We start from the raw sequence: 72,089 nt of genomic DNA, 5'->3' as shown, positions 1-72,089 counted from the left end.
ATCTCCTTACAGCTTGCATCCCACTGATAGATACCTGAAACATGCAGAGTGTGACCTTCAAGGAACTTGTGGCCGCCTTAGTGCCTTAATGTTTGAAAGGAACCTGATCTCGGCAGCAGCAGTCAGCCCCTCAAGGTCCTGAAGCCTTTCTTCCAGATTCTTGGAGACTTGCACTATTCCTATCTCTGACTGATTAAAAAGTATTCTATCAGTCACCCCTCACAATCCCAGAATAGTCCTTTCTGCCCACAAGTCCTGTCCCATGAATAGGGAAGGGGTTAAGTTATAAGTAGAAGAGAGAGGAGGCCCCTGAGTCCTCTGACTAGGCTATGGAACTACTCCTGGCAGGTGGAGGTGCTGAGACAGAGTGGAACAAGAGATAAAGGAACAAACTTTGATGGCACAGGAATCTCAAGGCCACAAGCTTCCCAGTTAGCTCTCAATAAAAGACTACCACTAAAGGTCCCTTCAGGATCCCTTTCACTCTAGAGAGTTTTTTCTTTCCTTTCTGCTCTCACCTTCACTTAATAAACTTCACTTCACCATTTTGTGTCCATGAGATTCATTCTTGGACTCCTTGAAACAAGAACCCTGTAATCCTGCAACACTAGGCACATCTTTTGTTCCAGTGAGGCAGCTCTAGTGGGATCCTGGGTGCTGATTGGTCATCAGAAAGTCCAAGCTAAGATTAGAAGCTTGGAGTTTTCAGCCCTATCCACCCCATTCCCATCCTCCAGAAAAGGGGACAAGGGCTGGAGATTGAGTTAATAATTGACCATGCCTATGTGAGGAAGTCTCCATAAAATCCCAGTAAGTATGGGATTCAAAGAGCTTCTAGGTTGGTGAACACATCCACATAGCAAGAGGGTGATGCACCCTAACTCCATGTGGATAGAAGTTCTGGTGCTCAGGACCATGCAAGACCTATGTATCTCTCCATATGACTGTTCCTCTGTATCTTCAACCATATTCTTTAATAATCTGGTAAATAGGGGTGCCTGGGTGCCAGTTGGTTAAATGGCAGCCTTCATCTTAAGTCATGATCTTGGGGTCAGGGGATCAAGCCCCACATCAAACTCCTTGCTCAGTGGGGAGTCTGCTTGTCTCTCTGACCCTCACCACCTCCTTGTTCATACTCTCTCTCTCTCTCTTTCAAATAAACAAATACATAATTTTTAAAAAATAAACTGGTAAACATAAGTGTTTCCCTGAGTCTTCTGAGTCACTGGAGCAAATTTATCAAATCCAAAGATTTGAGCTTCAGATTTCTAATCCATTAGTCAGAAGCAGAGGTCATATGGGCCCAAGTTCTTAACCTGTGGATCAGGTAGTGTAAGAGCTGAATTGAATGGAGTTAAATCATAGGACACCCAGCTGGTGTAGCAGAATTGCTTGATTGGGAAAACCCCACACACATCTGGTGTCAGAAGTGTTATGGGTGTGGTAGTACTGTGAGAATAAAAGAGAAACACAGGAGGATGACTGGATTTTATCCTAACACAACAGTTCTAACAGGTTTTCCCTCATGTGTTTTAATGTTCTGTTATTAGGTAGATAAACATAATTGTTATGTTCTTTTATCTAATTGACTAATTTATCATTATTAAATATCCTTATTGTAATGTGGTAATATTCTTTGCCTTAAAATCTACTTTGTCTCTTCTTTACACTAGAGTTAACATGGTATATTTTTATTGGAACTTTTATTTTTTATTTTTTTTAAGGATTTTATTTATTTATTTGACAGAGAGAGATCACAAGTAGGCAGAGAGGCAGGCAGAGAGAGAGAGAGGAGGAAACAGGCTCCCCGCTGAGCAGAGAGCCTGATGCGGGACTCGATCCCGGGACCCCGAGATCATGACCCAAGCCAAAGGCAGCGGCTTAACCCATTGAGCCACCCAGATGCCCCGGAACTTTTATTTTTATTGTATTTGTTTTTAAAAGTGAAGTGTACCTCTTATATGCAGCAAATAGTTGTTTCATTTTTATCTGATCTGCCAATCTATGACATTAAACTGGAATGTCCAAACCAGTAATATTTTGTCATTATTGATATGATTTGGTTTGAGTCTAGTATTTTTCTATCTTTTATTTGTCCTATTTGTTCTCTGTTTCTTTTTCTCTCTTTTTCTGCCTTCTTTTCCCTTAGTCAAGTATTTTTTGGAATCCATTTTATCCCTGTTGCCAGCTTACTACCTATAACTTTTTAATTTTTTTGATTAGGGGTCAGTCTTGGATTTATGGCATACATCTTTATTTTTTTTAATTTAATTTAGTTTTTTCAGTGTTCCAAAATTCATTGTTTATGCACCACACCCAGTGTTCCATGCAATACTTGCCCTCCATAATACCCACCACCAGGTTCTTCCAACCCTTCACCCACCTCCCCTCCAAAACCCTTAGAGTCTACAGTCACAATTTCTCAGGGTCCACAGTCACTCATGGTTTGTCTCCCCCTCTGATTTCCCCCAACTCACTTCTCTTGGTCTCCTAATGTCCTCCATGTTATTCCTTGTGCTCCACAAGTAAGTGAAACCATATGATAATTGACACTCTCTGCTTGACTTATTTCACTCAGCATAATCTCCTTCAGTCCCATTCAGGTTAATACAAAAGTTGGGTATTTATCCTTTCTGATGGAGGCATAATACTCCATTGTATATATGGACCGTATCTTCTTTATCTGTTGAAGGGCATCTTGGCTCTTTCCACAGTTTGGCGACTGTGGTCATTGCTACTATGAACATTGGGTGTACAGATGGCCCTTCTTTTCACTACATCTGTATCTTTGGGGTAAATACACAGTAGTTATGGCATGCATCTTTAACTTACTGTAGTCTACTTTCAAGTAATATTATGCCAGTTTGGGTACAATATAAGATCTTTAAAATAGCTTGCCCATTCTTGCCTCTTGACCTTTATTCCATTATTGTATACATTTTACTTTTACATATGTTATAAAACTTACAATACATATTATTATTTTTGTTTAAACAGTCAATTTTCTTTTTAAAAGTTTTAAAAAAGAAAAACACTTTCTTATCCATTTTGTTACCATTTCTAGAGAAAGACACCCTTCTGTGTGTCTCCTCCACTCTCAATACTCTACTATAATACAATTTCATTTTTAACACCAGATGTGTGTGTGTGTGTGTGTGTGTGTGTGTGTAGGGAGGCATTTTTCCAATACCAAACAATTCTTTACCAGTTGAGTTTCCTAAAATTTAATTCCACAAGTTAAAGGCTCAATCCCACAAAACTGCCTCCATAACTTCAGACACCAATAGCAAGTCCAAGTTGTTACCTATGCTTCTGATCAACTGATTATGAATCAGGTTTTCGCATGACCCCCTCCTTGAGATTAATTAATTTTCTAAACCAGCTCACATAATTTAGGAAAACATTTACTTACTAGATTACTGGTTTATTATAAAATATATAAATACTTATTTATAAATATATAAAAATATAAAATATATCTCAGGAACAGCCAGATGGAAGAGATACATAGGACAGAGTTTCCATGCTTTCTCCAGGCACACAATTCTCACATCCCCTAATATTTACCAACCTGAAAGTTCTCTGAACCCATCCGTTTGGGTTTTCATCAAGGCTTTATTACATAGGGATGATGGATTAAATCTTTGGCTGTAAGTGATTGAACTCAATCTCTAGCTCCTCTCCCTTTCTTGCAAGTTGGAGAGCATAGATAGAACTGAAATTTCCAACCCTGTTAATCAGGCTTGGTTCCCCTGGCAACCAGCCTCCATCCTCAGAAGCTTTCCAAAAGTCACCTCATTAACATATTTTCAGGTGTTGTTGAAAGGGGTTTGTTATGAATAACAAAAGACATCCACTTCACCTTTATGCTCTGAAGCTATTTCAGGAACTGAGGACAAAGACCAAATAGTATAACAAAGCATGTCCCCATGGCTCTTAAGAAATTATAAGGGTTTTAGGAAATATCTGCCAGGAATAGCACACAAAGACAAAATATGTATTTATTATAAATAGCAATATCACACCATTTTGGCCCTCTTCATTCCTTTCTATAGATGCATATTTTTATCTGCTATCATTTTTCTTCTTCATGAAGCACTTTCTTTAACATTTCTTATAGTATAGGTCTGCCAATAATAAATTATTTCAGCTTTTGTAAGTCTGAAAAAAATGTCTTTATTTTACTTTCACTTTCAAAAGATTCTTGTCAAATATAGATTTTTACCTTGATTTTTTCTTTTGGTATGTTAAAAATGTTTCTTCACTGTCTTGCGTGCATTGTTTCCAAGGAGAAATAAGATGTCATCGTTATTTTTGTTCCTCCAGATATAACATGGCTTTTATCTGTGGATGTTTTATGACTTTGATCAGGAAAAAAATAATGACTTCCTCTTTTTCATCTTTTTTTGGCTACATAATAAGTTAAAAACTATTTTTAAATACATGGTTTCTTTCTGAGTTTATGATTTTTTTCAGCCAATTACTAATATTTCATGTTTCCCAGACCTCAGCAACCAAGAAGTAAAATAACAATTAAAAAGGAATATTTCTTTAATTCTGCTCTCACTATTCAGACACGTTAGTCCTTGCCAAATTCTACCTAAATGGCTTTGAATGAACCTAGGGCAATTTCTTATGCCTCCAGTTTTTCTCACCTTGATCATTATCAAAATTATCTCAGAATTATCTCAGATCCCATCCTCAAGGAACTGTTATGATTCATTTTATTTTGTATTCCATAATCTTTCCCTAAAACTCAATCTTTGAGTCCCTGAGGCAGGGCTGATGGACAGTCTGAATGACTGACTAGGTTATATTTATCATTTTTCTCTTCGTGGCTTTGATATGCATTTTCCCGATGTGTAACGATGTTGAACATCTATTCATGTACTCACGGGCCGTTTGAGAAATGTCCATTTGGATACATTTCCCATTTTTTAAGTTGGATTATTCATTTTTGAGTTGTAACAAATTCTTTATATATTACATGTACAAGTCCTTCATCAGATATATGGCTTACAAACATGTTGTCCCATTTTGAGTGTTTTCTTTTCATCTTCTTGATGGTATCCATTGAAGCATGAAATATTTTAATTTTGAAAATTCCAAATTTACCTACTAGTTTTTTATTTTGTTATTTGGACATTTGTATCATATTTAAGAGGGCTTTGCCTAACTTGTAGTTACTCCTGTATTTTTCCCAAGATTTGTATAGCTTCAGCACTTATATTTAGGCCTATGATCCACTTTGTGCTAATTTTAGTATATAGTATGAGGTAGGGTCAGGAGGCTTCATTCTATTCCTAGTTTGATGTTGTTCTTGTTGTTTTATATCATGAAAGAGTATTGGATCTTGTCAAGTTTTTTTTTTTTCTGTGTCTGCCCAAATGATTATTTGGTTTTGTCCTTTATTTTATTGATATTGTGCTTTACTTTAATAGATTTTTAGATGTTATACCAACTTAGCATTTCTTGGATATATTACACATGGTTATGGAGTATAATTTTTTGCATATGTCAGTGGGTTTGGTTTGATAGTATTTAACTGAGAATTTTGGCATAAAGGTCTGTGGTATTCTTTTCTTGTCATGCTTTTGTCTCCTTTTGTTAGCAGGAAAATACAAACCTTACAGAATTTGCAAAATGTTTCTCTTCTATTTTCTGTAACAAATTGTAAACAGTTGGTATTGATTATAATTAGTTATTTAAAAGTTTGGTAGAATTTACCAGTGAATTTGGACATGGACTTTTTCTTGTGGGAAGTTTTTTAAAATTACAAATTCAATCTCTATGCTTGTTATAGGTCTACTTTGTTTTTCTGCTTCTTGAATTTGTTTCAGTAATTTGTTTCTTTCTATGAATATGTCCATTTCACCTACTCTATCTAATTTATTGGCAAATGGTTATTCATAGTATTCTCTTATTTTCTTTCTCTTTCTTTAATGTCTGTAGTAACAACTGCTCTCTCATTACTCCTTTTAGTAATTTGAGTATTCCCTTTTTTCTTGGTCAGTTTAGCTAAAGATTTATGAATTTTGTTGGTCTTTTCAGAGAAACAATATTTTTGTTTTGTTGATTTTCAATGTATTGAGGCTTATTTTCTGGCTTAGTATATCGTCTATCCTGGGGAATGTTCCATGTGTACTTGAAAAGAATATGTATTCTGTCTTTTCAGAGAGGAGTATACTATTAATCCTAGTTTTTTTATATTGCTGGGTTAATATTCTATTTCCTCCTTGATCCTCTGCTTTGTTGTCCTTTTCATTCCTGAAAGTGGAGTATTAAAGTTTCCAACTATTGTTGAATTTTCCATACCTCTCTTAAATTCTATAACTTTCTGTTTCTCTTCTTTGGGGCTCTGGTTTTAGGTGGATATGCACCTGTGTTTGTAATTTTAATATCTTATAGATGGATATATTCTGTTATCATTATAAATTTTTTTACTTGTAATAAAATTTTCTGTTTTAAAGTCCATTTTTTCTAATATTATAGCTACTTCAGCTTTACTTAATGCTGAAAAATTGAATGTTTTCCCTTTAATTTCTGGAACAAAACAAAGAGACTCTTCTCATCACTCCTACTCAACATTGCAGTGGAAGTCCTAAACAGTGCAATTACTTATGAAAAAGAAACAACATTAGTACTAATTGAAAAAGGGAAAATCTTTCCTTATATGCAGACAACATAAGTGCTCAGAAAAAATTCCCAAGAAATCTACAAAACAAAAACCCTTAGAAATATCAAGTAAGTTTAATAAAAACTCAGGATATAAGTTAGTACACAAAATCTATCATATATCTAAAAACCAGTAATGAAATATAAAAAATTTACAATACATCTAACAATTAAACAAAATTGAATAAAATAATACAATTTATGATAACTCAAAGAATGGAAACAATTAGGTGTGAATTTAGCAAATAAATAAACAAGATCTGCATGTTGAAAACTACAAAGCACTGATTTAAGAAATCTAGGAAGATCTAAAGAAATAGAAAGACATCTAGTATTCATGGATTTTTAGGATCTACATACTAAGATGAAGGATATCCCCAAATTAATCTAGATTTAACACAATTACCACCAAAATCACAAGATTTTTTGTAGTTATAGAAAAGCTGATTCCATAACATATAGGAAAAATCAAAGGAATTAGAATAACTAAGTTTGAAAAAGAAGAATAAATTTGAAGGAATCAGACTACTTGAGATTAAAATTGACTTTGAAACTACAGTTATCAAGACAGTGTAGTATTGGTAAAAGGACGACATATATATTAGTGGAAAAGAATAGTGTATTTAGAAATACACCAATACAAATACGGTGAGCTGATTTTTTACAAAGGTGCAGTTTCAATGGAGAAAAAATAGTCCTTTTAACAAATAGTGAGCGTATTAAAGCCACAGAGATTCTATGTACCACATATCTATTTGAACAATTACCATTAAGAGAAGTATGGATGGGTGCCTGCCTGGCCCTGCTGGAAGAGAATCTGACTCTTTTTTTTTTTTTTTTTTTAAGATTGTATTTATTTATTTGAGAGAGAGACAGGGAGAGAGAGCATGAGTGAAGAGAAGGGCAGAGAGAGAAGCAGACTCCCGGTGGAGCTGGGAGCCCGATGCGGGACTCGATCCCGGCACTCCGAGATCATGACCTGAGCCGAAAGCAGTTGTCCAACCAACTGAGCCACCCAGGTGTCCCGAGAATCTGACTCTTGATCTTGGGCTTGTGAGTTCAAGCCCCATGTTGGATGTAGAAATTACTTAAATAAACACTTTTTAAAGAAAAGTATGAAGAATACCAAGTGCTGGCAAGGGTGTGAAAGTAACTAGAACTCACACATTGCTGGTAGGAATGCAAAGTGGTTCACCCACTTTGAAAGACATTTTGGCATTTTCTTATAAATTTAGACATCCAGATACCATAACCATTTATGAGCAATCCTATTCCAAGGCCTTTCTTTTGAGATATTAAGACTATGTTCACACAAAAACCTGCATATATAAATGTTATAGTCTTTTAACTCATCATCTCCAAAAGTAGAAATAGCCCAAGTGTTTCAATTGGTGAGTGGATAAATAATTTGTGATATACCTATATAATGAAATCCTATTCAGAAATAAAAACTAATGAATAATTGATACATGTAAGAACTTGGATAAATCTCAAAGGTGTTATCCTAGGTAAAAGAAGCTTGTCTCAAAAGGTTACTTATTCTATGTTTCCATATATAGGACATTTTAGAAAAGTAGAAACTAGATTGAAAGAAAATAGGAGTCTTTGCAAGGGTTTTTGGGCAAGGAAGACTGTGTGACTAAAACAGAGAGACTTTTGGGGGTTAAGAGGTTGTTCTATATCCTGACTGTGGTGTGGTTACATGAATCTATGCATGTGTTAGTACTTATAGTACTGTTCATACAAAAAAAGTAATTTATTATATGTAATTTTAAGAAATGAAAAACCTCTTTATGTAACAATATGAAACACATACCTATGTGTATATAGTTAAGTAAAAAAATTCTTGGTGTAAAATAGTTTGTATTATATTATGTTGTTTGTTAAAAATGTAAAAAATATATATACATACATGTATATGTATAAAATATCTTTGAAAGAATAACTAAGAAATTCACTAGGTGACTAGGGGCTAAGTATAACATGGAAAGTTTTTATTGTATATGATTTTCTGTCAGTTTGGATAACTGTTTAAAATTATTCTTTATATCTTTATCATATATGGTATATACAAAATAATACATGTGGTTTTAATCGGCACCCAGAGTTGAAAACTACTGCTTTATAAGTTCTATATTTATTATGCTATTTTTGTTTATTGTTTGTCTTCCTCACTAAAATGTAAGTTTTAAAAGTGTGAGGATTTTTTCCACTCCTTTGTTTATGCAAGTATCTCTACTGCCTTGAACAGCGACAACCACATAGTAGTTGACCAACAAATGTTTGTTGAGTGAATAAAATAAAATGATAAGAACAGGATGTATGGTGGACTCAAAGAAGAGGAACAGTTGTCTGGTTTGGGTTAAGGAGTGAAATTAAGAGTCAGTAGGTCTTAATGAAAGAGTTAAAAATATCAGCAGATATATGAATGGTGAATACTAGATAGCAGAGTGAAAGCACACATTATTTGAGATCTCAGTGCACTTTCCAATTTGTAAGCACTTGTGTGAGACTTTGACTTAGGGTGGGAAAAGCTGAGTGGTGAGGGATGAGGCTGGAGAGAGAGAGACCATGTTAGAATACCAAAGCTTTTGTATACCATGCTAAAGGGTTGGGATTTGGGGAGAAACATGAGGGGTCTGAACTAAGTGATCCTTATGACTGAGAGAAATGGATGAAGTCTATAAATATCCATATATCACCCTTTCTTTCAACTTTTTCATGTGGCAATCTTCACCCCCTCCCCCGTGTACATTGCTATCCTACTTACTTGCTTTATTTCTTCTTAGTACTTGTCACTTTCTGGCATGTAATTTCTTAAATATTTTATTATATGCCACAAGAATGTAGTTTCTGTGAGAGCAGAAATTTTTGTCCATTTTTGTCATGGTTCTATCTTTAGAGCCTGGTGCATAATAACAGCTTGACACATATTTGTTGCATGAATTTTTCAAAATTTTGAACATAGAGGAAGTCAAGGGAAAATGATCAAGTTTCAATGTCTCTGGATTTCTGATAATCCACTGGCTAATTTTTCCAGATCAATTTGCAAATACAATTAATTATTAATAGCATAAGCCTTAATTTTCTGTATTTATTCATTGACTACCACAATATCCTCTAAATCAGCTTCTCTGCCTCCAGATTGCACCAGTACAGTCCATTTTCTATATTGTGGTTTTAAACATTACCACATACTTTCTTGTTTAAAATTCTTCTTTGGATTTCTGTTTTCCTTATAATTAATCTCAAACTCCATGATGTGGCATGCAAAGTCCTTCCTTCTCTGGCCTCTTCTTACATTCAGCTTCAGCACTCATTACTGTTCCTTTCACACTATAGTTCAAGTTCACTGCCATTCTTTACTTTTATTCATCCATTCAATAATCTAGTCAACATTAAACAAGTCTTTATTGAGCAACCTTCAGGAGATAAGGTATATTTCAGGTTTTTAATATTCACCAATCAATGGGATGCCCATAGTTCCTAAACGGTCTCTACCTATTATTTTGTCACATTATAGTGCTATTAGTTGTTTATGTGTTCATTTCCCCCACTGCTTGGATAGCCTTGAAATCCAGGACTGTGTCTTACTTTTCTTTATATGGGCAATATCAGGAACAGAGCCTTACACTGAGTGGTTGTTCAGAATCTCCTGGTTCAATGACAAAATATGAGTTAAAACGTTGAAATGAACTATAAAAATACCAGCAAAAGTAAGGACTTGGTGCTGGTCCCTGTCGTTTCCCTGGCCACATTTTGGTTATTTATTCATCGGACAAACATTGATAATCGCCTATTTTATGCCAGGCTCTTATGTGTTTAAAACATCACCTTTAGTCCCTAAACTGTGGGCGCCTATTGCAAAGCTCATGGTTGTAGCATAGTATTTGGTACATGGTAGATTCTCACTATGTATTTATAGATTGAAAATAACCACACAAAAAAGGGAGAACTGGGGTACATATTTGAGGCCCAGAAGAGCTTTCTGGAGGTAGTGGCAATAGGTAATTCAACACTGAACTTTTTTTTTTAAAGGATTTTATTTATTTATTTATTTGACAGAGACACAACGAGAGAGGGAACATAAGCAGGGGGAGTGAGAGAGGGAAAAGCAGGCTTCCCCCGGAGCAGGGAGCCCAGTGGGGTGGGGCGGGTAGATCCCAGCACACCGAGACCGGGCCCTGAGTCAAAGGCAGATTCTTAACGACTGAGCCACCCGGGCGCCCCTCAATACTGAACTTTTAACCACAGCAAAAATTATTCTTATTATTGAAAATTTGTTAGTTGCCCTTATCGGGCAGGGGGTGGTATATACATATACAAGAATGCTTTCTACATGAGTGTCCCTTATTTATTTGGAAATCTGAGTATGGTATGTAGTTCTTTGGATACCATTCCGAGACAAAAACGGATTCAGATTTAAGATCTTTAAAAATCTTGAGATCAAAGTATGCCACTAATTAAAATGAACTTATTTTTCAACATAGTATGTCAAAAAACAGTAAAGCAGTATGACAAATACGTAATTGTTGACATCCAAGAGTCAAGGGACTAAGGGTTAGGAAGGTATTCAAAGGCTAAATCGACAAGGCGAAGTGACAAATTTGGGTACTTGGGGGCTGGCTGAAATAATGGGTTCTTGGAATGACTAGAGCTAGTATTTGTAAAAAGTTACGGATTCCCCCTCCTAGCGGGTTTACATCACTATCCAGCTTCCAATAGGGTGAGACGGCCAGGGCGATAAAGTATTGTAAGGGATTGCTAGAGAGGCACAGGAAGTTGCCTGGCAAAGGGGGCGTGGCGGCGGAAGCAAGGCTTTCGCCGAAGGAAGGAAAATAGCACTTCTGGTCACGCCATCGTTGCGTTGCGGTTTTCTTCAGGAAGGTGAGTGTAAAGAAAGAGGGTGATAATTTTCCCAAGTGAGTCCCCAGACACCCCGGAGAAACTTTCCTCCTTGCTTCAACGTGGGGCGGAAAGAAATTTTCATCCCCAGAGTACGTTGTGTGAAGGATGTTTCTGACGCTTAGGTTCCGGTCGCCTATCTTCCCCCTCTAATGAAGATGACAGGCCGTCATCCTCTCCCCTTTCTCTCTTGTAGTCCTTTTATCCCTGGTCATTCTTTACCTCTCCTCGTTATCCCAGATCCTCTTCCTGATCTTTTGAGCCTGGGTCATCCCCTCTACCACAGATTCTTTTCCTACGTCTTACCTCCCACCTTGTTCACCGCCCCCTTTTAGCCTTAAAATTTTTGGATCCCCTTTCTCCCGCTCTTCCTTTTCCTTCGACTGCAGTACTTTGCTCCTCTCCCTGCCCCACAACCTGATGCCTCTTGTCCCACTCCTGCAGAGGCCATTGAATTACGTACTTCTGAAAACCAGGTATGTCTTCAATTTCATGGTCAATGCTGTTTTCTTAAAAATATTATTTTACTTGTTAATTATTTTTTTTAATTTTTACTCTAAACAAAATGATACATCAGAAACTGCCCTGATTTTAACCCTGTATTCATGACATTAAAAAAACATAAACAAAAACAAAACAAAACATGGGCGTCTGGGTGGCTCACTTGATTAAATGACTGCCTTGAGCTCAGGTCATGATCCTGGAGTCCTGGGATCGAGTTCTGTATCTGGCTCCCTGCTTGGCGGGAAGTCTGCTTCTCCCTCTGACCTTTTCTCTGTCATGCACTCTTTCTCATTCTCTCTCTCTCTCAAATAAATAGATTTTAAATAATTGGCATAGAACTCAGTCCCCACTTTTTAAAGGAGCAAGGGTTTTGCCTGTTACCTGGTGTCAGCTCTTGACACTGGCAGTTTTCCCATCTCCTTTAAAACTTTTCATGGAATAGGACTGGTTGACAGATAAGATATCCAATCACAAATTTATTTTTTATATGAGTTATATTTATTATGGAAATCCTTTTCTGTACTCTGGTAGCAACATTGAACAGGAAGCTGGCAGATTTTTCAAAGTTTGCACGTATTCTCTATTAGGCGCAGAAATGCATTTTTCTGTCCCATTCATCAGGTTCAGTTTGTCTTGTGAGAACATTAGTTAATCATAATTTCTTATTCCAGTTTTACCCAAGAGAGGGACATCATGACCATTAAACTTATGATGAGGGTCAGGGTTTTTCAGGCTCTAAAAAGGAATTTAATCAAGGATCTCCTTTTTCTATTTATTTATTTATTTATTTATTTGACAGAGAGAGATCAGAAGTAGAGAGACAGGCAGAGAGAGAAGGGAGAAGCAGGCTTCCCGCTGAGCAGAGAGCCCGATGTGGGGCTCCATCCCAGGACTCGGGAGATCATGACCTGAGCTGAAGGTAGAGGCTTAACCCACTGAGCCACCCAGGCGCCCCTAATCAAGGATCTCCTTGAACAAGCAATTTATTTCTCTCCTCTTGTAACTACTGTGTTATACTTGCCAAATAAGAGGTAATCCTTTTTTTTTTTCTGGGCCAGGTATAATTTTCAATTCTTTTAGAAAAAATGAGGCAGAGATTTTCATGATACCAAAACACTTAGAAACTTTTTTGAAGGGTATTGCTGATGTCTGTGTATTCTTTATTCAAGTCATAATTACAGGGCATTTAAAAATCGCGTGGCTTTAATCCAGTGTGCAACCATCATTCATCCAAGAATTTTTTATTGAATAACTTTATGTGTCAGTGTTAAGCACTGAGGATACAACAGTGGAAAATAGTTTATTAAACTGTAGTTGAGAGACAGTAAATGAATATATAATAAATATGAATAGGTTGTGATGGAGAGGGGATGTACTATTTTAAATAGGATGGATAGGAAGGCCTCCCTGTAAGGCAACATTTGAGCAGAACCTAAAGGAAGTGAGGGCACAAACTATACAGCTATTAGTGGGAAAAACAAGATGTATCTATGTCAGTGTCTCTATGTTTTGTTCACTCGGTTTCCTACACACCCCTTTTGCCTCTGGTCACTTTTCGGCATAGCTTTAATGCTGCACTCTGCATACTGAAATAACCTAATCCAAGCACTTATATTTCCCGTATTCTTTTTATCCTGGCTAGCTTCTTGCTATCATTTAGGTGTATTGTCAGTTACCACCCCTGCTAGGAAGACATCTTTATATCCATCCTCACTTCTCTTTCAGTCTGTGTATCCGTGGTGCATTGTGTGCTATCCCACAGCATAGTTAATTACCTCTTTCACTGCTCTTATCACTGTGTATTCATGATACATTGCCCATAAATGTTGGTATGTTAAATTGGAAGAATTTAGTACTTGATCTGTCTGTACAGGCAACCTTTTAAATATAGTTGGTCACTTAATGTTCAAAACCATCTTCTAAGGTCAGTATTATCATTGTCATCTTACTGATGATAAAACCAAGACTCAGAGCTAGATGGTAACTTACTGTTGGTGGTGGAGTTCATGGAGGTATGGTCTGCAAAACACTCAGTCCTGGCCAGATTCTCTTTGTCTTTATGTCTGTCTCTCTTTCTCTGTTTATTAATGAGAAATAGAAAATATGTGGAGTATTTTACTGTTTTATAAGACACAATCTGGGAATAGAAATTTCATTTAAAAAATTTCCTTTCATAAATCAGATTATATTAGGTACGTGAGAGCTGAGAGGCATAGTGACTCTTTTTACTTGAACATTTTTTAATTTAACAAGCATAAGTTGAAAGAAGAGTATGAATACTTTTATGCTCTGAACCTAGATTCAACAGTTAGCTTTTGACATATTAGCTCACTTGTTCACTCTTTTGCCCACTCATCCATCCATCCATTCATTTCATAGTGTAAACACCTGTGTAACCAGCATCCAAATTAAGAAATAGAATATGATTAGCATCTGAAGGCCCTTGAATGTGTCCCCTACCATTCGCATCTAAACTCCCATTAGTCACAATCCTGGCTTCTGTCACATTATAATAATTTTGTCTATTTTGGGACTTTGTAAAAATATTATAGTATAATATTTTTTGTGTGTGCCTGACTTCACTGGCATAAGATTTTTTTAAGGGACACCTGGGTGGCTCAGTCAGTTAAGCGTCTGCCTTTGGCTCAGGTCTTGATCTCAGGGTCCTGGGATTGAGCCCTGCATCGGGCTCTCTGCTCAGCGAGGAGTCTGCTTCTCTCTCTCTCTGTCACTCTCAAAAAGTAAATAAAACCTTTTAAAAAAAGATTTTGTTTTTGAGATTCATCCATATTATTGGGCGCAGTAGTAATTCCTTCATTCTCATTGCTATGTATGCCATTGTTTGAATATATCATAGTAGATGGATATTTTGTTTATTTCCATTATTGGTCTGTAAATAATACTGTGAGCAATCTAGTACATGTCTTTTGGTAATATATGCACACATTTCTTTTGGGCATTCTAAGAGTAGAATTGCTGAATTATAGATTATGTATATGATTAGCTTTAGTAGATAATGCCAACTGGTTTTCCACAGTGGTTGTATAGATACACCTTGTTTTATTGCACTTTGCTTTGTTGCACTTTGCAGATACTGTTTTGTTGTTGTTGTTGTTGTTTTTTACAAATTGAAGGTTTGTGGCTGTCCTGAGTCGAACAAATCTATAGGCACCATTTTTCCAATGACATTTGCACACTTGATGTCTCTGTGTTACATTTTGATAAAATTCTTGCAATATTTCAAACTTTTTCATTATTATTGTATTTGTTGATAGTAATCTGTGATCAGTAGTGATGACTTGCCAAAAGTTCAGATGACGGTTGGCATTTTTAAGAATATTTTTAATTACAGTATATACATTATTAAGCAATGTTATTGCATACTTAATAGACTATAGTACAGTGTAAACATAACTTTTATATGCACTGAGAAACCAAAAAATTCATTTTACTTGCTTTATTGTGGCATTCATTTTATTGTGATGGTCTGGAACCAAATCCACAATGTCTCTGAGGTGTGCTTGTACTATAAAACTCAGTATAAATCTTCAACAGTTCCACTTGCTCTAGAATATTGTCAGCACTTGTCATTGTCTTTACTTTTGAAGGGGAAAAAAGCCATTTTAGTGGTTATGAATGGTATCTTATTGTGATTTTAATTTGCAAATATGATGATCTGTTCATATGTTTGTAAGCCTGGATATCTTTTTATGAAATACCTGTTTAATCTTTGACTTTTTCTCCTGGACTATCTTTTTGGTTTGTAGGAGATCTTTTTATATTAAGAATGTTGATATTTTGAGGGCGCCTGGGTGGCTCAGATGGTTAAGTGTCAGGTCATGGCTCAGGTCATGATCTCAGGGTTCTGGGATCAAGCCCTGCATGGGGAAAAAAAAATCCCTGCTCAGCAGGGAGTCTGCTTCTCCCTCTGCCCCTCCCCCTACTCATGCTCTCTCCCTCTCCCTCACAAAAATAAATAAATAATACCTTTTTTAAAAAAAGATTTTTATTTATTTATTTTGAGAGAGAGAGAGAGACAAAGTGAGAGAGAGCATGAGAGGGGAGGTCAGAGGTTGAAGCAGACTCCCCATGGAGCTGGGAGCCCAATATGGGACTCGATCCCAGGACTCTGGGACCATGACCTGAGCCGAAGGCAGTTGCTTAACCAACTGAGCCACCAGGTGCCCCCAATAAATAATATCTTTAAAAAAAAAGAATGTTGATATTTTGTTAGATATGTTTATTACAAATCTCAGTTCCTTGCATTCTCAGTTTTTTAACGGTGTCCTTTAATGAACTGAATATCTCAATTTTAATATTGTTCAGTTTCATAGTTTTTCCCCTTTATGGCTAGCCTTGTTTTGTTAGTCTTTGCATTTCTCAAAGTCCTGAAGACATTTTTCTGTGTTGCGCTATTGTTTAATCATTCATTTGTATTCACAATTTATTTGAATTGATTTTGTGTGTGATTTCAGTATGAGTAAAGCCACTCCCTTTTTGTATGTCAAAATGGACATTTAGGGGCACCTGGGTAGCTCTGTCGCTTTAAGCCTCATGATTCCAGGTCAGGTAATGATCCCAGGGTCCTGGGATCTACCCCACATCAGGCTCCCTGCTCAGCCGGAAGTTTGCTTCTCTCTCTCCTTCTGTCCCTCCCCCACTCATGCTCTCTTAAATAAATAAATAAACCTTTAAAAAAAAAAGAAATGGACATTCAGTCAACCCATTATCACTTATTGAAAAGATCATTGTTTCCCTTGTATAAAGTCGTGTTTTTCATGAATCAAATGACTAGATTATATATGTGGGTTTGTTTCTGAATTCCTTTTTGTTTGGTTTATTTCTCTATTCTTGTATAAGTACCACTATCATAATGTCATTTTATAATATATCTTATATATAGTCATTTAGTCCTACAGTTTTGTTCTCTTTCTTCAATAATTCCTAGTTATTCTTGGTCTTTTGCATTTCCATATGTATTTTAGAATCAGCTTGTCAGTTTTCACAAAAATGCTTCTTTGACATTTTGATTGAGATACCACTTAATAGATCAGTTTGAGGAGCGTGGATCATGGCACTTTACCCCTAAATATCTTATTGTTCATCTCTGAATATTACAGATGTTTTGTAAATAATTTAATTACCTTTATGTTACCAAGAAAAATTAAGAATAATTTCCTAATACCATCTAATACCTAACCATTTTCAAATTCTTTTTTCCCCAATTAGCCTTTTATAGCTGTATTACTTGTTTTTTAAAAAAGAAGACAAGTAATATTTACTAGGTGTCTATTTTTCATCAGGAAATATATGCATTTCTAATCAAAACAAAAAAAGACTAAAGATGTACATATTCTTCCATTTTATATGAAAGGAAAGGAATTATACTTGGTTAAGAAATTTTTTTTTTAATACTTGGTTAAGAAATTTAATCATAAAGCTTAAAGACTGTTTTTTTTTATAAAGATTTTTATTTATTTATTTGACAGAGAGAGATCACAAGTAGGCAGAGAGGCAGGCAGAGAGAGGAAGGGAAGCAGGCTCCCTGATGAGCAGAGAGCCCGATTGGGGCTCGATCCCAGGACCCTGAGATCATGACCTGAGCTGAAGGCAGAGGCTTTAACCCACTGAGCCACCCAGGCGCCCCAAAGGCTGTTTTTTGTTTTTTGTTTTTAATTTAATTTTATTTTTTCAGTGTTCCAAGATTCATTGTTTATGTACCACTCCCAGTGCTCCATGGAATATGTACCCTCCTTAATACTCACCTCCAGGCTCTTCCAATCCCCCCGCAAAACCCTCAATTTGTTTCTCAGAGTCCACAGTCTTTTCATGGTTCGTCTCCCCTCCAATTTCCCCCAATTCACTTCTCTTTTCCTCCTCCTAATGTCCTCCATGTTATTCCTTATGCTCCACAAGTAAGTGAAACCATATGATAATTGACTCTCTCTGCTTGACTTATTTCACTCCACATAATCTCCTCCAGTCCCGTCCCTGTTGATATAAAAGTTGGGTATTCATCCTTTCTGATGGAGGCATAATATTTCATTTCATATATATGGACTGTGTCTTCTTTAACCATTTTCTGTTGAAGGGCATCTTGGTTCCCTCCACAGTTTGACGATTGTAGTCATTGCTGCTATGAACATTGGGGTACACATGGCCCTTCTTTTCACTACATCTGTACCTTTGGGGTAAATACCCAGTAGTGCAATTGCAGGGTCACAGAGTAGCTCCATTTTTTTAAGATTTTTTTTATTTATTTGACAGAGAAAGATCACAAGTAGGCAGAGAGAGAGAGAGAGAGGGAAACAGGCTCCCCGCTGAGCAGAGAGCCCGATGCGGGACTCAATCCCAGGACCCTGAGATCATGACCCGAGCCGAAGGCAGCGGCTTAACCCACTGAGCCACCCAGGTGCCCCGGGTAGCTCCATTTTTAATTCCTTAAGGAATCTCCATCAAAGGGTGTTCATATTCAAATGCATAGTTCTGTAATATGAAATCCCATGCTCTTATCACTGAAGATGATGTGTATGATATCATACACAAAAGAATAAAGTCCATAGCACAATAAAAAAAAAGAATAAAGGTAAAAATCAAATAATAAAGAGGAAGAAATCCTGGTGAGGAAACTGTTAATTATAAAATGTGAAATAATAGGTCTTACAGCTGGTTTTTAAAACCATCACCCAACCTAAATTAAAGTATACTTATATTTTTTGAGATGTCTTTGTTGTCCTTTTCTCTATTTTGCTGAACTTGTGGCTATTTATATATTTAGTACTTTTCAATCCATTGCAGTCATCATTTCTTCTGTTGCTCAAACTGTCCAGTTTGGAAGAAGCCAGTTGCAACCCCTGACATTGGCTTCTTTTTTCATTTATTACTGAAATTTTCAAATATATTTAAAGTAGAGGATAGTAAAATAAACCAGAATGTATTCATTTCTCATCTTCAACGATTAATATCATTTGGTCAGTTGCCTTTGATTTTTTTCTCCTCACCTGCTTTTTTTCACTGGGTATTTTAAAGCAATCCCAGACGTTATATCATTATATGGGTAAATAACTCACTATCCATCTCTAGCTTTTTTTTAAAGATCTTATTTATTTATTGAGAGGGAGAGAATGAGAGAGCAAGCAAGAAGTGGGGCGGGGCGGGGGGGAGAGAAGCAGACTTCCCCTACTAAGCAGGAAGCTTGACATTAGGGTTGGTCCCAGCTGCTGGGATCATAACCTAAGCCCAAAGCAGACACTTAACCATCTGAACCACCCCACATCTCTAACTCTTAAGTGTATTCTATTAAGTAACCACAAGACCATTATACTTAAGAAGGTTAACAGTAATTCCTTATATTATCTAATGCCCAGTCCATATTCAAATTTCCATGACTGTCTTAAAGATATCTTTTTAGGGGCACCTGAGTGGCTTAGTCAATTAAGCGTCTGACTCTTGATTTCGGCTCAGGTCATGATCTCAGGGGATGATATCATGCCTGGTTCCCTGTGTGGGGCTCAGCATTCTTTCTCTCCCTCTTCCTTAGTCCCTCCACCCTCACACGTACATGCGTGCTGTCTCCCTCTCTCTGAAATAAATAAATAATTTTTTTAAAAAGTATTAATAAAAAGATGTATTTTTATAGTTGGCTTTGTTAAATATATATCTAACCAAGGGCTACTGTTTACTGACATTAGATATTTTTTCTTTTAAGTATTTTTTTCCTATCTGTAGTCACCCCCTACATTTTAAAGACCATTGGTTTATTAGAGAAACTAAGTCATTTATCCTATCAACAAATGGATTTAGATGATTGCTTCCTTGAGGTATTCATTTTGTTTTCCCATCTGCATGTTTCTGTTCACTGGCATTTAGAACTAGAGGCTTGATTAGATTCAGTTTCAATTAATTTTTAAAGATTTTATTTATTTATTTGTTAGAGAGAGAGCACAGCAGGGGGAGTGAGAGATGGAGGGAGAAGCAAGCTCCCACCTGAGCAAGGAACCTGCTTGGGACTCGGATCCCAGGATGCTGGGATCATGACCTGAGCCAAAGGCAGATACTTAATCGACTGAGCCACCCAGGCATCCATTCAATTATTTTTTAAGGGGAAAAAAAAATCATTGGAGGTAGTGATACGCACTTTCTATTGTATTTCATCATATCTGGTTTAACTTTTTTTTTTTTAATTTTTTTTAATTTTTATTTTTTATAAACATATATTTTTATCCCCAGTGGTACAGGTCTGTGAATCACCAGGTTTACACACTTCACAGCACTCACCAAAGCACATACCCTCCCCAATGTCCATAACCCCACCCCCTTCACTACGGAGTAGTTTTTCTTATAACTACACATACTTCTTTTCTCTCTGGTTTAACTTTTTAACTGATTCTGGGGTTGATTTGTGTTTTCAGGTTTTGTCAGCCTGATCTCTCCATTGTAGTATCTCCTACCAACCTTTCTCCTGTTGATTTTAGCAGCCATTGAAGATAATTGTCTAAATTCATAATTTCAGTAGTAGTTGAAAGAACGTGGTCTAATTTAATCAATCCTTCTGCGTTTATTAGCTGAAATTATTATATAAAAAGACTTTATCAACTCTTTTTTTTGTTCCAAAATATAACTTATAAAAAGAAAGTCAAGGTGAATGCTTTTTTTTCCTTTTTTTTTTTACTTATCAGAGTAAGGGGTTGGTTTCCTAGAGACTTTCATTGTTTTCTTTAATATTATTAGGAATTCATGGATTTTTATGTGTTTTATTGTATTTATCCACTGTGATTGATTTTTGATGCTCAAACTGTCATTTTAGAAATTAAACTTTTCTGTTTGGCTCCTGTATCCTTTACATGATCTCATTAGCTCTTGACTTACTTGCCTTTATTTAAGCTTAAATTTTAGTTAGTTAACATACAGTGCAATATTGGTTTCTGGAGTAGAATTCAATGATTTATCACTTAACATACAACATTCAGTGCTCATCACATCACAACAAGTCCCCTCTTTAATACTCTTCACCCACTTAGCCCTTCCTTGCTTTATTTTAGGCTCATTATGTACATTCTCTGCCGCAGTCCTAGAATCAGCCACTTTGCAAGGAGGCATGTATTCCTTCAGTAGGGATTGGTACTTAGAAAGCAAGATGTGAGTGCTCAGAGGATTATTACTATTTTCCTAGTCATCCTACTTGACCTTTTGTTGTGCCTTTTTCCTCACTATTTTGAATACAAGTGAATGACTCCACCAGCATTCCATTCATTTTTATGTAGTCATTCATTCAGTAAAAATTTATATACCACACTACCTTGTATCTGATCTTAGGCTGGGTACAGAGGATGTAAAAGTAAAACTGACTGGTTTCTTGTTCTTAATGAAGATACTTATAATGGGGTATGAGTAAATGAACAGACAGTGTCTAAAGAGTATGATGAGTATATGCCTATGGTGAGTATAGGCAAGTGGGGGAACACAGAAAGGGCATCTGCAATGGCTTTGGAAAGAAAGATAATGTTTGATATTGGATGAATAGAGAAAATATGAAGGTTTAAGAGCTATGAAGGGTGTTCCAGTCAGAGGAAACTGGAAGAATTGTGAAGGAGGGATCTTGATATATTCAAAGAAAGACATACATGTAGTTGGTTAGAACTGGAACATAAGTTTTTTTTGTTTGTTTGTTTGTTTAAAGATTTTATTTATTTATTTATTTATTTGACAAAGATCACAAGTAGGCAGAGAGGCAGGCAAAGAGCAAAGAGGGGGAAGCAGGCTCCCTGCTGAGCAGAGAGCCCGATGTGGGGCTCGATCCCAGGACCCTGAGATCATGACCTGAGCCGAAGGCAGAGGCCTAACCCACTGAGCCACCCAGGTGCCCCTGGAACATAAGTTTTATGTAGAGGAGGAGAACTGAAACTGGAGACTCAGGGGCTAGGCAGTTGAGAACCCCAAAAGTCAGGTGAGAGAACTAGGATTTCCTCTGAAGCCTGTGAGGAAGAAATAATGGAATTGTCCTAAGTGGATGAGATATACAGTTCTCTTTGTGATGTACTGATGATACACTGGGTGGGCTCATGGGAGTGGGACAGTAGGAGGCAGATGAGGAAAGAGGTGTAATGGTCTGGGAGAGAGAGAGAATGTCATGTTACATTGCAGCCTGTGTGGTTGGGAGAGTCGTGTTTTTGTATTACATCTGTTATAATTTATTGTAATACATAATATATATTATATTTGCAGTGTAACATGACATTTTATATATATGTATAATATATATGTGGTATAATATGTATATAAGATAGATATGTGCATACACATGTACATAGTATTGCAAGTTTATAATTCTTTATGTGCATATATATGCAAGGGCAGTCTCATTGCAACAGGTCTAAAATAGAGAATATTTGAGTGAAGAAACATTGCCCAAGGACAGCTGAAAAGTGGAAAAAGGGCTAACAAACACTCCCACCTTGACCAAATGTGAGTCATTCTCCTTGGAGCCCTCTTTTTCAACTAGATACCATCTTTGGACATTGTCTTTGGCCTCTTTGGTCCAGGTTTTGAAAGAATCCTTGCTGAATCAACTTAATGAGATTCCCTTCCCACCCCCTTGATATGTGATTATCCAGGTCTGCCTTCAACAAGAATTCTAAGTCTGTTTAACAAGAATCCCCCTCTTCTTGATGTTTTAATCAAGAATCTTGATGTTTTAAGCTCCGCCCCCACCATCCCCACCCAAATCTACTCCTTGGCTGTAGATTCCCAGCTGTCTTTACTGTATTCAGAGTGGAATCCATTTTCTTTTCCCTATTGCAATTGTCTTGACACCTATCTCAATAATCCTTTTAAAATTACCATTTTAACAAGTGTCAGGATAATTTTTCTTTAACAGACTCCATGAGAACTTTTATTTATTGTGTACTTTTGCCTCAAAGCTCTACTAGTTGGCACTGAAGCCCAGTTGTGTATCCTTGAGTAATCTAAGAATTCCTCTAATTCATGGGATTTAAGGATGTCATAAGGAGTGAGATGATTGCTCAGATTCTCCCGGAGGTTGGAATGTAGCCTTAGCAGTTATGTCTGGGAGAATGGAATGATAATTGAAGATACTTATCTTTTTGTGTGTGTTTGAGTGTGCCAGACACTGTTGTATACTAATGAACATGTATTGTGTTTGTTTTTTAAGACTACTGTCTTAAACTTTTTTGTTTGTTTTAAACTTTTTAAAATATAAAAGTGAAATTCCTGTACATGGTTATATAAGATGTAGACTGAGAGGGTCCTGTTACATTAGAGATTTTAGAGGAAACAAGAGTAGTGAATATGTATGGATCAGTGTTAGTGAAGACTAATGTGCAGAGAACTAATAATATAATTGTTGAAAGTGTTCATGGAATGAGTGTAGACTTTCATGTCAAAGATCTTGTCTGTGAAAAGTGAAATAGATAATGGGTGGAACATGTATATTTTTAGGATGAGTGATATGAACATGTTTATGTGTTCTGCAGTAGAGTAGCTAATAAAAACAGAGGTTGAAAATAATAGAGAAAGGGGATAACTGGTGAAGCAAAATGTGGAAAAGATGTGTAGAGAACGTATGAAGTACTGGCCACGAACAAGAGAAAGGGCATCACTTCTGACACTGGTTGTTAAGGAGAGTCAGAAAGGGATGTTTTTAATTTTTATGGTTTTGGAAAAGCAAGAAATAGGGAGAGTTTCTTTCTTTGTGCCCCTATATTCTATATGAATAAGGTAGTAAGGCCATTCTGGACTGTAAGAGGAGATGGCCAGGGGCTAGAGGAAAGAAGAGGAAACTTTGCATTCTTCTAGGGAGTGAAAGAAGATTGATGGGCAGTAATGAACACCTATCTGGGTTGGGAATGAAGTGTTTGTAGTTTTGTCTTTTTTTTCTGTTCAGCTGCCAAGAAGTAGGAGTAGAGAAGGCAAACATTGGGTTTGATTTTAGACTGTGAATGTGATCATGATGATTGTGGGGGGTGGGAGGTTTGAGGGGCTACTAAATTGTTGAGATTACTGATGAGATTTGTTCAGGTTCTAGTCTCATCAAGGATCTAGTCTCATCAGGGAAAAGTATATTCTCAGGAAGATTCTGTGGATCCAGAGAAAGAGAAGCTGTGTGAATATATGTATGGGTGTGGGAGAAGTTGCATAAAAATTCCAAAGGTGAAAAAGTAGAAGTAACAAGGTGATATGGCAGAAAAGAAATTGTGGAGTAGATTATAGGACTTTAACATTTCATAGGATAAGTAGTTCTGGATGATCAGTGAGTTGTTGGAGAGAGGTGGTCAGAGGACGGTGAAGCTGGGGTGATGGTCAAGTTAGCCATGGCATCCAGCATTACCCTGATCCCCAAACCAAGCAAAGACCCTACCAAAAAGGAGAATTTTAGACCAATATCACTGATGAATATGGATGCTAAGATTCTCAACAAGATCCTAGCCAACAGGATCCAACAGCACATTAAAAAGATTATCTACCATGATCAGGTGGGATTCATCCCTGGGCTACAAGGATGGTTCAACATTCGCAAATCAATCAATGTGATACAACAAATTAATATGAGAAGAGAGAAGAACCACATGGTTCTCTCAATCGATGCAGAAAAAGCATTTGACAAAATCCAGCATCTGTTCTGATTAAAACGCTTCAGAGTATAGGGATAGAGGGAACATTCTTGAACTTCATCAAATCTATCTATGAAAGACCCACAGCAAATATCATCCTCAATGGGAAAAAGGTTGCAGCCTTCCCGTTGGGATCAGGAACACGACAAGGATGTCCACTCTCACCACTCTTGTTCAAAATAGTATTAGAAGTCCTAGCAACAGCAATCAGACAACAAAGAGAAATAAAAGGCATCCAAATTGGCAATGAAGAAGTCAAACTCTCTCTCTTCGCAGATGACATGATTCTTTATATGGAAAACCCAAAAGACTCCACCCCCAAACTACTAGAACTCATACAGCAATTCAGCAACATGGCAGGATACAAAGTCAATGTGCAGAAATGAGTGACTTTCTTATACACTAACAATGAAAATACAGAAAGGGAAATTAGAGAATTGATTCCATTTACTATAGCACCAAGAACCATAAGATACCTGGGAATAAACCTAACCAAAGAGGTAAAGGATCTGTACTCGAGGAATTGCAGAACACTCATGAAAGAAATTGAAGAAGACACAAAAAGATGGAAGACCATGCCATGCTCTTGGATCAGAAAAATAAACATTGTTAAAATGTCTCTACTGCCTAGAGCAATCTATACTTTTAATGCCATTCCAATCAAAATTCCACCAGTATTCTTCAAAGAGCTGGAGCAAATAATCCAAAAATTTGTATGGAATCAGAAGAGACCCCGAATCGCTAAGGAAATGTTGAAAAACAAAAATAAAGCTGGGGGCATCACGTTACCTGATTTCAAGCTTTATTACAAAGCTGTGATCACCAAGACAGCATGGTACTGGCATAAAAACAGACACATAGACCAGTGGAACAGAGTAGAGAGCCCAGATATGGACCCTCAACTCTATGGTCAATTAATCTTCGACAAAACAGGAAAAAATATACAGTGGAAAAAAGACAGTCTCTTCAATAAATGGTGCTGGGAAAACTGAACAGCTATATGTAGAAGAATGAAACTCGAACATTCTCTTACACCATACACAAAGATAAACTCAAAGTGGATAAAAGACCTCAACGTGAGACAGGAATCCATCAGAATCCTAGAGGAGAACATAGGCAGTAATCTCTTCGATATCAGCCACAGCAACTTCTTTCAAGATATGTCTCCAAAGGCAAAGGAAACAAAAGCGAAAATAACTTTTGGGACTTCATCAAAGTCAAAAGCTTCTGTACAGCAAAGGAAACAGTCAAAAAAACAAAGAGGCAACCCACGGAATGGGAGAAGATAATTGCAAATGACAGTACAGACAAAAGGTTGATATCCAGGATCTATAATGAACTCCTCAAACTCAACACACACAAAACAGGCAAACATATCAAAAAATGGAAAGAAGATATGAACAGACACTACTCCAATCAAGACATACAAATGGCTGTCAGACACATGAAAAAATGTTCATCATCACTAGCCCTCAGGGAGATTCAAATTAAAACCACATTGAGATATCACCTTACCAGTTAGAATGGCCAAAATTAACAAAACAGGAAGCAACATGTGTTGAAGGGTATGTGGAGAAAGGGGAACCCTCTTATACTGTTGGTGGGAATGCAAATTGGTGCAGCCTCTTTGGAGAACAGTGTGGAGATTCCTCAAGAAATTAAAAATAGAACTTCCCTATGACCCTGCCATTACACTAGTATGTATTTACCCCAAAGATACAGATGTCGTGAAAAGAAGGGCCATCTGTACCCCAATATTTATAGCAGCAATGGCCACGGTCACCAAACTATGGAAAGAACCAAGATGCCCTTCAACGGATGAATGGATAAGGAAGATGTGGTCCATATACACTATGGTGTATTATGCCTCCATCAGAAAGGACGAATACCCAACTTTTGTAGCAACATGGATGGGACTGGAAGAGATTATGCTGAGTGAAATAAGTCAAGCAGAGAGAGTCAATTATCATATGGTTTCACTTATTTGTGGAGCCTAACAAATTTCATGGAGGACAAGGGGTGTTAGAGAGGAGAAGGGAGTTGGGGTAAATTGGAAGGGGAGGTGAACCATGAGAGACTATGGACTCTGAAAAACAATCTGAGGGGTGTGAAGTGGCGGGGGGGTGGGAGGTTGGGGTACCAGGTGGTGGGTATTATAGAGGGCATGGATTGCATGGAGCACTGGGTGTGGTGAAAAAATAATGAATACTGTTTTTCTGAAAATAAATAATTAAAAAAAAAAGTTAGCCATGGCATCATCAAAGATACTGCTGCAGATTAAAGGCGATAAAAAGAGTGGAGAGGAAGATGAGGAAGATGTTGTATTTTGTGGAAGGAGTGAGTATAGCTTTGAGACAGATGGCACTGAAATTCAAAGGAGCAGAGATTTTCACAGCAGGGAGATGATTTAGGGAATGAAAGCAGCAATGGCTAACATGAGTTCTTGCCCTTAACCAGTTTAGCAGCAGATTTCCTTGGACAGCCCTGGCTTTGTTTGTCTCAGTTTTGTCTTTTTCTCTGTCTTTGCCCTTTTTGGGGGGGCAGGGGCAATAACAGGGTTAGGGCCGAGAAAGGACTTGTGGTAAAATCTTGAATGTCAGGGAGCAATTCAAGATATATAGCAATATAGCATTCTATATTGATTTCTATCTTTGGAGGGACTTAAACAACTGCCCTTAGAAACTTCAAAGGAAATGGTACTGCTGGTAGGACCCTGGCTTGCCCATGTGTGTGTTTCCAGAAATCCTACTGCAGATGGATATGTTAGCCACTCCCCCTATAGCTTCTATAGAGAGAGGTAGATGCTTTTTATATAGTATTATTCATCATCTCAGAAAGATTGAGAACACATGCTTTAAGGGAATTCCATAGGAAGGCCCTGGATTCTTCCTTTTTTAGAAAAGTATTTTTAAATTGTGCAGTATAACAAAAATACCTAAAGTTGTGGAAAATGTAAATATACACTAAAGTGAATGATTATAAAGTAAACGCCCACAAAAGAACCTTCCAGAACCAAACATAGAACATTGGAAGTTATTTGGAAGCCTCCACTCGTAATCCTCTCTCTCTTCCAGAGGTAACCATTTATCCTGACTTGACTTTTATGGTAATTACTTCTGTGCCTGTGTGTATAGACACATGTGCACATATACACCTATTTATACATTTTACTGTTAATGGGTATTTGGATTGCCTTCTGGTTTTGGCTGTTGTGAGTAGTGCTGCTAAGAACATTCTTGTACACCTGTTGGGTATGTGCATGAGTTTCTCTAAGATGTGTAACTGGCAGAGGGATTACTTGGTAATAGTATGTGCATCTTTTCAACTTTATTAGATAATGGAAACCTGATCACCACAAGTATTGTACCAGTTTTGACTATAAAATATATGTGGATTTGTACCTTGACTTTTTTTTCCCTCCTCCACAGTTTTGAGGACAGAGATCTATGGCTTGGAGATGATCCAGAGTAGCCAAGACCTGTGATTTGCTGTGGATATGGGGGACTTGGTTACTATTTCACATTTCTCCTGAAACAATTGCATTTAGCTGATTCAGAAGGCTTCCACAGGAGAAACTTTATTTGATCCTTTCTTCCCCAGAAGTTTAAGGCCCAGGAATTGTCCCAGCCTCTGAGGCCATTTGAGCATGAAAGAGGCTACATCATTATCCTTCAATGCAAATAGTTGATTTTAGCAATTAGCCAAGAGTTCTTTAGGGGGGGCTCTGAGTCAGTTTTGTCTTTTTCAGACTCAAGGGTGAAGAATCAGAACCAGGAAGTTAATAATCAGCATCTGTGGATGGCAGAGTATAAAGACTAGTATAGTGGCTTAGATGATCCTGTGTCTTTGGAGGGTCCTTGAACAACTATCTTTATCCAGCTCCCTCCTTGTTCCTTTCTTTCCCAGAGTTTGTCCTTTAGGGAGTACTTACACAGGGCCAGGAGGGTCCTGGCTTGTTTATTTCTTTCCCAGAGTTTCAGGGTTTTACAGAAGTACACTTGTAGTGATTAAAAAATTAGGACTTTATTAACTTTCAGAAAATTGACAAAACGTTCTATATGAAGATACAAAATATCATACATATATATTTTTTTACTTTAAAACAAATAATGGAATAATAAATAATTCCAAACTTGAATTACAATCAGTATTTAATGTACCTTTTGGACCTGACTATATTTTTTAGTTATTTCACAAAAATTAATATATTATCATATTTATACTTAGAAGATGCTTAGTACATGTTTTAGTTCACTGTTTTTTTTTTTTAAGATTTTATTTATTTATTTGACAGAGATCACAAGCAGGCAGAGAGGTAGGCAGAGAGAAGAGGAAGCAGGCCCCCCGCTGAGCAGAGAGCCCGATGCGGGGCTTGATCCCAGGACTCTGAGATCATGACCTGAGCCAAAGGCAGCGGCTTAACCCACTGAGCCACCCAGGCGCCCCGTTCACTGTTTTTTTTTTTTACTTTTTGCTACTATTATTATTTTTGCTTTCTCTATACATGTTGAGAATTTGCATTTTCAAGATATGTCATTGGAGACAGTGGCATGTTTATTGTAGCTCTTCACTTGACATCCTTACATCCTTTGGCTGTTGTTTGTGTCAAGCTATTTAATGCCTTGACTACAGCCCCTCACATACTTGCAAGGCAAAGATATTCTAGAAAACATGCCATCTTTCTTTATTATTGGTTGGATACTGCATCAACCCTGCTAGCTTTTACATGTTGTGCTCTGCTCTGTATTACATGGCAACCCACCTGAAGATGTCCATCTCACAGATATTGCTTGAATGGTATGCTGTGCACAGGTTTGGCATATCAGCGTGCTGTGTTTTACTAGTTGGGAATGTTAGGACCAGGAGTGTGGAAGAATCAGCAGGCTTATGAGAAAACTATCTCATCTATGGCTAGATGAAGGGGTTTTCTAAAAATAACTGAAGGGTATAGATAAGCTTATTTTTCAAGGAGGGGGAATCTAGAGGAATTCTTTCTTACCTTGATTTCATAAAGGTATTCTACTATATTCCCCTGTAAAATTTTTGTAAATTTCTTTTCATGATTAGTTTCCAGTTGTAATTTATTTTTGTGTATTGTATGATGTAAAAAACTTACATTTTTTTTTCTGAATGATTTATCAGTTGTTCCAGGACTATTTACTGAATAGTCTGTCTTTCTCCACAGATTTATAATGTTGTCTCTATCATATACCAAGTTGTAATAGATGTAAATGTCTGCTTTTAGGCTTTCTATTCTGTTCCATTGGTCTCTTTGTATCTCTTACTAGTCCTGCATTGTTAATTACTATAGATTTGCAATGCATCTTAATATTTACTAGGGAAAGACAACTTCCTTATTACTCTTCCTCAAAAATATATTTTTTGCCCTTACTTTTTCATGTGAATTTTAAGGTAAGCTTAACATGGTCTGTAAGAAACATTGAAATTTTGATTAGAACTTGTTCCTTTTCTCCATAAAGTGTCTCATGCATATTTTGTTAGACATATTTCTGTGTACCTGATAAGTTTTTGTTTTTCTTGCTGATACTTTTAAATTATATTTTGTAACTGATTGTGACTGGTGTATGGGACTGCTTGATTCTGGTGCATTGTTTTTAGATCTGTTCACTTTGCTTATCTCTTTCTCTAGGTCCAATTGTGGTTATAGGTTTTGTTGAGTTTTTATATAAACTTTATATAAAACATACTTAAAAGTACATAAATCAGAACTATACTGCTCATTGAATTATCACAAAGTGTTTTTAGCGTGTTAGTGTAATTTGTGAATAATTCTAATTTTTCCCCTTTCAGTCCTTGTACCTCCAAATATTGATATCATTCTGTGTAAAATAAAATAGAATTTCTTTTCTGAGGCTTCATGCTCTAACTAGTGGTGTTTGATATGTAAATACATCTGAAGTTATCAAAGAAAGGAAATTACCTTTACTTGGAAATTCCAACAACTTAATAAAAGAGCCTGTAGGGTAGTGGTATTTCAGTTAATTGACTGCAGTCCAGGATTTGGTGTTCAGCATTTCACAAATGCTGATATGAAACTTGGGTGATAAACAAATATATACAAATTAATGTACTGAGACTAAGATAGATAAAGAAAGAAAAACACACCTACCCTACATGAATACATACTTTCTAGTGGCCAGAACACTCAAGTTTTCTTTCCAGAGCATGTCAGTTGCCATATTGGGATACTTAGGAAATCAAACTAAGAAAACAGCTTGTTGCTTACTTTGGGCATGGAATTAAAGCAAAGAAGGCAGAGAATCTCATGGCTCTTTTGTGCAGTTGTTGATAATTTGAGGAATTCAAGTGCTCAAATGTATTTAAAATGCTCTACACTCTCTTTATCATACTCCAAGCAGTTTGAGGGTCAGCAAAATTTTAGTGGAAAAATACTGGACTTTGTTGACAGTCGAAGGGACTTGAATCCTAGCCCTTTGCTTTTTGATCTTAGGTAAGTTACTTGTCAGAATTTCAATTTTCTCACTGGTGATAAAGAATCATGACACTGTTAATTTAAAAGAAATACAGTCTTTCAAATTATTTGTTATATAGTGTTTCCTACAGAATTGTAGGTTTATATTTGTTTATCCATGCCTGTAGGTGAAGAGGAAAGTGCCAATGATTCCTTCTGATTTGTCAGAATGATCTTAGAAGTATTAGTCTGTTTCCAAATACAGAGATTGCCATTACGACTTGATCGCTAGGTTGTATTAGCTTCCTGTTGCTGCTGTAATAAATTATGACAAATGTAAATAATAAATACATTTATTATCTTACAATCCTGGAGGTCAGCAGTCCTAAAAATCAAGGTGTTGGCAGGCTTGAGCTCCCTTCAGAGGCTCTAAGGGAGAATATTTTCCCTTTCTTTTTTCAGCTTCTAGAGATCACCTGCCATCCTTTGTTCATGGTCCTTTTTTCTCTCTACAGGTCCAGCAGTATAGCATCTTCACCACCACTGACTCTGACATTCTACTTCCATTGTTATATCTCCATCCTTTGATCCTTCTGTTTTTTTTTTTATAAGGATTCTTGCGATTACATGGAGCCCGCCAGGGTAATCCAGGATAACTTCTTCATTTTAAGATCCTTGATCACTTATGCAAAGTCCCATTTGCTATATAAAGTAACATATTCACAGGATCAGGACATCTTTGGAAGGCTATTATTCTGTCTACTACATCAGGTTAATGAGTTAACAAGCAAGATACCTAGTTAGAATTACATATTTCTTTTGTAGGTTATTTTCACAGAACAAAACATCAGTTTCTAAAGTTGTGGGAGTCCTACAAAATGTCTTTCTTTAAATAGGACTTCCAAGGAAAGATTTGTATTAACAGAGAATAGAGTTATTTGGTAGCAGTTATGATTATTCATAAGTCTCCATATTGTAAAAGGGAACTAGATTGACATTCTTGTTAAAATTTCTCAATTTAACATCTTTTAAATTTAGACTATTTGAAATAAGTATGAAGCAAGATGGTTTCTACCCCTCCACAACTTGAAGGAAGGGAGTACAAAGCCTCCATCTTTCTTTTAGTTTCCTTTTGTTGATGGTGAAGATTTGTATTTGTAAAGTTAGGCTCTGGAATTCCATTCACTAATTTTAAGTACGAAGCACATCTGGAGCCCAGATTTGCTTGTGGAAATGGACAAAGGGCTGAAAAGAATTTTATTATCAATGAAATTCTATATTTTGTGCCTTCTAAGTAGTTGTTAATACTCGCTGTGATCACTTTACAAGGCCCTGACCTGTTTAGTGAGTGAAAGGAACTTTAATACTCTTTTCTGTACTTTTCACCTTTTTGTCTCCTTGTCCTGTACTGTAATAATTTTTACAAATTATTTTCTTAATTTGTTGATTAATGCAGTACCTTGGATTTTTCATTTGAGGCACTATTTTATTCTTCCAAAAGTTTGATGAGATTTAATTGTGATATACACCATGTATTAAAGTTTCCTGTTGCTTGGAAATACTTTCAAGTTTGCTATTTACTTCTTTATCTGTAGTAAAATATTGATCTTATAGTTTATGTTTGCTAACCTCAGTGTTAAGTCTTTTCTGTTATTAGCTGATCCTGCTGTTTTGCTCCTTTATCTAATTCAAGGCTCAAGGATCTCTAGGGCAAGTCATGTAATTCAGCCAGAGCTGCAGAATGACCTGCTTCCATTCATCAGCCCCCTCAGAGGGTAGACTTTTGGGGTCCCTGATTATTGTGGGGAGAGTCTCCTATTAGTTTTCCTACTCTGTATAGTTCTGGACTTTAATCTGTTTCTTTTGCCTTCAAAACAACCAAAATGAAAGTTAAAATTTTTTTTGGAATGGACAAATGCCCTCAGGGCAGAAAATGTCTCCCTGCTTATCTGTTTCTCTAGATTCCCATTTTCCCCTGCTGTTTCCCTGATGCTTCCATTTTTTTTATTGCCCTGTATTTTTATTAAGAAGATGTTATTTCTTTTTCATCAAGATTTTGTTTTGTTTTCAGCATGAGGGTTTGTCCAAACAACCTTGTGGGGGAATAACCAGAAGTAGGAAAATTTCCTATAGCTATTTATTTATTTATTTATTTATTTTTTCCTATAGCTCTTTACTACATTTTCTTTGAGATTAGGTTTAGGCTCAGAACTTCTCATTACCTTGTGGGTTTTCTTTTCTTTATTTTGTAGACAAAACATACAGTGCTCAGAAGAGTAGGTACTTGCCCAGGGTCACCTAGCAAGTAAATAGTAATAGTAATATTATAAAAAATAATAGTTTTTTTTAAAGATTTTATCTGTTTGACAGAGGGAAAGAGATCACAAGTATCCAGAGCAGCAGGCAGAGAGAGAGGGGGAAGCAGGCTCCCTACTGAGCAGAGAGCCCTCAGGGGCTCCACCCCAGGTCTCTGAGATCAGGAGCTGGGCTGAAGGCAGAGGCTTAACCCACTGAGCCACCCAGGCGCCCCAGTAATACTGGTTTTGAGCCCAGCTTTGTCCAGTCCTGAAGCCTGTGTGCTTAACCAGTCCAATGCACTGCATCCTTTGGATTCTGTTGTTTTTTGTTCCTGGAATATGGGACAGCTTTCTTCTATGAGGAGGGTAAATGTTACGTTGTGTTTTTATCCCTCAAGGTCTGCACCCTCTGAGGAACACGTGTATTTCTGTGCCTCTATCAGAAGACTGATGCCTATTTCCAAGACATCCTAATAAATACTAGTCCCTCTTCTACCACCTATCCTTGGCCTTTCAGAATTTCCTATAGCTCCTTCCTAAAATTGAATTTAGGGACATTCGGTATCCCAGATTTAACCACAAAGTTTTATTTTCTTTTTAACTGCAGGATAGTCCACTCGAAAGACCAAAATGCACTCCCAGCTGAATTTAGAAAGAGCTAAGGACAAAGGGATCCAGGAAGAAATTCTCTTAGGTGAGCAAAGACGGGAGAATGAGACAGGTAAGAGCTTGAGAATTTATAGTTTTGTTAAATAGTGTTAAGAAAATTTTGGAATTTTGGTTGGTGAATGCCTGCAGGGCACCTTGACGTGGTGAAAAACACAGGAGCTTTGGAGCCAGACACACTTGAATTGACACTCAGTTCCCTTACTTATTAACTCTAAGTGAATCATTTCTCCTCTCTGGCTTCAGTTTCTTCATCTATATTATTTGAATAATAATACCTATCTCTCAAGGTTTTCATGTGAAATATAGGTAATATACTTTGGTGAAGTGTTTGTGCTTGGTACAGGCTTACTAAATAATTATAGTAGTGTTATCATTCTTGTTGCAACTGTAGGGGCAGAAAAATGTACACTTTTTTTTTTCTAGGTGGACTATTTCATGTATTTATTATCTGTTTGAATTTCTTTTTTGTGAATGGTTCACTCATGTTCTTTGCCTGTTTCTGTATTTGGGTCTGTCATTTAGTTGATAAGATTTTGACTGAGAATAGTATCTACTTCAAAGAGGGAAATTTCAGAAAAAGTCAGAGATCCAGAATCTAGGGCCAATTCATCATAGTCTCTGCTGTGGAGAAGACTTGGCATGTGATGACATAGGCTGCAAGAAAGCTTGGCAGGGAAGGATCTAACATACTCCCTTCTCTGCAGAAATCTGTTGTATGCACAATACTGCCACTTACAATATATAATCCTACCAAAGAGACAGACTGTAAGTACATTGAGGAAAGACCAAGCTAGATGTTTTTGTATGAGGAAAACCTTTAGGAGAAAGAGCAGAGAGATATGGTGGTTTATTTTTTTTTAATTTATTTTTTTATTTAAGTTCAATTAATTAACATATAATGTATTATTAGTTTCAGAGGTAGAGTTCAGTGATTCATCAGTCTTATATAGTACCCATGTTCATTACATCACGTGCCCTCCTTAATGTCCATTGCCCAGGGATGGAGTAACTGGGTAACAGAGGTATAGTTTATAGGAACATAACTCCGCGAAGGTTTTAGAATTTGTGAGACACTAGAAAATTTCCAGTGGGGAGAAGCCCTACATGTATGATTAATGTCTAAAAGCCTTTTGTTGGTGTTCAAGGTCGATGCCTCAGAGTACTCATAGTAGAGAGAAACCGTGTGAAGGTAATGAATATAGAAATTTTTTGTCATGATGCTGAGTTTATTTGACATCTGAGGATTCACACCTGAGAATTTATTAATTCATATGGCTATGAAAACATGAAGAGGCCTCAGGCCGAATTTAATTCTCTTTCAACACCAGAGATTTCATAGGGTAGGAAAACTTCCCCAGTGTGAGAGAAATTACAGTGGGTAATCAAGCTTTTTCAATCATATGAAAATGCAGGGAGAAACTCTTTGAATGTATTGACTATGGGAAAGACTCTAGGACAAGCTCAGACTTAAAAAAATTTTTTTTAATTTTTACTTTTCAAAAAAGATTTTATTTATTTGACAGAGATGGGGTGGAGTGGGGGGGAGAGAACAAGCAGGGCGGCAAAAGGAGAGAGAGAAGCAGGCTCTCTGCTGAGCAGGGATCCTGATGCAGGTCTTGATCCCAGGACCCTAGGATTGTGACCTGAGTTGAAGGCAGACATTTAACCAACTGAACCACCCAGGTAATCCCAGACTTTTTTTTTTTAATGTAAGAGGGCTCATAGGGGAGGAGAGCTCTATGTTTGCAATGCCTGTGGGAAGACTTGCAGATCCAGCTCAAACCTTGCTAAGCATGAAAGAATTGACAGTGCAAAGAAACCTTATGGTGTGCACTAAATGTGGGGAAGGGATTTTGGTGATAATCAGTCCTTATGGAACATCAGAAAACTTAAAATGGAGATAGACGAAGATCCTTGTTTATCATCTATCAATTCATTTTGGAGGAAACTGTACCTGTAATGAATAAGCCTTCATTTAGAGGCTGTTTTATCTATTGTCAAGTAATTCATAAGGATGGGATCTTCTATGTTTATAAAAAATGTGAGAATGCTTTCAGCAGGATTTAGTCTTTGGTGGGTCCATAGTGGAGAAGAATCTTTCAGGTACAGTGAATGTAGGAAGGCCTTCAGTTTTATTTGAAAGATTTTATTTATTTATTAGAGAGAGAATGAGAATACATACAGGGGGAGAGGCAGAGAGAGAAGCAGAATCCCCATTGAGCAGATAGCCTGATGCAGGGCTCCATCTCTGGACGCTGCTGCGATCATGACTTGAGCCACCCATGCATTCTGAAATGGCCTTCAATTTGAAGTATAATTGTATTCAGCATTAGACAGTACAGTATCTTACTGATGTAATGATGTGGGAAGGTCTTTGTGAGAAAATCAGATCGTGGTAGAAATGAAAAAAAAAAAGATTCATAATAAAAGTTGATTAAAATACACTCATTCCATATAATTATACACCTACCATGTGCCAAGCAGTGTAAGAACTTTATGTAGTTTGTTTAATCATTTAGCTCTTCCAACAAGCATTTGATTGAGGAATTCTTACTCTTGTTTTAAATGTGAAGAAACTGAAGAAATGAGATGGAAGAATTTTCCTAAGGTCACATAGCTATCACTGGAAGAGCCAGGATTTGAATCCTGCATAATTTAATTGTTAGGGGTTTGTAATGGCAATGTGTATATTTTCAGAGATGTGTTAGCCTTTATTCATCATTAAGGAATTAATTCCAGAAATTGGAATTCACTCTTTAGTGCAGTGAGTTTTGGAAGCCCTTAAGTCAGTTTTGGAATCTGGTAGATGGTCCCAGAAATTCCACATTAGGCTCCATAAAATGGAGTAAGAGTTCCCTAACTCCCTTTGAATAGGGATTACCTCTAATCTTAGAAGATTTCACTCATAACAAAATTCGGTTCTCAAATGTCCATCCTGTAACCACTTCTCATGATTTAGGCACTTTGGCGTAGTGTAGGGAGCACAGACTCTGAGATTAACTAGGACAGCTTCATCATCAGGAAGTAAGGGAGAGCTGTCCAATTCTAAGAAAGACTGAATAGGAATGGAAGACAGACAGATGTACCAGGAGCTTTAGAAACAGAGCCAGGTCATTTTAAGAATTATAACTAGATGAGCCAAAATAAACAGAATCTAGTCCATAAGGAATAAGGAAACTAGGGTATATGCTATGATTTTCTCCTTGGGTGGGTATAGATAAAGGTTGCTTGTTTGTTACCCAGTATTCAGAGGAACCGCTACTTGAAATTGCCACAGGAATATTCAATTTTCTAGCACTCAAAAATCAGTGTGAGTGATTTTAGAGTGAGATTTTTGGGATTTGGAAAAAATGCTCCAGTAGGTTGTTTTTCACTTGAGAAAGAGGTTTTTTTAGTCTTTACTGTTTTTTTCCAGGGGGTCTGGATGCAGAAGAAATGAAGGTGATAAATTGATCCATTGTTTCTCCAAGTGTGATAGGCCTGTTACCTGGTCTTTCAGGTATAGCACTTTGCTTGTTACCAGATTTCTGATCCTTGGAGATGAATATTTTCTGAATGAATTGACAAAACTGAAGTATAAATCAGAATGTCAATATATGGGATTTTGTCTTCTCTGATAACAAGATGTCTCTCCAGTGGGCAGTGCTGGATGCACATGAACAGAATTTACCTCACAATGCTGATTTTTGTTACAACATTCCTTTGTTAGATGTGCCATTGCTGTAGTCATACTATTGCAAATGTTGTTCAGGAGATACTCTGCCTAATACCATATTAATTCTCTTAGATCAACTCTGATAATTATTGAGGCACATCGTTGTGGCAGCCCATGCTCTAGGAGAAAAAATAAATTGTATATGTCATGCCAATTCCAACTGATTGAAATAGGTTTTCATAGTATGCTGTCTTGAGAACGAGTCTGAGGTCCAGGGAAACAATATTGGGGATGATTACTAATGTCTGCCATAGATGTGAGTTTAGTGTCAGACTGGCCTCATATATTATATCCTCATGATGACTCTTAGTCATTCAGAAACATTTGTTAAACATCTTCTCTATACCAGGCACTGTGATAGATACTTTGAGTAGAGATGTAAGACACGCTTCTCTGCTCCCAAAAGAGCTAATACTAGTAGAAGAGACATGTAAACAAATATACACAGCAGACTCTTAACACATGTTGGACAAAAAAAAATACATATAGAGTACATTAGAGACACAAAGGTGAAAATAGTTAATTTCAGTGGGTGGGAGAGGGTTACAAAAAGAAATTAATGCTTAAGTTAAATAATGAAAGGTGTGTAGATGTTACCAGTGTTAACTGCTGGGGCTGAGGAATAGCAGAGGGTCAGGCATTCCAAGCAGTGGTGGTATGAGCAAAGATACTTCATTCGAAATAACTCTGTGTTTACAGTATGTTTATGGTATGTTTAAGAAGCTAAGTGTAGTTGGAACATAGAGAGTGAGAGAGGGTGTGATGAAAAGGAGACTGGTTAGATCAGGGAGAGCCTTGAGTGCTATACAAATAACAGTGGGGAGATATTTGGAGATTTTAATCACAGGATTAACAGGATCAGATTTGCATTTTAGAACTATCTAGTCAATGAGAGTATAATGGATAGACTGGAAAAGCAGAACGGGGTACAGGAAGACCAATTCAGAGGCTATTACAGAAGAGTAGAGCTGTTAAAGCCCGAGTTAAGGCAATGGGAAGGAAATGAGAATACATACATGTGAGAAATTAAGAACTCAGTCACTGACTGAATATGGGGCAGAGGGTGAGAGCCAGTGGAGAAGAACAAATCTAGTGTGATCCTCCATTTTCTTTCTGCCATAGGTCGTTGAGATGTAAAAGCCATCCCATGGGGCAGGGGGGTGTCTGGGTGGCTCCGTCCGTTAATCATCTGCCTTCGGTTCAGGTCATGATCCCAGGTTTCTGAGATTGAGCCCTGCATTGGGCTTCCTGACCATGGGGAGTCTGCTTCTCCCTCTCCCTCTGCCCCTCCTTCTCCCACTACCGTGTTCACTCTCTCTCTCAAATAAATCCTTAAAAAAAAAAAAAAGCGCCATTCTATGAGCTGCGGGGGGATGATGAGTTCAGTATTGAACATGCAAAGTCTCAAGCACCTTCAGATGTCCAAGAGGAATTATCCAGTAGGTAGTCAGGAATTGATTAAGCTGCCATTAAGCAAGTAAGATTATAGATTGATTTGGAAGTTATTAAGCATAGAGGTGGTGGTTTTAAGGTATGAATGGGACTGCTCCAGGGGAGTGTATGGAGTGAGGGAATAAAAAGTGAGCGCAGGAGAGCAGGGCAGGATCCCTGAAACAAGCATTTTAAGGGAGGGCAAAAGCAAGCTGAGAAAGAGCTGCAGGAAAAGTAGGAGGGGGACCAGAGGAACTATTACATTCTAGTTGTGCCCTCTTGTGGTGGTCCAGGCTTCTTTCCCAGAGTAAATCTTCCCTTTCCTGTTTTTAGTCTCTGGGTTCCCTGGTTCCTGACTGATTTGGACCCCAAATTCCCAGTCACATGCTACCTGTAAGACTGGGGTTACCAAGCCCTCTGGCAGTCACTTCTCAAGTGTAAAACTCCTCTTTAACAATTTAAGAGCAATTTGGAGCACCTCCTTATGAAAGAGTTGCAAAAGAATAAAAAGCAAACATTGGGGGCCCCTCAGTTTCTACATTTACATGTACCCTATCTTTTGATCTATTCTGTTGGCCATATTAATTTCAGCAATTCCCAGGTCTCATCACATCTCTTTCCTTTATAATTAAATGGCTCCAGTCATAACTAAAATATATTTTATTTTGTATTTTTATTATATATATTATAATAACATAATATATATTATTTATTATAGTAAGACCTATATATGGCTTAAAAACCAAATAGTAACAAAAAATAGTATTGTTTACCTTCACCTTTACCACCCACCAGGCTCAAATACCTGAAGTAGCCTGCTTTGAAATACATTGGCTATTTCTTTTGGTTTTTATCTCAATAATGCTAAATAATATGGCTATACTGGCATAGCTTGGAGATACTCTGGGTTCAGCTCCAGACAACTGCAATAGTGAATATTGCAATAAAGTAAGTCAAATGAATTTTTTTTGGTTTTGCGTATAAAATTTGTGTTTACACTATACTGTAGTCCCTTAAGTGTACAGTGACATTATGTCTAAAAAAGCAACATACAGCCCTTAATTGAAAAATACCTTATTGCTAAAAAATGATGACCATCATATCATCTGAGCTTTCAGTGAGTTGTAATCACTGATCACAGATCACCATAACAAATATGATAATACTAAAAAAATATGAAATACTGTGAGAATTACCAAAATGTAGCACAGAGACACAAAGTGAGCAAATGCTGTTGGAAATTTGGTACCAATAGATTTGCTCGATGCAGAGCTGCCACAAATCTTCAATTTGTTTAAAAAAAAAAAGGTGCAACAATCTGGGGCACCTGGATGGCTCAGTTGGTTAAGTGTTTTTTTTTGGCTCAGGTCATGATCTCAGAGTCCAGGGATGGAGCCCCACGTTGGGCTCCCTGCTCACTGGAGAGCCTGCTTCTCCTTCTCCCTCTGCCCCTCTGTCCCTCTCCCCGTTCTCTCTCTCTCTCGCTCACTTGCTCTTGCTATCTCTATCCCAAATAAATAAATAAAATCTTTTTTTTAAAAATGTAGCTATCTATGAAGCTTTATAAAGTGAAGTACAATAAAACAAAATACGCCTGTATATTGCATTATTTCAGATATTAGCTGCTGATTGCCCATTTATAGTAGATCAAAATTAAACTCTCTACCATTTTTCTTCTCCATCCTTTTAATATAGTTATAGCATATATTTTGCTTAATGATGTTTATTAACATTGGGCAAACTACTAAAAAGACAAGTAGTTAATTGTGATTAAATTTCTCTTGTATACCTTTTTGTCATTTCTAGAGATAATAATTGCTTTTCCCCTCCATTTTTTAATATATTCCTATCCTTTCCATCAGATCTCTCATGTCTGATTTTTTTTCTACGTGTTCCCAAGTAAGTCAGAGTATCCAGAAAAATTTTTTTTCTGGAAATCCCCTTTCTAGGGCCTTTTCTTCTGCTTCAGTCTGGAATATTTCTATTCCTGATTCCTGGAAGCTTTTAGGATTTCCACTTTATCACTGATTTCCGACATTTTGTGATGATGTGTGACTATGGCATCTGTTGTGCTGGACACTTGGTAGACTCCTTCAGTTCATATTTAGGCTCTAGAAATTTTTATTATTTCTTTTTATAATTTGCAAGCTCCATAAGGACAGTGATTTATCTAATTTCTGTGTCCCCAGTGCCTGAGTAATAATTATGCCTGATACATGATAAGCACTTATTATTTGTTAAATGAATTGCTATTTACATATAAAATAATATAAATAAAGTAATATCAGTAAACCCACTAGCCAGGACAAGTAAGAACATTGGTGGTACCTTAGTGCCCACCCTCCCCATGTGCCCTTCTGGTCACACTCCTTTCTGTCTCCACCTAGAGATAGCACTACACTGGCTATTGTATTAATAATCCCCCTGGTTTTCTTATAGTTTTTTCACCTGTACGTTACAGGTGATACTGCAAACAACATTCTGTTTAATTTTGAAAAAAAAAATGAAAAGCAAGCACAAATCTTGTTGCATGAGGAATGGGTGATTTGCCCTTGTTAGTCTGAAAACGGGTTCTGGGCTGAAGACTGACTTCACCTTCCCTGAAAATTTAATAAAGCCATTTCTGGGAAAATTAGCAAATGATGTCATGAAGTTTGGTGTTAGGACGAAAGTCCTATGTCTATCTAATTTATTTTTTCTATTGTAGGTAATTTTTTCTTTATCTGTAAGCTTATAGGATATTTTCTTTATTATTTGAATTCAGAAATTTTGATCAGGGTATGCTTAAGTGGATCTTAAAATGGAAGCTCCATGAAGGCAGGGATTTTTGTCTATTTTGTTCACTGATGTATCTTAAGTCCCTAGAAAACTGCCAGATACATAATAGATCCTTATTAAATGTATTGATTAAATGACTTGTAGAAGCATACATTAATAAATGGATGGGTGAATGGATAGGTAAGTCAGTCTTGTCTGGAGTTCAGAGGGCCCTTTTTCTTCTGTCATTTATTTAATGTGGCCTCTCTTGCCCATGTCTCTTTTCTCCTTTAACTACCCTATCTACCCATCCATATTCACGTGGTATGTTCCTAAGTATCTTGTACTTCATTGGCTCTATTACTTTATAATAATAGTAACTATTATTATTATTAAAGTGCTGTGTATAAATTTCTAGTCCGGTAACTCAAAGCTTATTGGTGACCCATCATTTTTCATTTTATTATTTAATTGGAACATTTTAAAGCTTTGAACTTCCAGAAAATTTTTGATAAGTATGTGCTGAGCTTGACTTTTCTTAGTTGTACTTATTACTCTTTGGTCAAGTTTTCACATAATTTTATCCAACAGTTTTGTTTTATTTCTCTGCTGAGATATAATTTTGTTTGTTATTAGCTTCAATGTAGATTGGAAAAGGCACATTTGAGTCAGTACCTCTAGAATACCAACTATGTGTAAGTATGAAAAGTGTTCCTCTGCAAAAGTGGTCACATATGAATTCTAATCCTTACACTGATGTATTTCCAGAGAACAGTTGGCATTCCTTCACAACACTGATTGTTTCAGGGTAGAACTGAAAATTTCAATATTTGGGCCTAGTCACCTTGGACACAAATTGTTCTCTGAAATGGTGGTCTTTCAGTGAGAGCAGACAAACACAGTATTTAAGTTTGTATGCAGGGGCTCCAAAGCTGGCATGAAGCTAACTAGCAAAAAGAATGAGAACTAAAATGACTGCTGGATCCAAATTTTAGAGTTTTTAACAAGAGCATCCTATCAGACTAAATTCTAGTTTTTTATTAAAAGGTTTTTTACCCTATAAGGAATGGTTCACACTGATCTTCCTTTAATAAGGCTTCCGTAAATCTGGATGAATGGCCGAACCCCTTTCTAATATTCCATATAAAGGTTTGCCACCCCATTCCATGACAGAGCTCTTTTGGTTTTGCCATCCTAAGACTTAACAGTATAGCCAAGGAAGATCAATCTGGTTGGTGTCTACTCCCCACTATCCTGTTTAAGTAGTACTTACTGTATAATGGTAACTCTACTCCTTCAGATTCTGGACTCCCTAATCTAGAGAAATTGGGAGTTTAGGGGTGGTGACATACAGTTTCCTTATTTAGACCTATTCTTAATTGCTCCCAAGCGTTTGTCTTAAGTTCTAATCAAAATCAAATCTCACTTAAAAACTTAGCTTGTGTTCAAACAATAAAGCAAGTAAAGAATTTTCATGATTTCTTTTTTTTTTCTGTCCCTCTCTACTTTTGACTTTTTTTTTTTAATTTTTTATAAACATATATTTTTATCCCCAGGGGTACAGGTCTGTGAATCACCAGGTTTACACACTTCACAGCACTCACCAAAGCACATACCCTCCCCAATGTCCATAATCCCACCCCCTTCTCCATAACCCCCTCCCCCCAGCAACCCTCAGTTTGTTTTGTGAGATTAAGAGTCACTTATGGTTTGTCTCCCTCCCAATCCCATCTTGTTTCATTTATTCTTCTCGTACCCACTTAAGCCCCCATGTTGCATCACCACTTCCTCATATCAGGGAGAGCATATGATAGTTGTCTTTCTCTGCTTGACTTATTTCGCTAAGCATGATACGCTCTAGTTCCATCCATGTTGTCGCAAATGGCAAGATTTCATTTCTTTTGATGGCTGCATAGTATTCCATTGTGTATATATACCACATCTTCTTGATCCATTCATCTGTTGATGGACATCTAGTGATCCAAAGGGGCACGTGCACCCGAATGTTTATAGCAGCAATGTCCACAATAGCCAAACTATGGAAAGAATTTTCATGATTTCAATGGTGTGGTAATTTTAAAAGACTAATAAATAACACTTTGTCTTCCCTGCTTAGGTTCAGACCAGTTGAAATATAAATTCAGAAATCAGATAGATGGAGATCAAAATATCTTCTTCATTACTGATACAGATGGTTGGAGAAGGCAGTTTTAGTGTGAACTTCCTAATGCTGGACCCCAGCTGAAAAACCGAGAGACTCCAGGCCAAAAGTAGGCCCCTTATTGAATGGCAAGGAGCTAGTCAGAATGCATGTTCTCCATAGGCATACAAACCCCTGGGAGAAAAGCAGAGAGAGAGCAAGGGCATGAGCCAAGCACACACAGATATGTCTTTCAAACATACTCGTCTTATAACTCATTCATTCTCCCGTGGGTAGAAAAGCAAGAGTGTTAGTCTACTTGAAGTCCTTCCACATGGAAATATGAGAAGTAAAGATTAAGTGTTCCGTCTAACACAGCTCAGTGATATATTCAGTATTGCTGCCATTTGCTTGAAGCTGTCTGTCTCTGCAGGACCAAAAATATCACAGTTTTGCTGTAACAAGAAAAGCTATTAGGATGTTTTGGGAAGTCTTTAAGTATAGTGCAGAGAGCTTAACTGCATAGACCATAATTAAAAATGGACACATCAGTGAAGTATTTAAAAACCTCATCTAAATGCTGTACTAAAATATGAAGAAATGCTTCTTAAAGGCAAATGTACCAAAAGGAATCCATTCACAACTATTTACCAAATGGGAACATTAAGTATTATACCTTTATACCTTCTGAGCATGGTATGTGTCTCTACTTACTAGAGCTTTGAAATGAAGCTTCAGGTGAGAAATTTCTCTGTATTACCTGGGTGCATGTAATATCTTCATATTGGGAAAGTGTGTGGGTATGGGTGCGGAGAAGAGAAGGGAAGGGAAAAAAGAAAATGGGATTTCAGGGGATGGGCACCATGTGTAAAATTGGATGATCTGGGCCACGTGTTTGATGCAGAGGTGGGGAGAGTAATGAGTGACAGTAGGATAGTGGGAGTGATATGAACAAGCAAGGTATGTGATAATCATGACATTGGGGACAGTGAATAATGGGGGAGAATTGTCTGAAATCACTGAAAATGAAGGAGGTTCAGTGCGAATGATAGTGATAGGACAAGATCAGAATATATGTGATAATGGTAGTTACGGACATGATGTATGTCATACTGTGGAAGATGAGAAGTGTGTGTGTGTGTGTGTGTGTGTGTGTGTGTGTGTGGTTATGTGAGAAAGTGAGGAGGGAGAGATAATGGTAAAGGACACAATGAAACAGTGGTATTATTATGTGTAAAAATGTGGATGGGTATTTCAAGTAATCATAGGAGGAAGTAGACAGTAGGTGGAATGAGGAAAGTTTAAGCTATAGTAGAAGATAGATTCGTAGTAGAAGTGATAGGGTTAGTGTTTGGATGTATATGGAATGCCGGGGGATATGAGAAGTGTATCCACTTTTAGGAGCAGAGAGACATGGTGAGTATTTGTGATAAGGGGGAGTAGAAAGTGTTATGATAATTTGGAGTGTGGATATCACGAATGTCTGAGTGAGGTTGTTGAATAAAGCATATGATGGGAAAATTGCAGTTTCGAATGTCATTGAGGAGTGGGAAAAGTATGTGGGTGACAAATCTGAAAATGAGTTGTTTAAAATGATTAGGAGATATCGTTATTTATCTAAAATCCAGTGGGTTGATGTCCCCCAGGATTTCTTCAGTGTGAAGTCCCCTATGCCTTCTTCAGTGAAAATGAGTTGTTGAAAAATGATTAGGAGATATCTTTATCTAAAATTTAGTGGGTTGAAGTCCCCCATGATTTCTTCAGTGTCTCAGACCCCAGACATATATATATTTTTTGTTTCATTACTGTTAGCATGCGGCTCCCTTCTTTCAGGTGCCTCATGGTTGCAGGATGCCCTATACAATTTTATTCATCATGTCTGCTTCAGGTAGGAAGATAAGGAAAAGGAGAGGACAAAATACCTTGTCAGTAGAATCAGTTTGCTTTATACAGCACTTTCCCAAAAATCTTACCCAACAATTTCCACTTACATCCAGAGGACAGAACTGACACATGGCCACCACTATCTACAAGGGTGTCTGGGAAATGTAAGTTTACAGCTAAGAATGTTGTCACCTATAATAAAAGTCAAGGTTTATTTAGTAAGAAAGAAGGGATGTTAGGTAGGATATAGCTAAGAGAAAAGGAGAATGGTTGTGGATATGGAAGAGAGGGTACCTGTACCCCTGAAGTACATAATACATTATATGTTAATAAATAAATAAATAAATAAATAAATAAGGTGTGCAATGTAAAAAGAAAAAAAATCCCAGAGGTAAAAGATAACAGGTAGGATTCCATGTATAAGGGGCACTATAAGACTGGCATAGTTTGAGATTCTGGAGATAAAAACAGACATGTTTTCTCTGCCCTCATGGTGCTTACTGTCTTGCAATTAAAGACAGACATTAATCACAGACCCAAATATTTGTGAGGTTGACACTGTAATAAGTGTTGTGGAAGCTAAGTGCATGGTTCTGCGAATAGATTTAAAGAGGGTTTGACCTACTCTGGAAGACCAACGAAGGATGGAAGTGACAATTGAATTAAGAGCAGAAGGCAGATTCAGAATTAATTGATTGAAGGATGGATGGATGGTTGGGATGGGGGAAGAGTGTTCCCAGAAGAGGAAATAGCATGAACAAAGGCACTCCTATGCTCTTTTTATTTTTCAAATGTATTTTATTTTTATTTCGTTTAGAATATTTGTTTCTTTTGTGTCTTCAAGTTCACTAATCTATTCACTAATTCCATCCAGTGAATATTTCATTTCAAATATTATGGTTTTTATTACTAGACACGACTTGTACCTTATTAAAAAATGTCTCATTTCTCTACTTAACATGACTTTTTCTAGCTTTTTGCACATAAGGAACATAGTTATAGTACTTTTTTTAGAGAGAGAGAGACAGAGAACTCTCATGGGAGTGGAGGGAGGGGCAGAGGGAGAAGAGAGTATCTTAAGCAGGTATTGGAGCCTGAGGTGGGGCTCATTCTCACCACCCTGAGATCATGACCTGAACTAAAATCAAGAGTCAGATGCTTAAACCAGCTGAACTACACAGACACCCCAATTATAGTAACTTTTAAAATTAGCTTGTCTGCTAAATATAACATCTTTGTAAGTTGTGGGTCAATTTGGATTGATTGATTTCTTTTGCCCTCACATTTTTCTGCTTCCTTGCATGTCTGGTTTTGTTTTTTGTTTGTTTTTTGAATGCTAGGCATTATGAACTTTACCTTTGAACTTTACATTTTTGTGAAATTTGGGTAAATTTTTTGCCTGTTGGTGCTCGATATTTTGTATAATTCTTTAGGTTTTTATGGGATGCAGTTATTTCGAAGGAGTTAAATCTTTCTTGAGTTTTGCTTTTAAGATTTTAGGCAGGACAACAGCAGTGTTTTGCATAAAGCTAATTATCCCAGACTAGTGAAGTGAGGCCCATCTGAACACTCCATGCCTCATGAATTATGAGTTTTTCTGCTCTGGATGGTAGTAATAGGTGGGAACAGGCATTATCCCCAAACCTGTGTGAGCTTTTGACATTTGTACCCTCTAATCTTTTCAGGTGGTTCTTTCCCCCACTTTGTGTAATTTACTTACATGCATTAACTGATCAATATTCTACTGGATAGTTTATGACAATCTTCCAAAATTCTTCAGAATTCTCCTTAAGTGCAGCTCTCTACTTTTTGGTATTCTTGTTCTCTGAACTCTAATCACCTTGTTCTTTCTGATCTCATCTCTGTTAACTCAGCGAAGGAAATCCTCTGGGCTCCAACTGCATTCTCCTTCATTGCACCATGAACTAGAAACTATTCCAGATTGTAGAAGCTCACCTCATTCCCCATCGCTGCCACCATGACCATCTCTCAGGGATCACTATTTTTTCACTGCCTGATGTCTGATGTCTTAGAAATAATGATTTCATATGTTTGTCCCCCCCCCACCTTTTTTAGTGTTTCTGCCAGGTTGGAGGGTAAATCCAGTCCCTGACTTGCCTTATAGGAAGCTGTATGGTGGAGACTTGTTAGACAGTCCTTTCCTTTTCCTTTTCCTTTTTCTCTTCCTTTGCTTCTTCCTTTTCTCTTCTTTGAGCTTGTTTCCTCAGTACTGCCAAGTTTCAGATATAAGTGACAGTTGTACTTCTAAAATTTTTATTATCAAGGTGAGAAGGAAGAGTCTGAACAAAACAAGAAACATATTCAGAATCAGGGGTTTAAAGAAGATCTTTAGATCACAGAGAATATGACCACATATTCTAAGAGTATATCTTCATGACTTCAAACTTAAGAAATTTAGGAGTATAAAGTCACGTTAAAGAGGCAGATTTACTTCCCTTCAAAGGATAGATGTTTAAGGCTTGGGATAGATGCAGGATTGGAAACAAGACTACAGTAAATTTTAGAATAATTGTGCTCTAATCTCAGACACTGTTGTTCATGAGGATGAACCCATACATAGGGCAGGCAGCCCATGGTGTGGGTCATAGGATCTTTGCTTTCTTTATCCAATTTCAATTTCAGACATTATAGGTCACCAAAAAAGTTATGATAGTGAGAAAACATGTATAAAGCACATTAAAGAGCTTTTAGCCGGGCTTCAGATTTTGTTAACATCAGAAAATTCATCAGTAGAGATAAACCCTATGAATGTAGTGATTGATCATGGGTCTTTCAGCCAGAGTTCAAATGTTAGTTCGATATAGTTGAATACATAGTGAAGTAAAGCTATAGGAATGTAGTCAATGTAGAAAAGCCTTTAGGAGTGACAAACCTGAGTAGTCATCAGAAATTTGAATCTAGGGAGAAACTATTAAATATCTAAAGTGTGATAAAATACGTCCCTCTGTTCTTATCCCATGCAGGCTCCCCGGTCTCTATAAGTGATTCTTTGGATTGCTGCTCCCATGGCTTTGACAAAGGAGGGAAAATACTCTTTCCCAAAGCAAGACTTACAACACTGAATTTTTCTAGTCTCTAAGTACATTTGGTCAGTGAAGGAATAGAATAAGTATTAGTAGGGTGACTACTCTGCTATTCTGTGTAAGTCCTGTAGGAATGTGTTCAGAACTCCTTGGTGGCTCCCTTTAGAATAGGGAGATACTTGGTATCTTTTTTTTTTAAGCTATGTGGCTTTAACTAAAATTCTGAGGCAACTTTAAAAGTCACATTCAATAGCCTGCTAAATTGGTATTATGTTTTCTTCATGCTGTAATAAAACTAGGCTTCTGTCATTGTTTAAACATCAGAATAATTTAATTTGTATAATTTCTCCCTAAGAACAAAGTCTTAATAAATAAATTACTAAGAAGGTATGAATTATTTTAGGTGCCTAAGTATGCATTTCTGAATTACTTTCCTTAAAAATGAGTATTTACGGGGCGCCTGGGTGGCTTAGTGGGTTAAAGCCTCTGCCTTTGGCTCAGGTCATGATCCCAGGGTCCTGGGATTGAGCCCCGCATCGGGCTCTCTGCTCAGTGCAGAGCCTGCTTCTCTCTCTCCCTCTCTTTCTGCCTGCCTCTCTGCCTACTTGTGTTCTCTGTCTGTCAAATAAATAAATAAAATCTTTTTAAAAAATGAGTATTTACTTGGCTTTTGAATGGGTAAGGACACCCATAGCATTTTTTTTTAATGGAGGAAATAATGGTAGAAAAGAAAGTAATAATTTGCGTGTTTTCCTAGATCAAGAAATTAGAAACAAAATTAAATGACTTAATTAAGTGACTAAAAAACACTGAAAAGTGTGTTCTCAATTATTTAGTTAATTATGTATTAACTATTTAATTAATTTAATTTATTTAATTAAGTGCTGTCTTCATTAATCATAAATACAATGTAAATCAATTAAATATTTTGTCTATCAAACCAGAAAAGATATTTTTAAAGCAAATACTGAATATGATCAAGGGCACATGAGGACTTCTACATTGCTAGTGTTGATAAAACTTTCTGGAAAGCATTTGGATATTGAATAACAGCCTTAAAATAGTTCATGCCTCTTTGACCTAGTAATTCCATTTCTAATAATATACCCTAAGGAAATAATTGGACATATACAGAGAGCTTTGTGTGGAAAAATCACCTCAATGATAATCTAATGGACAAAAATAAATGGAAAAACTCCCTTTGTTAATTAGTTGAGTAGGTACATTTATATAATGGGATAGTATATAATTATAAAGAAGTTTACAAAGGCTTTTTAATATCTTGGAAAATGTTATAATATCAGAATAATTGTTAAGTAACATTATGTTCTAAAACATTTGCAGATGCAGTATATTATCATTGTGCATGGGGGGGTGTGATAATGGAGTTGTTATGGACCATTTTTCTAGTGTTTTTCACATGATCCTTGTTTTATAAAATGAAACCAGAACATGCCATAAGCTGAAGTATGTGATGACTTAACTTCAGCTCTGTATCCATTACAGTTGTTAATGCTTCATGATTCTCAAATTAGGAGGTTTATAAGTTTTATACTGATGGTGAACATTGAGGACACCTTTGGAGCTAAATCTTATCCCAGGTATCTAAGAACATTCAGATACACTTGTGAATTTTCCAGTCCAAATGACAGAGGGTCTCTAAGCCACAAGATACCAAAAGCCCATATGGTAAGATAATCTGATGAGATATCAAACAAACACCCTCAGACTGCATGAGGTTCTCCTTGCAGGGTTACTCTTGTCTCTTCTGATAATCTTCTCCTTATTAATAGAATATTAATTGCTGTGGAGATGGGAGTGAGGAATTAATTGGAAGGGAATAGGGAATTGGTCAGTGTGAAGGAAGATGCAACCTATTTAAGTTTATTCCAAGATCATTTGAAATGTCATTTTGCCGCTCTCATGCTGAAAATTGGCATCAAAAACTCCATAAAGTATCTCAAAATTCTGCAAGTCTAACTGGATTTTAAGAATTCTATAGTGCTCATTTTGAGGCACTATAATTTTTTTTATTTCTTACTTTTTTAATTCCCAGTATAGTTAGCATACAGTATAATATTAGTTTCAGATATACAATATAATGATTCAACAATTCTATTCATTACTCGGTGCTCATCGTGATGCTTGTGTTCTTTAATCCTCATCATCTATTTCACCCATTCCCCCCACCCACCTCCTCTCTGGTAACCATCAGTTTGCTCTCTGTAGTTGAGTCTGTTTCTTGGTTTGTTTTTCTCTCTCTCTCTTTTCCCTTTACTTGTTGGGTTTGTTTCTTAAATTACACATAGGAGTGAATTCATAGGGTATTAACCTTCCTCTGACTGACTTTACTTAGCCTTATTCTCTTTAGCTCCATTCATTCTTGTTATGGGTGAATAATATTCCATTGTATATATACACCACATCTTCTTTATCCATTCCTCTATCAAGGGGCACCTGGGCTGCTTCCATAATTTGACTTCTGTAAATACTGTTGTAATAAGCATAGGGATGCATATATCTCTTTGAATTAGTGTTTTTGTATTTTGGGGGTACATATCCAGTAGGAAGCATACTAATATTTTATGTTTGGGTCTCAATGTATAGCATCTATGTAGAAGTTTCAAAATGGACCCATTATTTCATATGCTTATTCTATCATTCACTCCACTACGATTTTGGTTTTATTTCTTCTTGCATATCTGTTAAATTATGATTTTTATATTATACAGTGAACTTTTCATCTAAAATAATATTTTACCTTAAAATACTATGTCTGATATTAATATATCATTTGTTTATTGTGTGCCATAACTTATTCCATCCTTTTATTTTTATCCTGGATATATGTTTATGTTTGAAATGTTTCTCTTATGTATTGCACACAATAATGGAGAAATGTTTTCCATAAATTTCCTTTGATTAAAGCATCCCAAAATATCTATAATTGCAGTTTTGATTTCCCCTTTAAAGGAAAACTTCATTTATTCCTTCTCCAATGCTCCTGTCTTTATGTAGTTCCAAGTTTCTGCCCTATATTGTTTTCCTTCTCCAAGAAAATCTTTTAACATGTTCTTATAGGATAGAACTACTGGTGATGAATTCCTTCAGTTTTTGTTTGTCTGAGAAAGTATTTCTTCTTCACTTTTATTTTTTTTTAAAGATTTTATTTATTTGACACACAGAGAGAAATCACAAGTAGGCAGAGAGGCAGGCGGGGGTGGGTGGGAAACAGGCTCCTTGCTGAGCAGAGAGCCCAATGCGGGGGCTTCATCCCAGGACCCTGAGACCATGACCTGAGCTGAAGGCAGAGGCTTAACCCTCTGAGCCACCCAGGCGCCCCTCTCCTTCACTTTTAAAGGATACTTTGCTAGATACAGAAATATAGGTCAGTGGGTTTTTTCTTTAATGTTTTAAATATTTTCCTCCACACTCTACTTGCTTGTGTGGTTTCTGATGAGAAGCTTTCAGTAGTTCTTATCCATATTCCATTATAAGTAAGATACTTTTTTCTTCTAGCTTCTTTCAGGATTTTCTCTTTGTCTTTGGTCTTCTACAGTTTGAAAAGTATGTGCCTCAGTGTAAATCTTTTAGTATTTCCCCGTTTGATGTTCTTTAAGCTTTCTGGATCTGTGATTTGTTGTCTTCATTAAGTTTGGAAAATTCTTAGCCATTATTATTTGCAATATTTCTTCGCTTCATTCTCTCTCTGTGTTCCGGTAATGCATGTATTTCATCTTTTGAAATTGTCCCACAGTTCTTAAATGTTTTGGGTTTTTTAAAAAGCTTTTATTTATTTATTTATTTTTATTTGTCAGAGAGAGAGAGCACAAGTGGCAGAGTGGCAGGCAGAGGCAGAGAGAGAAGCAGGCTCCCTGCTGAGCAAGGAGCCTGATGCAGGACTCAATCCCAGAACCCTGGGATCATGACCTGAGTCAAAGGCAGCGGCTTAACCGACTGAGCCACCCAGGCATCCCAGTGTTCTGGGTTTTTTAAAATTATTTTTCCTATTTACTTTTCAGTTTGCTGTCTCTTAATCTACCTTCTAGTTTTCCTCAGCTGTGTCCAGTCTACTGATGAACCCACCAAAGGCATTCTTCAGTTGTTATGATTTTTTTCTAGCATTTCCTTTTGATCTTTTTCTTAGAATTTCCATCATTCTGCTTACTTTACCCCATCTATTCTTTGCGTTTTGTTGGCTTTTTTCATTAGATCCTTTAATGTATTAATTACAGTGTGCTGAATTCCTTGTTTGATGAGTCCAACACTCTTTCTTATTTGAGTCTTATGCTTCCTTTGTCTCTTCAGACTTTTTCTTTTTGCTTTTTAGTGTGCCTTCTAACTTTTTTTGAAAGCTGGACATGATGTATTAGGTAATAGGAAGTGAGATAGATTGGTCTCTTGTGTGAAGATATGTGTTAATCTTGTCAGGGATAGGCTTTGTTTAAAGTTTCCTTTAGTATTAGATGTCAGAGGCTCCATATTCTTCTAGCATCCCAGATTTTGTTTCCTCTTTTGACTTTGGGCTTCCTTAAGTTCTCTTCCTTAGTCTGTCTTGCAATTCATTCCTTTATAACCCATTGTTAATATATTGGAGCCCTGCTGCTGGGGTGGTATGGTATGGGAGAAAAGGGAGTCTTTTGCAATATTCCAGTTAAATGTCAGAGTTTTAGTGCACCTGTGACCTTCGCATGTATTTCTTCTTGTGTAGTCCCCTTCTCTGTGTCCCTGCCTTAGGTGAGATAGGAAAACTAGAGGGAGTAGGAGTGAGCAGGATGTCCTTCCACCATGGTTCTGGAACAAGGCTCTGGTAGTCTTTCCTCCTGAAGAGCAGGCTTTTGTTGTGGAGAAGGTTCTGGGCATATTTCATTAGGATATTCACAAGGACTCTTCCCCTCTTCCTGCCAGGGCTACAAGGGTATCTTTCTTGGATCTGCACTCTGAGAACCTGGTGAGATTCCTGGAAGTAAAGCCCATGAAAGTGTGCCTCCCCCCAAGACTACCACTCCTGGGAGTTTCTCACTTTCACTGTAGTCCACACTCAGCCTCCAGCAACTTGTCAAAATTATCAGTTAAGTGTTCCTACAAGTTTATAGCTTTAGTGGCTTCAGTTTTGGGTAAGTATATATCATTTGTGATTCTGGATTTGCCTATTCTTCAAGATTTCAGGATGGTGGTTTGTTTTAAACCTCATTTCTCTGTCGAGTCCAAGAAAAGTCACTGATTTTTTGTTTGTTTAGCCTTTTGTTTTTAGCACTTCTTTTCAAGTCTGTACCTCCAGCTTCACATTGATTGTGTTGAGAAGAAAAGCAAACAAGAAGCAAAGATTAGATGTTGTGGGTATCTGAAAATGAGAAACTTAGGCCCTGTATTTCAGGGATGGGAAGAAGCCCCAGAATGGTTTGTGAGATCCTCTAGCAATGTGACCTTGTGCCTCACTTCCAGGTTAGGCTAAGAGAGCTGAAGACTATAAAATAGAAATGGTTTTGTGGAGCCTATAGGGATTTTGAGCTTTAGGCCTCCTCACATAGTTTTCTCAGCTCAGGGTATATCACATAAGTATAAAAATATATTAGCAAAGACAGCCTCACAGAGATGAACAGGCCCCATCATATGATTGGAGCAGCAGAATATTTCCCATGTATATGAGTGGTATATGATGCCCTCAGAGAGAGGCAACTATTTTCATTCATTCGTTCTCTGATCCCTGTTTCTTCTTTCTTCTTTCCTTCTTCTACCTATTCATCTTTTCCACCTTTTCAATTTTTCTTTCTCCATTTCTCCCTCTTCATGCTCCCTTCTAACAGTAAGATGATAGAATAGAATGCAGTTAAGATGTACTTAAAATTGTAGACTCAGCAGGAATAGGTGGTGGATTAGATTTGTGAATAAGGCATAGGGAATATTATGAATAAGTAAAATAGGAGAGAAACTACTAAATACGGTTTTTAAAACTACTTGTAAAAAAGCAACAAACATTCTAAGTGGTAAAATGGTAAAGTCATTTCAGGAAAAAGAAAAGGATGTTACTTATTGAGATTATTACCCAAAATTGTTCTTGATGTTTTAGTAAATCATCTAAAACAACAAAATAAGTGCTGTATATATTATAAGAGATCAAATTATTTTTCTTATAATATGGCCATACATTAGAAATTCCAATAGTTTTACATTTTTAAAAAGCATCAGAATTGAGGATTTCTGCTTCCAGCAGGAAGAGGTAAATGGTGTAATACACTTCCCTTTTGATCCCTGGGCACTGTATATAAACCAAACGTGAGAAGACCTTGAAAGTTAGAGATAAGATGACACACCTTCTAGAGAACTTGGATCCCAAGGAATGACATGGTGGTGAGTTCCCTGGGTTGTCTTTTAGCCTTATATATCCCAGACCAGATGCTGGAGAAGCTTACAAACTGGAAACACCAAAGGACATAGACCAAAAAATAAAAAGCCCCAACATAACTCTGTTCTTTCCATATCTAAAAGACAAAGACAGCATTTCAAGACAAATTTATTTTTTAGACAATAACTGCCCTAGTCTAGCTAAATGCCAGAGGAGAGACTGTGGCCCTACACCTACCGGAAAAAGCTAGCTAGAGACCCTGCACTTCCACCCTTGACAGGCTGTAATGAGGTCGTTAATCTCCTGACAGAGTGTCAGGGAAGGGCAAATGGGGAGTGGGAATAGCCCAGTCCCCACAATGTCAGAAGGCATGTGGGGAGCCTGGATCTCCATCCCTAAAGATGATAATGAGATGCATCTCCCTCTAACCAATGAAGTCATGTCAAAGGAAGGTGTAGTGGACAAGTGGGGTTTTTATCACCACCCAGCACTAAAAATGATAACACATTTACTGTGTAATTAGGTACCCAGGTCCCTCCCAGTCAGGCTGATACCAGTAAAATCTTAATATGGAGCTGGAACTCTCACTTAGCCCTCAATAAAAAGGAGCCCCTCTCTGTCAGGTGTCACTGAAGGCTGAGTGGGCATGTGGCTCACCCACATGTAATAAAACAGAAGATTTAAATAAGATTCACATCCTCATAATATACTATGTAAAATACCTAGGATTCAGTTGAAAATAACTGGTTATATCAAGAACTATATTAATTACGACTTGAATGAGAAAAGATAGTTAACACACACCAACACCAAGATGACACAGATACTAGAATCATCTAACACCAATTTTTAAATGGACATCATAAGCATGTTTCAAAGAGCAGTTGTGAGCATTCTTAGAAAAAATGGAAAGGGGCACTTGGGTGGCTCAAATGGTTAAGCATCTGCCTTTGGCTCAGGTCATGATCCCAGGATCCTGGGATCGAGCCTCAGATCAGGCTCCCTGCTTGGCAGGGAACCTGCTTCTCCCTTTCCCTCTACTGTTCCCATTGTTTGTGCTCTCTCACTCTCTTTGTCAAATAAATAAAATCTTTAAAAAAAAAAAAAAAGAACAAATGGAAAAATAGAAAGTCCCAAAAAAGAAACAAAATCTTCCAAAGAGGGGCGTCTGGGTGGCTTAGTCGGTTAAGCGTCTGCCTTCAGCTCAGGTCATGATCCCAGTGTGCTAGGATGAGTCCGCATTGGGCTCCCTGCCCAGTGAGGAGTCTGCTTTTCTGTCTCCTTCTGCCCTGCTCGTGTTCTTTTTATCAGTCTCTCTCGCTCTCATTCTTTCTCTGACAAATAAATAAAATCTTTAAAAAAAAAAAAAAGAAAATCTCTGAAAGAAATAGAAAGAAGAATTAAAAGGAAATTGAAAACTGAAAACTAATAAATGAACTTAAAAAAAACTCAATAGATGACTTCAACAGGAGAATAATGACAGAAGAATAAATCCATGAACTCTAAGATGGAACAATAGAAATTATCCAGTCAGACCAACAGAGAAAAAAAATAAGAGTGTGAAACAAAAACAGAGCCTCAGTCCCTTGTTGGACGGTTACAAAATAACATAGGTGTCCTCACAGTCACAGAAGAAGAGAGAAGGATTAGAAAAGTAGCTGAAAATTTCCCAAATTTGGAAAAAAGCATAATCCCATAGAATCAAGAAGCTGAGTAAACTCCAAAAAAGATACTGCCAAATAAATTCATATCAAGGCACATCATTTTCAAACTTGTAAAAGCTAAAGACAGAAATTAAAAATCTTGAAAGCCAGCAGAGAGAGAAATGATACTTTGCCTGTAGGAGAACACCAAATTGATGACAGTAGTTACCTCATTCGAAAGCATTGAGGCTGCAGTATTTTTCAAGGGCTCTGAGAATGAAACTGTCAACCAAGAATTAATTATACACTCAATGAAAATATTCTTTAGTAATATATAGATGAAACTGAGACATTTTCAAGACAAGGGAAACTAAGAGAATTGTTACCAGCCTTCTTATCCTAAAAGAATGCCTGGAGAAATTTCTTGAAAAAGAAAGGAAATGATAAAGGGTTTTGGACCATCAGTAAGGAAGAAAGGGCAACAAAAAGAATAAAATATGGATAAACATAATATACTTTCCTTTTCCTCTTGAGTTCTTTAAATTATGCTTGATGATTGAAGCCATAATTAGAACAGTGTCTGTAGTTCCCAATGTATGAAGAGTAGATATTTAAGATAAATGTAATATAAATAATGGTAAAAGCATGTAAACAGAGGGAAGGTTTCTGTATTTCACTAAACTGACAAAATGTTAAATGAATGGTGTGTTGATCTTAGACTTCTCAGCCTCCAGCATTGCAAGAAATAAATTTAATAAATAAATACGCAGTTAGGCACCCAGATTTCTTCCAGTCAGGCCAAGATCAGTAAAACCTTAAAATATATGTATGTCAGGATACCTGGGTGGCTCAATTACCTGGGTGGCTCAATCAGTTAAGTGCCTGCCTTTGTCTCAGGTTATGATCCCAGGGTCCTGGGACTGAGTCCCACATCAGGTGCCTTGCTGGGGAGCGGGAGCCTGCTTCTCCCTCTTCCTGCTGCTCCCCCTGCTTGTGCTCTTTCTCTCTCTCTCAGTCTCTCTCTGACAAATAAATAAAATCATTAAAAAACAAAAATAAAATATGTGTGTGTATATACACACACATATATATACACATATATACATATATGATTTGATAATATGTAATATGATATATATAACGTGATACCTATAGCAATCACTATAAAAGTCTGTTTAAAGTTATATGCTCAAAAACATTATAGATAAAATAGACTTTTATCTTAGTCCATTTGGGCTCCTGTAATGAAATACCACAGATTAGGTAGCTTATAAACAACAGAAATTTATTTATTACAGTACTCAAGGCTGAGAAGCCAAAGATCAGGGCACCAGCGTGGTTACATTTGGTGAGGACTCTATTCATAGGCCTCTTTTCCTGGCCTCTTCTCGCTGTGTCCTCACATGGTGGGAGGGATTAAAAAACTATCTCTGGAGCCTCTAAGGCACTAATCCCTTTCATGAGAACTTTACCCTCACAACCTCAATACCTCCCAAAGGCCCACATTTGGGGAGGTTAGGATTTCAACATATGAATTTTAAAGGGATACAAACAGAATAGTGGAGTTCTAGAAAAAAGTTTAGCTTATTGGAAGGCAAGAAAGAGAAATGACAAAGAGAAAAAGAAACCAATTAGAAAATGGGCAAGGGGCACCTGGGTGGCTCAGTGGGTTAAGCCGCTGCCTTCGGCTCAGGGTCCTGGGATCGAGTCCCGCATCGGGCTCTCTGCTCAGTAGGGGGCCTGCTTCCCCCTCTCTCTCTCTCTCTGTCTGCCTCTCCATCCACTTGTGATTTCTCTCTGTCAAATAAATAAATAAATAAATAAAAAGAAAATGGGCAAAAGATATGAAGAAGCATTTTACCAAAGAGGATATATGGATGGCATATAAGTACATGTTAAAAATGTTTAACATCATTAGATATTAGGGAAATGCAAATGTTATTAGTTCATATTTATGAGAGTGGCTAAAAAAGTACAACAGGTTGCTGGCAAGGATTTGGAGAAAATGGATCACTCATACATTGCTGGTGCAAATGTAAAATGATACAACCACTCTGAGAAAGTTTGGCAGTTTCTTATAAAAAACTAACGTATTCTTATTATACTACCTAGCAATTGCAGTCCTGGGCATTTATCCCAGAGAAATGAGAACTTCTGGTCACAGAAAAAAGAAAAACTGTACACAAATATTTATAGCAGCGTTTTTCATAATAGCCCCAAACCGGAAACTACCCGGATGTCCTTAAGTGGGTGAATTGTTAAACTAACTGTGGCACAACTAGATCATGGAATAGTACTAAGCAATGAAAAGGAATGAACCATTAATACATACATGTAACAAATTGGGTGTATTTCACGGGTACTATGCTGAGTGGAAAAAAAAGTCACAATGTGACATAGGATTCCATTTTGTAACCTTTTGAAGTGTTGAAGTTTTGAAGTTGGAAAACACATTAATGGCTGCTAAGGGTTAGGGATAGCGGTGGGAAGGATGATGAATTTGAGTGTACAGGGAAATCTGTGGGGATGTTATAATTCTGTATATTGGTTGCTATGGTGATTACTATAGAAACCTCTACATGTGGTAGAACTATACACATATATCATACTAGTGTCAGTTTCTTGGTTTTGATATTGCATTATAGTTTCCTAACTGTGCCCATTGGGGGAAGTGGCTGAAGAGGTACATAGGATTTCTCTGTACTAGCTTTGCAATTGCCTATGTATCTATAGTTATTTCAGAATAAAAAGTTAAACATTTTTAAAGTAGAATTAATAAAATTTGTTTTTTCAAAAATCATGCTGGTTGTGTTAGCTAAGTGTTAGCTGGCTGGCTACCATTACTGCCACCAGTGAACACTGGATACTACATGCTGCCGTTCGTCCTGCTACCAAAGCTGCTCCTAGAAATGGATTGTAGTAGAATTGACTCCACAGATGTGTGGGGTCTATAAACCCTACGATTTCAAAAAAAAAAAAAAAAAAGTCTGTATATTCCAAAGATAGGTCTGATTCTTAACAAGCTCTTGGGGGATAATCTCTAAGCCCTTGGAATATTCAGCCTGAGTAGAGTGTCTTTTTGTTTACTTGGAACTTGGGGCCATACTAGATAGTTTATGTTAACCGTGTGATTTATAGTAGGCCTTGGCCCTTTTGGTATTATATATTACATATACAGTGGGCCCGTGGCCTTGTGGTACCTCTGCACAGGCTGGAGGCTAAGTAACTAAGGTCAGCCACACGAGTGTCCAGTGTCTACCTGACTGACCCTCAGTAAAATCCCAGCCCAGGCAAGCCTCCCACGTTGCCACCTAACTTGCTGGGAGATTTAAGCACCGGCCATACAACTGCACTGAGAGAAGACAACCAGAAGCATATGCCTAGTTTCTCCTGGAGTCTTTCCTCTGCATCTTTTGGTTTTGTTGATTTAAAATCAGTATGCTTTTGCTGTAATAAAAAATAACCATGACTTTAACACCTTTTCTGAGTTCTGTGAGTCCTTCTAATGAATCATTGGACCTCAGGGTAGTTTTCAGGACCTTGCCACACTGGTAGATCCTAGATCACATTCTCTTGGCTGCTAAGGGAATGTGAAAAAGTAAACATCTGGTCTTCATAAAGGCTTTTGCAGCTTGAACTGTTATGTAGTATACAGTATGTAACACAGTATTCCCTTACTAAAACATAAAAAAAATAATTGAAGTATATCTAACCCCAAGGTTTTCAATAAGCACCTGTAGTACTGTAGAAAGAGTCCTAAAAATAAGACAAAGAGATAAAAAAGACTTGCACAATTACTTTACCAAAAAATCTAATAGATCCATTAATACATGAATGTGTGTTTCACTACATGCATCAGAAATGTAAATTAAAACCACAGGAGAGACACCAATAAAATACATGTCACATTGACACAAAGTTTGGAAAAGTTTTTATATTACCAAGCACTGTAGAGTATGTCAGTCTGATTCCTGGGCATTTGGTGTCACAGGAATGAAAAACATTAAGCATTAAATACAAGGATATATGTACAAGTATTTTATTGCAGTGTTGTGTGCATGTATTTGCTCCCCATCACATTGAAGCTAGATGACTGTCATTGGGAAATTACTGACTACATTGCAGTACATACCTATCGTAGAATATTATGCAGCAGTGTTAAAAATTGAGTCAGAGGTAGATTAGTGTTAACTAAAATACATCTGTTGAATTAAAGTGTATATGACCTTAATTTTTGTGAAATAGTAAAAAATAAGAGGACTTTTTAAACATGGAAAGATACAAAAATGGTTGTTAAAATGCATGTTTGGCAGATGAGGGTTGAAGTGGAGGAAAGGAGTGGGAAGCAGTTAAGTGAAAGAATGCAGTTTAAAATACAGCATCTATATAATCCCATTTTTGTAAGCATATGTATGCACAAAGTATTATGTGAAAAGGTAGCATCAAAATCTGATTATCAGTTATCTCAGGTTGGTATGATGCCATTTGGAGTGATGTTTACTCAGTTTCTAAAATACTTAATGTTATTATTTAAATTCTTTTTATTTTCATATTTTAAAGATATTATTTATTTATTTATTTATTTAGTGTGTTTGTGTGAGTGGGGGTCGGGACAGAGGAAGAGAAAGAGAATCTCAAACAGACCCCACACTGAACATAGAGCCTGACACAGGGCTCGATCTCACAACCCTGAGATCATGACCTTAGCTGAAATCAAGAGTCAGGTGTTCAACCACCTGAGCCACCCAGGTGCTGCAATGTTTAAATTTTTAATGACAAATATGCATTGTTTGTATAAGGAAACACAGGAAGGAAAAAAGAATACCTCTCAGGTTTCTGGCTTGAGCAAGAGGGTGGATGGTGTGATTCATTCATTCATTAACATTTTTGAGCATATAAAATATGCCAGGTGTCATTGCAGATAAAGGGTATACAGCAATGAATAAAACAAAATGAAAATCCATTTCCCTAAAAGGCTTTTTATTCTAAGGGGGAGAGAGTGGCATGACTAAGGGAGAAACACAGTGTCCGTGAGGAAGAGGATATGTACAAAGGAGTCAGTTTGAGACCTATTAAATTTGAAAATATTGAGGAATATCCAGTTGCAGAAGTGAGGCAGGCAGTTGGATTATGGATCTAGAATTCATAGGCCAAAGCAAGACTGGAGATACAGATATAGAAGCAGATAGCATATAAAATGATGTTTCAGACCTCCTTTCCCGAGTCTGATCACGTCCCACTGCAGACACTTTACAGAGGAAGTGCTGAGGAAAAACAGGCAGCTGACAGGGGAGGTTGCTATGCAACAGATGAGGAAAGTCATCCAGCCAGGCAGAATTGATGTTGGCCCTTGGGGACCAAATGCTGCCATCTTCCTAGCATTAGCTTTCTTTCATATGCAGACTCCTGGCAGGAAGTGATGCCAGAACAAATGTGAAATGTACCAAGGTCTGCCTTGTATTTTTGGAAAGTAGCAGTTAATTTGAGTCATTTCACATCTGTATATGATTTTCTGTCTGAGTCTCCAGTCATCTGGAAGCATATCAGCATGTGTGTCCTTGGGTCGGACACCAGTCAGTGCTATTTGTGCTTCCCATTTTGTATGTTGAGAATCTGGCTCAGGAAGTGGAATGACCTGAGCCAGCTCACACAGCTAGTAGAATATCCCAGCAATTCATCCCAGGAGTTGAGGCCCAAGCCCTGGAAGGAACCAGGATAAACATTTACACTAAATCCAGACTTGCCATGGTTCAGGCACGTAAGAGCCTGATTGTCCTGGCTTCTCAAGTGGGCACCAGGAAGGCCTTAGGGGCAGCGGTGTTTGTGCCACTCATAGGGAGAGAACTGACGATGGGAGCAGGGAGTGGACCCTCCAGGAACAATTCCCACACCTGGATGGACCCACATAGAGGGGGTGGGGACTAGGGGTCTCTGTTTTCCCACATGCGCTTAAGTCCTGGGGAATACAAACCTTGCTTGTTTAGAATAGGTGTTGACAGGGCACAGGAGGTGTATGTGTGGGATCTGTCGCTCAGAACTGAAGAGGGTAGGGTGCCTTACTTCCCAGGCCAGCACTAGGGGAACAAGGATTTTGGAGTCATGAGGACCCAAGGCCCACATTTTGCATTTTCTCTTGACTGGTTCTGTAGCCATTGAGTGTGTCTGTGCTTTAGCTTTCTGACCTGTAAAATGGGGTTGCTGACATTCACCTCCCAGGGCTGCCTGAGAGAAAGACAACCCCCAGCACAGATTGCGCTGTGATGTTCAAGCTGTTCCCTTCCCTCCCCTCCCCTCCTCACCTGTGCACGAAATATGCGCATGGCTGGAGCTGCACAAAGGGCAGGAAAGAAGCTAATGTTTATGAGTCTGGGATCTGTTGAGAGGGATCGTACGAATTCTTGTGACAGGTGCAGACTTTCTATCTCCAACAGTCCGACCATTCCTTTCCCTGGAAAAGTAGGTGAGCTTAGCAGGAGCCTAGCACTTGTTGCAGTAGAGACCCCACACGGACACCTCCTTAATAGTGACCTAAGTGGTGCTAGGCGCGGGAGGGTGTGTGTGTGGAGGTGCTTGCCGACTGGACAGGAGGGGCCACAAGAGGGGAGGGATAGAACACAGACGCATTGCGGAAAAGGTAGGGGGCCGGCTTGTGGGGCAAGGGGTGGGATCTAAAGACACAGCGCATCTGTTTGGGGGAGGGGATATTGATGAAGGAGGTGGGACCGTGGTATACTGTCGACCTGGTTGGTGGTGGGATGGTGTGTTGGCAAAGGGGCGGGATTGCCTCCCACTGCACATGCGCACCGTGGTGTTCAGGACGAAGCTTTTGTTGGGGAAGCGGGCGGGACTTTTATTTGGTCGGTCAGGTCTTGCGCATGCGCACAACTATCTGAGGCGGTGGGTGGTATATTAGGCGGAGAGGCGGGGTCGTCCTAGCTGCCGCGCTGGCATTTTCTCCTGGACAAGGAGAGGGTGCGGCTGCTGAGACCCGAGCACTGCAATCCCGATCCTCTGAGTCGTGAAGAAGGGAGGCAACGAGGGGGTTGGGGTTGGGGCCTGAGGCAAGGTGAGATTTAGCCCCCGGACAGGGCATCTGCCCCCTGGTGCGGGCCTCCCATTTTTCATTTCGATCCCTTTACCCCGGATTCTGATCCCCCTTCCACCCCCCGAACCTCCATTCACGCCCCTTACCCGATCCTCCCTTACTCAGAACCCCTGTTCGTTCTCCGAACCCCTCCCATCGTTAAAAATCTCCACAGATTTCTCGACCTCAATCTCGACTGTCATACGATTCCTCCTGATTCGAAACCTCCATTCAATTTACCATATGCGAGTCCCAACCCACTCCCCCTGGATTCAGAACTGTTACTGGCTTTCCAAACCCCGATTTGAAGCTTCTCCCCGTCAGTAGCTTCTCGGGATTCAGAGCCTCCATCCTGACACCCATTCACTTTTCCCACACTGATCCAGCCCGTTCCCTTCACATTCAGCGCCTCATTCTCCCCCACAGTCAAACCCCCCCCCCCCCCCCCCCAATTCGGCCCTTCCTATTTGCCCTCTGTAGTATAACGCCCAGCTCCTCCCCCACATCCCCCAGGCTCTGCTCTTGCCAGAGGGACAGGAGCCATGGCTCAGAAAATGGACTGTGGTGCGGGCCTCCTCGGCTTCCAGGTGAGATCTCCACCCCCCCACCCCACCATTTCCCTAGCCGACAGTTCCCTGGGGCCCCTTTGGCCGCCCTAAAGCCTGGATCTGATTTTGCCTTCTTCGTGCCTAGGCTCCGTCGTCTTTCAAATTCCCATGGTTTATTGGGGGTGGGGGAGGGGCGTCCCTTTTCAGCCATCAGTCCCTGCTTAGAGAGAGGGGAGACCCTGTTAGTACTCAGGGCAATCTGCCCAGAGAATGCGGGTTGGGTAAGGAACCATTTTCTTCCACAACCCTGACGCTTGTAGAGCAGTCTGCCACCCCCTCCCCCAACCTCCCGTCGCCACCCTCCCTCTCTCCTGCATTCCCCACGCCTGCAACGCACCCCCCCACCCCGCCCCACTATTCCCCTCAACTCCTCGAGGCGGCAGCCTTGCTCTGGCTCGCCTCGAATCCATAGCTCCTGCCGCACACCGCAATTCTCTGCTCTTACCTCCTCCATCCCCCCCCACCGCCCCCTTCATTCTACTTCGTCCCCCTCCTCATTCCGCCCCACCCCTCATTTAGTCCTGCCCCACTCCATCACTACCACACGTTTTGTTACCATTCCGCTTCCCATCACCCCTTGCTGGTCTTCTAGATCTGCGCCTCAGCCTTTTTGCACCATCCGCCTGCCTGTACTTCCCCTGCACTGCTTCCCCAACCCTCCTGCTTCCACTTTGGAGGCCCAGAAATTTCATTTTCTCCCCCTGTATTTGCAGGCTGAGGCCTCCGTAGAAGACAGCACCTTGCTTATGCAGACCCTGATGGAGGCCATCCAGATTTCGGAGGCTCCACCTACCAACCAGGCTACAGCAGCTGGGCCGAATGCTAGTCCCCAGAATTCACAGCCCCCAACAGCCAGTGAGATGGCTGATATTCAGGTTTTAGCAGCTGCCGCTAGGCCCAAAACAGCCTTTAAGGCTCAGAATGCCCCCACAAAAGGCCCAAATGGTGCCTATGATTTCTCTCAGGCTCTGAATGCCAAGGAGATGCCCAATGCGCCACCTAAGGCAGCCTTTAAGTCCCAGAATCCCACCCCAAAGGGCCCAAATGCTGCCTATGATTTTTCCCAGGCAGCAACCACCAGTGAGTTAACTGCTAACAAGTCTGAGACGGCCTTTAAGGCCCAGAATGCCACTACTAAGGTGGGCCCAAATACCACCTACAATTTCTCTCAGTCTCTCAGTGCCAGTGAGATGGCCAACACTCAGCCTAAGACAGCCTTTAAGGCTTGGAATGACACCACTAAGACCCCAACAGTTGATACGCAGACCCAGAATATTAACCAAGCCAAGATGGCCACTAACCAGCCTGAGGTAGAGACCAACCCAGGTATCCCTGAATCTGATGGTGCAGCTGCACAGACATCAGCAGATGGTTCCCAGGCTCAGAATCTGGAGTCCAGGACTATAATTCGGGGCAAGAGGACCCGCAAGGTGAGATCCCTGCTAGCTCCACTTTGCTTTGGGCCCTCTCCTTTCTTCTCTGAGGTTCGTTTGTTCTAAATAACACACAAAAAAATATGTTTATAATGGCCTGTATTCAGTTAGGTTGTAGGGGATGATAAAGTGAATGTGATAATTTCTGCCCTCTGAATATTCACAGACTAATGGGGAGATGAGACATGGACACATAATATATACACTGTGTACGTAATTCAGTTTACATTTTCATAATAGCCACTGTGTATTAGGTCTTGAGCTAGGCTCGTTCACACAGGTTATCTAAATCTTCAAGATGTTACCAGCTAGGATTTATAGTCTCAGTTTCACAGAGAAGGAAATTAAGTTCTAGAGAGGTGAAGTGACTTGAGTGATTTGTCCAGGGTGGTACAAGCAGAGCCAGTGTTGGACATAGGAAGAGGAAAAGCTTCAGGCCCCACACTTGGGTTGCTCCTGTCCTGATGCAGAGATGAAACTCCTGCTTTGAAGAGAGTGAAAGACAAGCCCAGGACTCAGGGTGACCATTGGCTAGTGGGTTAGGCTGTCACTACAGGTGAGGGTTTTAGGGGACCTTCCTGTAATAGGGTGAGGAAACAAACATCTGGTGACCTTGGACCTTCCTTCTCTCTAATGATGCAGATTAATAACTTGAATGTGGACGAAAACAGCAGTGGAGATCAGAGGCGGGCCCCATTGGCTACAGGGACGTGGAGGTCTGCACCGGTTCCAGTTACCACTCAGAACCCACCTGGCGCACCCCCCAATGTGCTCTGGCAGACCCCATTGGCCTGGCAGAACCCGTCAGGCTGGCAAAACCAGCCAGCCAGGCAGACCCCACCAGCACGTCAGAGCCCCCCAGCTAGGCAGACCCCACCAGCCTGGCAAAACCCAGTTGCTTGGCAGAACCCAGTGATCTGGCCAAACCCAGTGATCTGGCAGAATCCAGTGATCTGGCCGAACCCCATCGTCTGGCCTGGTCCAGTTGTCTGGCCGAACCCACTGGCCTGGCAAAATCCACCTGGATGGCAGACCCCACCTGGATGGCAGAACCCACCAGGCTGGCAGGGTCCTCCAGATTGGCAGGGCCCTCCTGACTGGCCCCTACCACCTGACTGGCCTCTACCACCTGACTGGCCAATTCCCACTGACTGGCCGCTCCCACCTGACTGGATCCCCACTGACTGGCCAGTTCCACCTGACTGGCAGAACCTGCGACCTTCACCAAACCTGCGCCCCTCTCCCAATTCGCGTGCCTCACAGAACCTGGGTGCCTCACAGCCCCGAGATGTGGCCCTTCTTCAGGAAAGAGTAAGAACTGTTATTCCTAGTCACTTTTCCCTCTCTTACTCCTTTCTTTGTCGTCCTTCTAGCTTCTATTCATTTAAGTTTCCTGTAACTATTTTAATAACTTTAATGATTTCCTTTTTTTTCCCCTAATAGGCAAATAAGTTGGTCAAGTACCTGATGCTTAAAGATTATACCAAGGTGCCCATCAAGCGCTCAGGTAGGCACCCAGTGCTCTCCTCCAACACTCTGCCCTTCCCCTCTCCCCATGCTCTATGGACATCCCTTTGCTTATATGTCCCCTCCCCTTTAGTCCCCTTTCTGTGGCTGATTCTTCATTTTTCATTCTTGAGGGCCCTGACTCTGTTCCCTTTAGCAGGACTGGCAAAGGGGTTGTAGTTGCATGGCCCCTACTCAGTTCAGGTACCCTGTTCTCTCTCCTGCAGAAATGCTGAGGGATATCATCCGTGAATACACTGATGTTTATCCAGAAATCATTGAACGTGCATGCTTTGTCCTGGAGAAGGTGAGAAGGCAGCCCTGAGGAACAGGGATAATGAGGGAAGGTTTTGATAGCCAAAGATTCATGGGATTCCTACTGGGAGTTTAGAGCTGAAGTCTCACAGGGAGGTGAGCAACTGAATATGGGTAGCCAGTGCTAGATACTGTAATTTCACAGTCTATTTTCTTGTCCCTGTAGAAATTTGGGATTCAGCTGAAGGAGATTGACAAAGAAGAACACCTGTATATTCTCATCAGTACCCCCGAGTCCCTGGCTGGCATATTGGGAACGTAAGATGGGAAAAGAGGTGGAACATTGCCTTTCTCAGTGGTGCTTTTTTCTGGGAGTGTCAAGTAGGTCATGGTCCAAGATTTAGGATCATATACCAGCTCATGGTCAGAAATGAGGTAGAATTACCTTCTTGCTAAGGAATACTGGGGAAGCTAGATGGCTAAGCTGCCCCAGGTGTCTAATACAAATGACTACTGAAAACATATTTTTTGTACCCCTTTAGGACCAAAGACACACCCAAGCTGGGTCTCCTCTTAGTGATATTGGGCGTCATCTTCATGAATGGCAACCGTGCCAGTGAAGGTGAGTGGCTGGACCTGCAGCTGGGGGTTGGCTACAGCCTGATTTCTGTGCTCATTTTCAGTGCATTGTCTCCCCTTGCCTCCCATTGCAGCTGTCCTCTGGGAGGCACTACGCAAGATGGGACTGCGTCCTGGGTATGACTGGGCTCTTTCATCTCTTGCCTGTTTATATCATCCTTTGGCAACAGAGGATGGTCCCAGGATTGCATCAGCCTGGTGGTCTAGGGGAATTGGTTTGGGGAGGTACAGAGCCCAAGGATGTACCCTGGGTAGATGGGCAAATAGTTCTGAACTCTGTCTCTTCTTTCATCTCTGACCTCTGTGCTAGGAAGCTCTTTTCTTTTCTTTGGACAGTGTCATAGTCTCTGATTATGGGTTTGTTTTTTTATACTATCAGGGTGAGACATCCTCTTCTTGGAGATCTGAGGAAACTTCTCACTTACGAGTTTGTAAAGCAAAAGTAAGTGCTATGTAAGGGATTTTGTCTGGTCCTCATGAGTTCTTGGTGCTGCTCAGCCTCAGACAATCCTTCCTGTGCTCATTTCTTACACTATACCTATGCGTTCACATAGAAAAACACATACATACTTGGAAGTGTTTATCAAGTATCCCTGCTTGTGGTTGGATTTTTCTGCAGTATAGTTATCTTGCAAGTAAAGCCTGTCCACTATACCCACACTTGACATTTCCAAGGCTGAGGTGTACAGTAATCATTGTAGTGGGCCAACTGTGTCTCAAATAACAAGATTACAAGAATGTGGAGTTAGAGCTGGGACACAAGGGGTGAGATTAAGCACTGTCCTTTCTATGACCTTATATAAGCCACCCTGCAGTTCTAGGTGGCTGCTTAATGTAGAAGCACTGGTACAGGAGTTTGAAGACCTGGCTCTTAGAATATAATTAAGCTAGGTTTATGGGGTGCCCAGGTGGCTCAGTTGGTTAAGCGTCTGACTCTTGATCTCAGCTCAGGTGTCGATCTGAGGGTCGTGAGTTCAAGTCCAGCATTGGGCTTCACACTGGACATGGAGCCAATTTAAAATAAAAATAAATTTGAAAAAAAAACAGAATTAAGCTAGGTTATGAATGAATCTGGGGGGAGGGGTTGCTACCTAAAATTGAGGGTTTCAAATATAGTATGATGCATTGTTCTTCTTGCCTGGGTAGAAACAAACACCTTTCTGCTCTATAAGGTACCTGGATTACAGACGAGTGCCCAACAGCAACCCTCCTGAGTATGAGTTCCTCTGGGGCCTCCGTTCCTACCATGAAACTAGCAAGATGAAAGTGCTGAGATTCATTGCAGAGGTAATAGGGGAACTGTTTCAGAGTTGATAGGTGAAGGGATGATGTATGACTGGCTGGGAAAGGCCCAGAGCAGGAAAAAGACCTCAGATATTGCACATGGTAGGTCCTGCATTATTTGTGGTATTTATTGTTGCTGTTATGTAAACAGTAGCACAAAGTAGAGTGCTAAATATATATAGCAGGTGTGTCGTAAATATTAACTCCTACTATTACGGGTTTTGTTTTACTTTCTATTTTTCATTTCAGGTTCAGAAAAGAGATCCTCGTGACTGGACTGCACAGTTCATGGAGGCTGCAGATGAGGCCTTGGATGCTCTGGACGCTGCTGCAGCTGAGGCTGAGGCCCGGGCTGAGGCGAGAACCCGCATGGGGATTGGAGATGAGGCCGTATCTGGGCCCTGGAGCTGGGATGACATTGAATTTGAGCTGCTGACCTGGGATGAGGAAGGAGATTTTGGCGATCCCTGGTCTAGAATCCCATTTACCTTCTGGGCCAGATACCACCAGAATGCCCGCTCCAGATTTCCTCAGACCTTCGCTGGCCCCATTATTGGCCCTGGTGGTACAGCCAGTGCCAACTTCGCTGCCAACTTTGGTGCCATTGGTTTCTTCTGGGTTGAGTGAGATGTTGGGTAGGTATATAACTTTGGTTTGGGCAGTTAGGGTCATTGGGGGATAGAGGGTATGTGGGAATGTATTTATATGCACGATCTGTGAGTCCTAGGAAACCCGTGGTGGGGAGATGAGGAAAGTACAGGGAAGCACTATTTGGTATTTATATTTCTTACTATTAGAAATATATCCTTGATTATTAATTTTTTCTTTCTTATGTCCACAGATATTGCTAATCAGTTGCAATAGTCTTTCCCCTGAGTGAGGCTGAAGCCTCAGATTCCTTCTAAACAGCTATCTAGAGAGCCACGTCCTGTTGACTGAAAGTGGCATGCAAGATAAATTTATTTGCTGTTCCTTGTCTGTTGCTTTTTTTCCCCCTTGTGTGCTGTCAAGTTTTGGTATCAGAAATAAACATTGAAACTGCAAAGTGAATTAGATGTGCTCTCTGGTTTTTCCATGTTGGGGAGAGATAAACTTGTTTATATGGGAAAGAGAGGGCCTCAGTTCTAGCCTAAGGGGCAAATTAGCTTTCAAATGGTAAAAATATGGGTAGATTCTGTTTAAGGATTAGGAAACAAAGGAGGAAGTAATGAACACAAATGTTAATGAGGTCCAAGAACAAGTATGGTTTACTTTATAAATTCTGCTTAGGTGACTCATATGTAAGAGACATGCTGCTAGGTATCCTGGAGTGACATTAAAAGAGATGAAATAATGAGAGAGAGGGTGTAGGTGGTCAGATAGTTGCATTTAAGAAGACAGAGGAGGTAGAACTCCAGTTAATGACAAGGCCCAAAGAGTGGGTGGTTGAAGGAGAGGGAAAATAACTGTTCCTGGAGATGATGTTCCTGGGATTCCAGGGTGTTGGTTGTATTATCCATGTGGAAAGTGAAATAACTCCAGGATCAGGGCAGGAGTAGGAACAGGGAACCCTATGATCCTGGTACTAAAGTCTCATGTGTGAGAAAAAAATCTCATCTCCTTAGCCACATTGTCCATAAAGAGATGGGCTCACAAGGCCCTCCCTTTTCATCTCTGGAAATGTTGCCCAGGAACCTGTCCCTCTAGAAAGCCCTCACAATCCCCCACTGCAATAGGACCAAGGCCTCATCACAGAGACAAGTTTTTATGGATAGTGAAAGAAACCTCACATTGGCCTCTTTGTTGCTCAGAGAACAAGAATTGAGAAAGTAAGACAAGGCTTTGTACCAAGCTAGATTATTTTGTGACTGAACAAGGACCTGGTTTGAGCTACTGAGATCTTCACTGGAACTCTCACTGAGGATGAAATTAGGCCTAAGCCATAACTTCCTCAGAGGCTTGGTGGTACCTAAGCATGTGGGCAAAGGCAGAAACGAGCTCTCAGGGTTTTAAAAAAAAAAAGAAAAAGAAACAAACAAGAGCAAAGTCAATTTAGCCTCCTAGGAATGGTATCCAGGGCTTCCTCAGGTTCTGGAGTGATATCCACATTCTGTGGGGGAGGGAGAGAGAGCCCAGGATTAATAGGAAGGAGCCAGCACTGTGGAGCCCCAGCCCCTCCCCTGCCTCTTGTCTTCACTGCCAGGCTCCCCTCCTTCAGCCAGGCCTGGA

General features: G+C 38.7%; 1 protein-coding gene across 2 annotated transcripts; it reads left to right on the top strand.

Moving 5' to 3' along the window:
• Positions 1-11,472: 11,472 nt before the first annotated feature.
• Positions 11,473-70,931, top strand: MAGED1 (MAGE family member D1). Of its 2 annotated transcripts, XM_059384670.1 has the most exons (14): positions 11,473-11,562; positions 34,051-34,164; positions 64,670-64,743; positions 65,478-66,194; positions 66,840-67,508; positions 67,641-67,704; positions 67,931-68,010; positions 68,185-68,276; positions 68,501-68,580; positions 68,672-68,714; positions 68,977-69,039; positions 69,770-69,884; positions 70,131-70,516; positions 70,723-70,931. In XM_059384670.1, the coding sequence occupies exons 2-13, from the start codon at positions 34,074-34,076 to the stop codon at positions 70,506-70,508; spliced, it is 2,466 nt and encodes an 821-aa protein (XP_059240653.1). In that variant the 5' UTR covers positions 11,473-11,562; positions 34,051-34,073; the 3' UTR covers positions 70,509-70,516; positions 70,723-70,931. The 2 variants fall into 2 exon arrangements, with proteins under 2 accessions (XP_059240653.1, XP_059240654.1); XM_059384671.1 differs by lacking the exons at positions 11,473-11,562; positions 34,051-34,164 and adding an exon at positions 63,954-64,138.
• Positions 70,932-72,089: the final 1,158 nt, after the last annotated feature.

Source organism: Mustela nigripes, chromosome X (genome assembly GCF_022355385.1).
Source record: "Mustela nigripes isolate SB6536 chromosome X, MUSNIG.SB6536, whole genome shotgun sequence".
Lineage (NCBI taxonomy): Eukaryota > Metazoa > Chordata > Mammalia > Carnivora > Mustelidae > Mustela > Mustela nigripes.
This window is presented reverse-complemented; position numbering and strand designations above follow the sequence as displayed.

What these genes read in the sequence shown, in the direction of transcription:
- MAGED1 (XM_059384670.1), top strand. Translation starts at nt 34,074, where the DNA reads ATGCACTCCCAGCTGAATTTAGAAAGAGCTAAGGACAAAGGGATCCAG. An exon ending in CGGGCCTCCTCGGCTTCCAG is followed by an intron (nt 64,744 to 65,477) that starts GTGAGATCTCCA and finishes CTGTATTTGCAG; the next exon opens with GCTGAGGCCTCCGTAGAAGA. An exon ending in GGTGCCCATCAAGCGCTCAG is followed by an intron (nt 67,705 to 67,930) that starts GTAGGCACCCAG and finishes TCTCTCCTGCAG; the next exon opens with AAATGCTGAGGGATATCATC.